Consider the following 72,089-nt stretch of genomic DNA (forward strand, 5'->3'; position numbering starts at 1 on the left):
CCTGTCTCCACTTTGTATGGCCCATGATGACTCCCTGCAGAAGGAATGGTCCAGCCCACAATTCAAATGGGTTTTCTCACATCAGTTAACATAAAATCAAGCTAATCCCACAGGCACGCCCAGATGCTCATCTCCCCAGTGATTCTAGGTTGCATCAAATTAACAGTTAAGACTAACCATCACAATGGGCATAATCCAAAGTATTTAGGTGATCTAATAACCTTATGGCTGCTGGGAGCAGCTTTATTCACTTGCACAAGGTACCACCGCTCAAACATTTTTTCATTTTTTTATTAGCTTATGAAGTTGCAGGTTTCTTACGGCTTTTTATCCATAGTTTGCTTGACCTCTTATTTGCATTTCCCACCAGATAGATTGTGCTGATTTTGTCCAGGGCCCCATGCTTGAGAATGTCTTTGCTCGTGGATGGGAATAGACTAGCTGGATGGCTGACGCATAGAGGCACTCCTATCCCTGTTCGCTTACACCAGAGCTAACTTTCTTTGTCCACCTGACACTTAGGGACTTTGATTTAATTGGCGCAAATAAGATAAATTTGTAACAGCACTGATAGGACTTATGCATCATGTAAGTATTTTGAAGCTGTAAATGAGACTTTCCTTTTACTTCAGAGATGGAAAATGAATGAAAATCTCTTGAAATGGAACTGGCCTTTATAACATTCCTTTGTCTAAGAGAAAAACAAATAAAATTCAGTGATCTGTGGGGATTTGAAAGTTTTGGTTTTTTTACTTTATTACTTTTTTTTTTTTTTTTTTTTGCCTTGGAAATCTTCGATCTTCTCCCACTATTTGAAGGCCACTGTGAATCAGTACTAGGTCATCAACCACCTGCTTCTCCTACTTTCTATATTCCTGTACCCAACTAGATGTTCCTCATGTAAATCTGTAAACTAATTCTCAGTGCAAAAAGCATGGAGCTGCCTTTGAGCTTCATTGTGTTTGCAAATTAATCCACAGTGCTACCTCAGAACAAGTGTGTTTTCACCAGCCAGGGTGGAGGAGGTACTGGAAGGTCCTAGAAACTTAACTTTTATATTTCCTCCCATAAATTCCAGATAAGGCAGCTGAGAGCTCCATCCCCCTCCCTCCCTCCCTCCCTCCCTCCCTCCCTCCCTTCCTCTCTCCTTTCCTCCCTCCCTTCTTTCCTCTTTTCTTTCCTTCTTTCCCTCTGTCTATTATAAAGAACTTTAGAAAGTGATACTGACACTGGCTTGACTTTCAAACCATTTTTTTTTAATGCTCAATTATCCCTAACTACAAACTAATTACACACAATGTTGTTAAATGACTTTCAAATAAATGGCAATGGTGCCTGGTGTTCTGTTAGGGAAGGCATGCTGTTTTAAATACAATATATCAATGTTTTATCAATGTTTTAGACACCTAGGTATCTTTTTCTTTTGTGGTATGCAAATTTATTACTTGGGAGAAATATTTAATTTAACAAATTAACCACATTTAGTTGTTATGATGATTTTTCACCAACTTTAATCATTGTGAAGTTATTTTTAAGAAGAAATGAGCCTTCTGAGAAGATGACTGGGAACACCTTTTGGTAGTGCTTTACTGATGTCCTGTGTGGCCTGGCCCCTGATGGTCTCCAGCTTTCCACTCCTGGTGTCTGCTTCTTGAAAGCTTCCCTCTGGTCCAGGAAAACCATCTTTCTGGGTTCAGTTTGAATGCAGTTCACATTGCTGATGATTTGGGCTTTTCCTAGTAGATACTCCTGTAACAAATTCTCAAATTTTGAAATGCTGTAGTATCCCAGAAAGTTACAGACTGAGATTTGGAATTGTTTTAAAGCCCTCAGGAGACCTAATGTCTGTGTTAACATTTTTTTTTTTTGAGACAGCCTTATTACATAGCTCTGGCTGCCTTGGAACTTGCTATGTAAACCAAGCTGTCTGCCTCTGCCTTCTGGGTACTGAAATTAGAAGCATGGGATATGTGTTAGTCAAGATTCTCTAGAGTAACAAAAATTAAAGAATTAATCTCTATATAGAAATGGTATTTATTCAGTAGCCCTCCTTTATACAGATGAAAAAGATGGGCTGAGATAGAAATCAGAGGAACATCACCCTTCACAATAGCCACAAATAACATAAAATATCTTGGATAAACTCAAGCAAACAAGTAGAAGACATGTATGACAAGAACTTTAAATTTTTGAAGAAAAACACTGAAGACACTAGAAAATGGAAAGGTCTCCCATGCTCTTGGGTAGGTAGAATTAACATAGTAAAAAGGGCAATCAAAAGTAATCTACAGGTTCAGTGCAATGCCCATCAAAACCCCAGCAAAATTCTTCACAGACCTTGAAAGAATATTCAACTTCATATGGAAAAGAAAAAAATCTAGGAGAGCCAAATAATTCTGTAAAATAAAAGAACTTCTGGAGGCATCACAATCTCAGACTTCAAACTCTACTACAGAGCTACAGTACTGAAAACAGCCTGGTATTGGCATAATAACAGACAGGAGGACCAATGGAACCAAATCGAAGACCCAGATATCAATCCACACCCCTACAAACACCTTATTTTTGATAAGCAAAAAATGTAAAATGGAAGATAGAGCATATTCAACAATGTTGCTGGCATAACTGGATATCAACATGTACAAGAATGAAACTAGATCCATATCTATTGCCATGCACAAAACTCAAGTCCAAATGCATCAAAGACCTTAACATAAAACCAACCACACTGAATTTCATACAAGAAAAAGTGGGAAGTACACTGGAATGCATTGGCACAGGAGACCACTTCCTAAATATAACCCCAGTAATATAGACACTGAGAGAAACAATTAATAAATGGGAACTCATGAAACTGAGAAGCTTCTGTAAAGCGAAGGACATGGACAACAAGACAAAACGGCAACCTACATAATGGGAAAAGATCTTCAACTCCACATTGGACAGAGGGCTGATCACCAAAATATACAAAGAACTCACGAAATTGGTCATCAAAATAACAAATAGTCCAAAAAAAATGGAGTTCAGACCTAACCAGAGAACTCTCAACAGATGATTCTAAAATGGCTGAAAGACACTTATGGAAATGCTCAACATCCTTAGCCATCAGAGAAATACAAATCAAATCATCTCTGTGTAAGATTCCCTCTTATACCTGTAAGAATGGTCAAGATCAAAAACACTAAGAACAAGAAATGCTGGAGAGGATGTGGGGTAAAGGGAACACTCCTGCATCACTGGTGGGAGTGCAAGCTGGGACAATTGCTTTGGAAATTAGTATGATGATTTCCCAGAAAATTAGGAAACAATCTTCCTCAAGACCCATCAATACCCCATTTGGGTATATACCCAAAGGATGCTCAATCATGCCACAAAGACATGTGCTCAGCTATGTTCATGGCAGCATTATTTGTCATAGCCAGAACCTGAAAACAACCTAAATGTCCCTAGACTGAAGAATGGATAAAGAAAATGTGGTACATTTACACAATGGAGTACTACACAGCAGAAAAAAAAAACGTATTGAAATTCACCGGCAAATGAATGGATCTAGAAGACATCATATTGATTGAGGTAACCCAGACCCAGAAAGACAAATATCATATGTACTTACTACAAGTGGCTTTTAGACATAAAGCAAAGGAAAACCAGCCTACAATTAACAATCCCAGAGAACCTATACAACAAAGAGGACCCTAAGAGAGACATACATGGATCTACTCTACATGGGAAGTAGAAAAAGACAAGATCTCATGAGTAAATTGGGAGTGTGGGGATCATGGTAAAGTGGAGACAATTATATAGCTCAATAAAAACAATAAATAAAAAAAGAAAGGAGATTTATTATAATGGTTTATAGGTATGGTCCAGCTAATCCAACAATTTCTGGCTGTGAATGGAAAGTCCATGAATCCAGTAGTTGCTCAGTCTCTGAGACTGGATATCTCGGCTGGTCTTCAGGATCCACTGGAATCTTGAAGATCTAATGCCAGCAAAGAAATGGACTTCCAAGCATTGCAAGAGCAAGCAGGGCAACAAACAAAAGCTTCCTTCTTCTACATCTTTATATAGGCTTCTAGCGCAAGGTGTAACCCAGATTAAAGATTAAATATCTGGATTAAAAAAAAATGTGTCTTCCTACCACAAAGATCTGAATCAGAAGTATATCTATCTTCACACTTTGAATTAAAAATCCCTCACAGGTTTGCCCTCCATTTTGGGGTTTTAGTTATTTCCAGATGTAGTCAAGTTGACAACCAAGAGTATCCATCATAGGCCACCGTGCCTAGTGCATGCTAACATTTTATAGCCTGTTGTCTCTGCTTTTTTCTGGCTTTCTACCCTTTATGGGTCTGTCCCATAAATTAGGGCAGTTAGCTCTCAAGTGCATTCTTTTATTAAAAGTAATTGATGATGTTGGGCATTTAACTCAGTATGGAAATTACTTGGTGAACAAATGTGAGAACCAGGATTGGATCTACAGCCCCCCCAGGTGAAAACACTGAGCACTATGGGAATGTTGAGACAGGAGGAACCCTGGAGCTGCTAAGTCAGTCTACACAAACCAAAGGTTCTTAATTAAATATCATGTCTCCAAAAATGAGGTGAAGAACAAACTTAGGAAGACATCTGACATTGTCCCCTGATCTCTGCGATTATCTACAAACACGTTTTTACATACGTGAACAGGTGCATGCATGTACAAAATGATTATTAATTTTTCCAGTATTTCTACTCATCATGGAACACAATTGTACTGGCTTATTACAGAAAGAATCCATGTACAATTACAACTTATTTTACATGTCAAGGCCTGATGAAGTAGCGACGGTTTAAATTTCAGTCATTTGTAAGCCCTGAGTAGTGTGTCAGGTAGAAATCCAAAGGAGAAAATACTTTAAAAGTTACTTTGACCATTCAATATGTAGGGAAAAAAATCAACTTTCTTCTCTTTGCATGTTTTTTTAGAATATGCTTTTCTTTATTAGTGTTAACTTCAAAATGCATCTCTGTCACTTCCTGTGAAGCCTTTCCTGACTGCTGGTCATTTTACCAAGTGATCTGACCACTCCCCAAGCTCTCATCACCCATGAGCTATGTATGTTTACCAACATCGCTTTCCCTATACTACACTGAATCCTCACAGAAGAAACATGTGTCTTATTCCATTGTGAGTCCACATGCCTCCTAACGACAACCTTGACAAGTCACGAAGCTTGATGATATTGTAAATGAAGTAGAAGTAAATGGAGATTTACGTAGGGTAGCTATAGAGTGTAATGAGATCTACAACATCTATAGATAAGTTATAACACATGTTAAAATGTTTTTCATTAATTACTAGAAAGTAATATTTCTGCAGCATAACTTGAATTGAATAACCCTGGAAAGCAAGATAGCCAAGGCAAGTGTGTCTGTCACAGGTCCATGAGCCTGGATGCTTGTATGCCTCAGGAAGTGCAGTGTCTAGCCAAGGGTACAGTGTGCTTCTGACTCAAGTGCAGCAAACCTGCTAATGTGGCTAGAGTCAGGAAAGGGGCACTTCTCAAAGGATGAGAAGAGATTATTGTGTTAGTTATCACTTGAGACTGTTAGGTAAAAAGACACTGACCATCTGACAGTTCACACTTGCATAACAGCAACTAAATTTGGATCCCAGATCCATCCCAAACAGACGGTGAGATAAAGCATAAGTCTCAATTTGAGCACAGTTTCTTGTCTTCCAGATGCTTTGCCTTCTAGGTGGTAATTAGAAACAGAAGAGGCAGACAAATCTACAGCCACAGCAGGAACTTTTAACATAAGTCTTTAGAAGTTGATATGATATGATCAAAAGATGGGTAAAGAAATATATGGTATGAATAATAAGCAATCTTGATTTAGTAGCTAGGTGTAGATAGAACAGGAGAACTGAACAGATAAAGAATGTGCTTCCTATCACTTGATTTTCCAAGAACTGACAACAGAACATGCACCCAGGTAAACATGAATTTGGGGCCTATTTTGTTCACAAGTTCAACTCAAGCACCTAGAACAATCCCTGGCACACAGGTGCTCAATACTTGTTGCCTTAAAGAACTGGTCATAGAAAGGGCCAAACAGCAATTCTCAAGAGCAAAACTGAAGATTGGAAGTAAATCCAAAATAAAGAAACACATTTTAAGCAAAGCAGACAAGAATCTATGATTAAAAATTCAAAGAACAAAAAGAACTAGGATGCCATGAAAAACTTTGTAGGTATAAAGTGGGTATAAAAATAGTTATCTTTATTTTAAAATGCATGCACAAAGCCAAAAACTGATTGATTCAAATGTCTGTGTCAGGAATATAGATAAATAATTACAAAATAGTCCCTCATAGTCAAATTTGAAGAAAATGAGCACAGACTGGTGAAACAGAAAACGAAATAGAGGAGATCAGCAAACTCAAAGTTGTTTTTTGAAACAATGACCATGAGAAAGGCATGAAGTTAAAAAGCCAGGAGTGTCAAATTATAGACTTTTCAGAGAGCTGATATATGGCAGGAAATCAGAAGCAACTTGCAAAGTAAACTGGATACAGGTGAAATGTCTATTTCTTTGAAAAATACACATTTTCAGAATTGACCTAAAAGGAAATAGAAATTACAACTAATTCAGCTGCAGCAAAGAAACTAAGTTTTTCTTTAAGGAAAAAAAAAATCTGTCCTCAATGAAAACATCCAGTCTTATTATGCCTCTTCTGCTAAGCCTTCAGAAAAAAGCATACTGGCTAGTTTTATGTCAACTTGGCACAAACTAAAGTTATTTAGGATTAGGGACTCAGTTGAGAAAATACTCTCAACAGATCCTCCTGTAGGAAAGTCTGTAATTCTTGATTGAAGATTGATGTGCAGGGACCCAGCTCACTGGGGCAGTGCCATGCCTGGGCAAGTGTTCCTGGATGCTTTAAGAAGGCAGGCTGAGCAAGCCATGAGAAGCAAGTCCGTAAGCAGCAGTAATCCAAGGCCTATGCATTAACTCTTGCCTCTAGGCTCCTGATTGTTTGAATTACTGCCCTGACTTTCCTGACTGTGATTGCAATACTAAGCAGAAAGAAGCTATTTCCTTTTCCAAAGTATCTTGGTTATGCTGTTTCTTCACAGCAACAAAAACCCTAACACAAGTGATGTTACCACTCTATTCTAGAGACCAGGAAATAAGGAAACTAGTGTGCATGTATGCATGGTAGTGTGTGTGCATATGTAATATTGTATGTGTGGAGGTTAAAAGACAGTTTGGTTTCCTCAGACAAAATGGGTCCCAGTGATCAAACTAAGACCATTAGGTTTGTTGACAAACAACTTTACCAACAGAGTCATCTCATGAGCTCCAAAACTTAATCTTTCTGATAACTACAGCATTTATAGTAGGTACAGGTCTGGAGAGATGGCTCAGAGGTTAGGAAAACTGATTATTCTCCCAGAGAACCAAGATTTGATTTCCAATACCCACATGTTGGCTCACAACTGTCTGCAACTTCAGTTCCAGGTGAGCCAAAGCCCTCTACTCTTTGTGGGTCCTGCACACATGCACATGCATGCAGGCAAAACACACATGCACATAAGATTAAAATAAATACATTTTTAAAAAAGCAGAGTAGGGTCAGTGCAGTGAAGGAAAACTGTGGGTCTATGATATTTAAGACTAAAGATGCAAATGAGAAGCCAGGGATACACACACACATCAAGATTTTTCAAATTTATCTATATATTTAATAAAATCCAAATAAGATTCTTTATGGGACTTGACAAATAACAAAATATTTACAGGTGAAATACAATCAAGGTAAATTTGATGAACCTGAAATAAGGGCTCTTTTTTTTTTCTTTTTTTACCGGACAGCAAGGTTTACTGTATCAGCTGTGGAAGTGGCATGCCCGCACAGAAGTAGAAGCAGCTGACTAACAACAGGAAACAGCTTGGGAACAAATAGTGCATTTAACAAAGAAGGCTGTGCAAATCTATAGAATTTTTCATACACCAAAATAAAATTCTGGGTGGATTAAATTCCTAAACACATGGGCAACAGTTTAAGAGTTAGAAGACCAAATAGAATACTATGTACCTGCTCAAAAACATTTCTCAAGCTAAGAGTTCCCAAGGCCTTTCCCCAACACTATGTAAATTAGGGGTCGGTTACAGATACAAAAAGGAGCACAGCCATCCGTGATGCACGAGAGAGATTTAAGACTTGTAGACCTGAGGAAAGACTAGAATAAAGAATAAGGAAGAGCTAAGGAAGCACACAGGATCCACTAGGAAATCAATGGCTGTGGGCATTTCAGAGAAAGCAAATTCAAGAGACTCATAAATATTACAACATCAAAAATTTCTTAATTCAAAATAAAAGTGCACTGTTGCCATTTTTGTTGTTTATTTCATTTCTTCATACAATACATTTTAATCATATTCTCTCCCTTTCTCCAACTCATCCCAGCTCCTCCTTACCTCCCTACCTACCTAACTGTAGTTTTTTTCCCCACCTCTCTCAAAAATGAAAGAAGGAAAGAACAGGAAAACCAAAAGCAAAAGAACCAAAAAACAAAGCAAAAATCAATAACTCAATACCAAAAGAAACAAAAAATTCACACACAAATAAAAACAAGAAGTATGTTTTGTGTTGGCCAGCTACTCATGAGCATGAGGACTGCCCTGCAGTGTGGTTGATATTCCCAGTTGAAAAGCTGTATGGAAAGTGCCATTGTAGAAGTTTCCTAAAATAGATGCACATATGAAAACTATTTAAGTAGAGTCATCATACAATGGGGAGACAATGCCCTAACTAGACGTCTTATGACACCAAGGAAAACTTTCAGTGCCAGGAACGGTTTACATCTTATTGAGCCATTGACCAATAGGGTTCCCTAGACAACTCCCACTCAGAACATCACAGGTTATTGTCAAAGCTATTAGTTGCTCTCCATAACCTGATGGTAGGGCCTCATTGCTAATGACAGAGCTGACTTATGTCATCAAACATGGAGAAATCTAGCTGCTGCCCAACTAGAAGCTTCACCCCTACTGACTAGCTTTATGATGTTGGAATGTACTTTCATGACACTGGAGGAGAAAAGTAGCCATCAGTTTCACCCAGCTACAAGCAGTAGTGGCCTTCCTGTAATAGTGACACAAACATCACAGGAGTAGCTGTTGTGGTTTGAGTAAGAATAGCCTCTATGAGTCTCTACTCATGTATTTGAATGCTTAGTTACCAGTGAGTGGGACTGTTTGGGAAGGATTAGAAGGTGTGGCCTGGCTGGAGTAGGTGTGACTTTATTGAAGGAGGAGGGAATAGGCGTTGAAATATCAAAAACTGATGTCAGATCCAGTGTCTCTCTCTTTGCTGCCTGTTGCTCTCTGGTCAGGATATAAACTCCCAGCTACTGCTCAAATTCCATGCCTGTCTGGTGTGATGCTTCCCATGATCATGGTCATGGACTTACCCTCTGAAACTGTAAGCAAGCCCTTGGTTAAATAATTTTCTCTTATAAGTTGCCTTGGTATGGTGTTCTATTTGATTGGATTTAAGGCACACTCCATGAGATGAAACCCATGCTTGGCACTGCTAATGTGGTCAAGAACCAAAGACTAGATAGGTCATGGGCATAGGGGAAAACTTGCTGCTATTATTCTGCTAAACTTCAAGTTTTCCTTTATAAAGAAAATAGCAATAAAATAATGACATAGTGCTGTACACACAGGGCAGAACATCATTCAACTCTTAACAGAGAAGCTACTTCTTGCAGTAGACGATAATTAACAAAGAAACTCACAGCTGGACAATGTGTGGAGCGATGACTTTGGAGCACTCAAACCTAAAGGAAATGTCTTTATCAGATCCCTCCCCACAGCACTCAGGGATCTATGAGGAAGAGGATGGAGACATATGTAAGAGCCAGAGGTGGGGAGGGATTTCAAGAAAACAGTGACTTCGATACGCAATAGGATTGCTCCACACATGACCCCACAGACTGTGGTGGCATACACAAGATCTTCACAGCTCAAACCAAACCAACTCCCAGCCTAAGAAGCAGAAGTGGGCAAAGGTCCACCTCTAATCAAGAAGCTACTTGATTCCTTCTGGGAAAGGAAAAATCAGTTTTCTCTAATGTCATCATTTTGACTTGTAAAACTGGCTAAATGTTTAGCGCTGAGAAGAGGGTGGGATGGTGCACATGAGTTTTAAATTCTGCTGGAAAAGGAACCACCTGGAAATATTTGACTAACCAATAAGTGGGAGAATTTTCATTCCGTGGTCCAGTAGTATCTTCTCACTTCAATTTCAGAAAAATTTCTAGGCCAGACGACACGAATAGGTCGTCACCAGATATTTTCTGCACTGTGTGGTTCACAGAAACAGAAGGCCCGAAATGAAGTTTAGTACCCTGGAAGAATAAAGATTGGCGTGGATGAGGATACCAGGTATAAGCACACAGCAGAGCCATACACAACAGTTTGCAGCTTCAGAAATCCTAAAGAAATTTAGTTAAAAAGCAAAAGTGTAATTTGCAGAATATATATGCCACGAATTCACTTACAGAAATTTCAGTAACATGCAAAGTTAATTTGTATGTGTGGTACTAAGGATTACACCGAGGCATAGTAAGCTCTACAACTGAGTCACATCCCCAACTTCAGTGTTTTAAGGAAGAACATGACGAACAGTGAAGAAAACCAATTGAACAGTAGATATAAAGCTAGATCAGCAGCCATCTCGCAGAAGATGGGCTGGAAAGGGACAGAGAGGGTTTTCAAGGTTAAAAGTTATAGTCTTTAAATTGAACAAGTGAATATGTGGAATAATTTTGTCTGGAAGATGCTCCCTGACGTATAAGGAAATTGTATGCTGTTAAATCTATCATTGCTTTGAAAATAACTTAAAAAAATGCATTGAACTCACCTAATCTACTGAAAATCACAGCCACACAGTCAAGCGGCAGGTGTCATTTGTGCCCATTGTGATATATGACTGACTGGGAGCCGTGGTTCGCTGTGACTGTCCAGTAACATGAGGGGGGATTATACTATTTATCACTTGCTTGGGAGAAGATTAAAATTCAAAATTCCAGTTTGATAGTGTTCTTACTAACATACATGAGGCTCTAGTTCAGTCTCGAACTTCAGAAAAAAAATCAAAGTTTACAGTACAATTTCTACCAAAAGCAAGTCATTTTGCACTTTTGCAAAGTTGAAAAGTCCCAAATTAAATCACTGTAAGTCAACAGTGCACGTAATTATGCCTCACCCATATTTTATAATTATCCATTCAATATTAAGGGAGGCAAGAGAGTCTCAGATGCTAATCCAGATGAAAAGAACATACAAAATATGTGTGTCAGGAATCGAGAGTTTCACCAGCAAACTCAGAATGTAATTAACATTTCCCTTGGTGTCGTGGTGGCCCCTCAGTTAAGAGGAAAGTGAAAAGCTAAATGAAGAGTACAGGTGTGTTATTTATAAAAGCATCAATGGTCATGTAGGATAATTAATCCAGATATTATAGCAAGACCATATTACCAGATAAAATAGAAACCAACTGCCCTTTTACTAGAAGAAGAAACTAGGCTCCGAGTGAAGTTATTCACCTCAATTTACACAAGAAATTAGTTAACAAAGCTGAAACGAGGAAGACAGGCCCTAGGTCCTAGCCCAGGACATTCCGTTCACCTTGGAGTTGGGAAAGAAATGTTGACTTGAGAATTGACTGCTGGAAGACCAGGCTTTATTACTTGTGTGCGGTGAGCACAAGGCAGTTCTAGTCCCCAAAGCTCATTCTCCTCTGGAGAAACTGTAAAACAAACAAACAAACAAACAAACAAATAAATAAAATAAATGATGCAGCCTGGAGCACTGGACTGAGCGCCCAAAGTCCAGTTGAAGAGCGGGAGGACAGAAAATATGAGCAAAGAGGTCAAGACCATGATGGGGACACCCACTAAAAGAGTTTATCTGAGCTGAGGGGAGCTCACTGAGTCCAACCGGACAGGGAAGGAAGCAGCAAAGGTTCAAACTAGTCCCTCTGAATGTGGTTGACAGTTGCATGGCTGGGGCAGACTGCGGGGCCACTGGCAGTAGCACCAGGATTTATCGGTACTGCTTGTACTGGCTTTTGGGGAACCTATTCTCTTTGGATGGATACTGTGCTTAGCCTAGATATAGTAGGGAGAGACTTGGACCTTTCTCAAAGCAATATACCTTACCCTCTCTGAGAAGTGGGTGGGGGCTGGGGTGGGGGGGGAGTGGAGGGGGAGGGTGAGGAGGGGAGGGAGTGAGAACTGGAGTTGGTATGTGAAATGAAAAAAGATAGTTTGTGTTCTTTTTGAAAAAATTTTATAAAACTGAAAAAAGTGACGCAGCAGCAGATGGTTATTAGGAAGGCTAAATTATTATATACAAGTTTCTTGTTTGAGTGTCATCGAAACTACCTTCTTCCCTTACATCTAGTATACAAGGACTGTAGATAAGGAGCTGGGAAGGACACAACATTGTCAGCCCAACGCATACCAGGTAGGGAGACCTCACACTGGTGCAAAGGACAGGAGCCCTCTTTTTTTTGTTTTTTTTTTTTTCTGGGTTTGCTTGCAAATGGTTGGGTGCACCATTGTTCAGTATCTTCTTGATGCCCCTGCATTTAGTTTAATGTTCACACTGAATTTGTTTCCAGTTACATGAGTAGACATTTACTTTGCAGGTGTGAAAACAACAACGGTATTTTTTTTTCTTTTTTTCATTTACTCCACAAAGCTTTCCTTATCATTAAAACATCCCTGTGGGGACCAAAGGAATCAAGCTGAAGGGAGGATTTCCCAAACTGGAGGCTTTAGCATTCATCGTCTGCGTGCATTTCCTTTTCCGTTCTTCCCCACCCTCTTCTCAGGAATGGCTGACTCTGCTGTTGAATAGCCCCAGTCCCCATTGCCAGTTGTCTTCCCTCGCTTGGGAGTTGTCCTAGTTGGTTTCTCTATTGCTGTGATCAAACACTGACCAAAAGTAATCAGGGGAGGAAAGGATTTATTTCATCCTCTCATTCATCATGAAGTGAAGTCAGCAGGTCAGGAACCTTGAATCAGGAAATGAAGCAGAGGCCAGGGAGAAATGCTGCTTCCTGGCTTGTTCTCCCTGGCTTGCTCAACAAAGGACAAAAAGACAACCTACCAAGGGTGGCACCACCCACAGTGAGATGCATCCTCCCACATCAAGAATTAATAAGAAATTATCCCACAGACTGGCTCACAGACCAATCTGATGTAGGTTGTCCCTCAGTTGATGACCCTCTTTCCAGATGACTCTAGCTTGTATCAAGTTGACAAATAATAAATAAATAAATAAATAAATAAATAAGTAAGTAAACTAACCAGCACAAGGATCTTACACTAAGCAAGAAAGAACTGGTAAGACATTATTCACTATTGAGGATATTATGCAATACCACCTGTCTGCTTCCACTTAGATCTCTGTTATTAGCCTAAAGCAGACTGAGAGACTCGAACTTTGTACTGTAAATGCAGAATGACTGCAAAGTTGCCTATAAAGTAATATGACTGCCCTGTCAAGGTGTCCATAAAGCAACCATTAGAAAGAGAATCTTTGCATGTAGGCTCATTTCTAGAGTTCTGGAAAGGAAAGTAGGTATAAGACTCGTAAGCCCTTCTGAGTAATTGACAGTAGAGACTGGGCAAGGAGGATCTCAGTAAGGATCCAGATGTGTTCTTGTTCTAGCTTGAGCATTTGCTCTCTGAAATCTTCAGTTGGTTGGGGGTCTAAGTTTTCTCCACAGAAAGCATGGAATCAGTGATCTTTGCCCTGCAGAACTGTCATAGGGAAGAATGTGAGGGCCCCTCCCACAGAGCTCAACACTCACAGCCTAGGCATTCCAAATCCCATTATTACTGGGATCTGTGTGGAAAGTGTCCTTAAAGAGGCTGGGTGTAGAAGGCCAGCAAAAGACTCTTCCAGGGAGCAGTGCCAGGGACTTGGAGAAGCTGTGTTCTAAAGCTATGGAAAGGCTTCATGAAGCTCATGAAGACAGACAGCTGAACCCTGGGAACAGCAACAGCCTCCATTCTGGTGTCTGAGCGTTCCACATGGTTTCCTCAGCAGTAACTTCCAGGTAAAGACCGGCTTGGTGAACCAGGTTCTCCAAAGTACCAAACCATAGATGGTATAACTTAGTTTTAGGATGTGCCCCTGAAAGCCCGTGTATTTTAATGGCATAGACCAGCTTAGAAGGTAGAGAAACATTAAGGAAGTGGGACCGATGGGGAGTCTTTGTTACAGGGACAGAAAGCAAACACAGAGCTTATAAGACTAATGTCAGCCCTGCGAGTACCACGAGGGTGAGGAGTAAAGAAGATGGGAGGATTTGTGGGCAAAGCTGTAGGAAGACATTGCTTGCCTTCACCAAGAGTGGCATTGATGCCCTTGGGAATCAAGCTACCTGGAGAAACGAGAAGGATTTCTACGATCATCTCACAGAAAAAGAACATAGGCCAATGACCACGAGGAGGCAACTTGGGGGTGTAAAGAATGTGTCACTTCCTCCTGGTATGCCTTTGTCATTCCTGAGAACTTAGTGATTGGCCAGAGTCCCAACAATCACTTCCCAAGGATCAGAGCCTGCTGTGAGTTCTCTGGAGGAGTAGCTGTCCCATGCTGAGAGAAAAGTGTGCCTGTCAGTTGTAGAGCCACCTGACAGGAGAACAAACTGAACAGCTGCATGGACCAGGAGGAAGGCTGACGACACCTCAAATCATCTAGAAGGACCCAGAGTTGATCAGGAAAGCAGATCTGAAACACTCATAGTGGTATGATCCACAGCAGAATGCCAAGATGGGAAACCTTCAGGGACTAAAAACCAGGGCAGAATAGGAAACCGGTTAGAGAAGAAAGGCCGGGTGCTTCCAGACCAGAGTTCAGGCCTTAACAGAAAGATAAAGAAGTCCTACAGAAAAATAGTGCCTCAACTTTCCATACCAGTGGAAGCATTCTATATCTGAACTGCCCAGTAAGGCAGCTCCTGGCCACCCCTAATCTAATCATAGAGAATTTGAAATGTATCTGATACGAAATTACATTTCAAATTTAATTTACTTTCTAGCAAGTTTAAACAGCTGCAATTACACAGGTGGTGCTTGCTATCATCTTGGACAGTGTGGTCCCCAAGAGCTGCTCATAGCAGTGAGAGCTGGGTCTCTTGGATTGATTATATTCCACAGAGCGAGGGAGCAGTTTCTGAGACCCAAACTCCAAGACAAGGCCTGGGCTTTCCTTTTCTGAAGTAGTCAAGATGACCTATCTTACCATCAAAAAGAAGCAATCTCTTCCTATCATGTCTCCTTGCTTTAGTCTTGGCCATTGCTGGATGTGTCTTGGCCATCTCTCACTCACTGATCAAGTATGAAAAGGTAGCATTTACTTTTTCCTTCTTCCAGTTAGGTGGTTGTCCTGCCGAGGGCTCCCATAGCACTTGGATATATCCATCGTCAAATGCTGACTGGGCTTTTCTCTTCTCTTCTTTTCTTTCCTTTCCTTTTCTTCTTTTCACTACCTCTATTGGGCTCAAATAAAGTTTGTGTTTACTGAGGGCTGATGGAGCCACGTTACAGTGCACCTCATCCTGACTGCAAACAAAATAATTTACCTAGCTGTGGGATATTCTCCATGTTATACCCTATAGGATTTCCTTTCTGTGATCCTATTTAGCATAACCAGCTCAGGTACCTGCTACATGTCAGGGATTGGGCAATCATTATAGAATAAATGTCACATTTCATACCACTAAAGATAGCCACAGTTATGTTGGGGACATAGGAGCTTCATCAAAACCACGCTAGTTAAGGCCATGACACTAGGACGGAGTGGCCCAGAACAGAGATCTGCATCCTGCCTTGGCCATTTTCTAGGAAAGTCTGAGTAGACCTCAGCAAAGTGATAACATTCCTGAAGTTTTCTGTGTCTACCAGAAATAATTCTACAGCACTTGTGTATGAGGTATGTGCTATTGGGACATTGTTTTGGCATTACTAGCTGTCAATGCTTAGTCTTTTACTTAATATTGAAAGGGTCTCAGGAGACAGAGACACATGTGCCAACATCTCTTCTGTGACTTTTCCCTCTTCCTCTCCAGGAACTGAGCAGGCAGCCTGTTTGTCTCTAAGCCAACTGGAGGGGCATCAAGGTGCAGACTTCTGCTGGGGTTCAGACAAGAGAAGGACTGTGCCATGTGACTTGTGTCACATGACTGCTGTTGGCGCCTCTTCCAACAAAGACATTTCTCACTGACTAAGGCTCCTTCTCAGCCCTTGCTTTCTGTCCTGCTATTCTTAGGTCTCAATCTCATTCCTTCTCTTGTCAACAAGCCACCACAGGGTTGCCTTTGGGCAAAGCCCGAATTCCCATTCATTACATGGAAAACCGTATTTCCTGTTCATCTGGTCTTTTTTTATGCACTGGTGTTTTGTCTGTAAGTGTGTCTGTGTGCAGAGTCAGATCCCCTGGAACTGAAGTTAAAGACAGTTGTGAGCTGTCTTGTAGGTGCTGGGAATTGAACCCTGGTCATCTGGAAGAGCAGTCAGTGTTCTCTTAACTACTGAGCCATCTTTCCAGCCCCTTTGTCTGATCTTCTGATTGGGGTCCCCTCTTCCAAGGGGGCTTCATGTTCACAGCCAAACACATCCTCTAGGTTGTTTTGTTCAATGGGTGTCTTAGGCTTTAAAAGATGAATTCTCTCACCATAAAGCATAAGTAGGGGGCTTTTAAAACAAATAATATCTTGCTACTTTGTCTTTCCTTAATCACACTGCCCACAACAAATGAGCAAATTGGGGCTGAGCAGGTCTCATTCCTAATCATTTCAATACCAAAATTCCCTGCTGTGGGACACTGGTCACTTGTATTTTAAATAAATTTTATTGGCCAGTAGCCAGGTAGGAAGTAGAGGCTGGCAATGAGAATTCTGGGAAGAGGAAAGTTTTCAGTCTGCAGTTATCACCCAGACAGAGTGGAAGCCAGACACAGAGCAAGCAAGATGTGATTGCCTCGCCGAAAAAGATACCAAGCCACATAGCTAACGTAGTCAAGAATTATGGGCTAATATAAGTTATAAGAGTTAATAAGAAGCCTGAGCTAATAGGCCAATCGGTTTATCATTAATGTAGGCCTCTGTGTGTTTATTTGGGACTTAACAATTGTGGGAACCAGGCAGTACAGAAACCTCAGCCAACAATTCCCCAGAGATTTTCCTTATCTCATTTCCTTCTAAGTGTGTTGCTAACCCACCCAGAATAGTTTCTTGCCATTTCCCTTTGCTTTTCATCTAGAATAGAAATGATTCATTCAAGCATATGGAAATTTAGGGTGGGGCAAGCGAGAGTAAGTAGATGACTCTTCTGTCAAAATAGACTGAGCTCACACCTGCCCCTTTCACTCAGCCTCTTCTCCAAGTAGGTCTGGCAGGTGGAATGGGCTGGCGGCTCCACACAGCACAGCGTATGTCATTCCCATCCGAGCCAGACTGTCTTTTGAGCTGTGCAGGGAAATGACTGAGTGATGACAGAAAAATGGCTGCTAGCTCCCAGACGACTTGCCACATCTGAGAAGCCAAGGCATCATTTATTCAGACGGTGTATCCAGCACAAGCCTGCTCTCCCTGCAGGACCGGCACCCCTGAAGCTTTGATTCCTGTCCACACCACAGGATTGCATTGATCCACAGAGATATGGAGTGTTGTGCTGGAGGACCCCACCATGCAGACCTGGCGACATCAGAACAGAGAACAAAGTCGTAGGCTGTCAGGTTGATTTGAAGGGTGCTGCTCTTTGGATGTGGAGTGTTCCCCAAGGTCAAACCTTAAGAACTTTGACTTGCAGCATGCTGTTTACTGGAAGATAGTAGAACCCTGGAGGGGTGGGGCCAAGTGTCCTTGAAAGGGATAGTGGGAGCTTATGTGCTACCCCAGCAATTTCCCTCCCTCCATGAGTGAACAGTTGTGTTATCTACTTTTTCTCTGAAGTACCAAAGGTCCTAATCAACAGGGCCAGTGAGAACACGAGGCTCTGAAACTGTGCCAATGTAGACATTCTCTCTTTCTAAATCAATTTATCTCAAATACCTATTGGGGCAACAGAAAGCTGAATATCACAAAGAGATGGGGAATTCACAAGAAAATTCCAGAATTCCAAGATAACTGAGAGGAATGTGAGGAAAGAACACTGGATTTTCTATTCAAGAAGCTTAAATATTGGCATCTTTTCAGTCATGTGACCACCCATGTGCTCTTGGGCAAATTCCACTTTTAGACTAAGTTTTCTCAAAAAGCAAAGGCACTAAATGAGGTGAATAATTTTCAAATTGTGTTCCAAAGAGTTGATGAAGAGCTGGGACAAATAACTTAGAAGTAATGACTTTCTCAGAAAATTTGATATGTTAGTACCCAGCATGAACTTCTAGAACAACGATGCGAAAATTATCCTCAGTGCCAAAGACCTTCTAACGATCAGGTTTGTCTTATGGGCTTATTGCCATCGAGCACTCCTTCTGAGCATGTGAACGCACACTTCAAGAAGGCACGGGAGGTATGAAGAACAACATGGGTTCTAAATATGTGAGCACATGTGGAGATGCTAAGTTAGGAGGAGAGACGGGCAACAGGCAATATGGTTGCTCTCTACTGATGTAAAGCAGTTTACTGAGAAATTGGAGATCGTGGCCAATGGATGAGAAAAGAAATTTGAAATTTAAAGGAAAGAAAGCAAGTATTTCCCATGCTGTTCCTTTCTGGGGTCCACGTTTCCTATCCTGTCAGAAGATCCTCCTGTAGCAACTCGCTGGCCTGCTCATGTTCGCGGACGATAATCTACTAGCTATTGTCTGTATGAAAATGTCTTATTTTGAAAGCTTTTGGATATGGTTTTATGGGCATAGAATCAAGGCTCATGTTTTTTTTTCTCTCTTAGCACTTCCATGGCTTTGGCAATAGTCTTTCTATTTTTGTTCTTTCTAAAGAGAAAACTGTATCTCTCATTTTGGTTCCTCTATCTGTAAAACCCCACTGTTCTCTAAATATTTCCAGAGTTGCCTTTTACTGTTGGTTTTTGAGTAACTTGATCGTAATGTGCCATGGTATAGTTTGCTTCATTTGTCTTGTGCTTGAGTTGTTTTGTTTTCAAACTTCTTTGATCAGGAATTAATTCTTCAAACATGATTTCTCTCCTTTTTCTGGGAGATGCCAGCTACGAATTAGTGTCCTGTGGCTTGGGAGGGGAGCTGAACAGAGGAGCTCCTCTAGTCTCTGTTTTTAATTTTTAAGAGTTGTATTGCTACGGTTTTTGCTAATCTTTTTCATTGAAATGTCTTTATGCATGTCAGAACATATTACATATCAAAAGCTACAGTATTCATTCCCTAAAGCTATATTTGACTGGAGTATTGTGGGTATGTGTGAGTGAGTGCATGTGTGTGTGTATCTGTGTATGTGTGTGTAGTATGTATACACAGTGTGTGGGTGCATATGCCCACATGAGCACAAGTAGAGGCCAGGACATCAGTTATCTTCTTTCATACTTCATCTTGTGTATTTAATATAGTGTCTCACTGAATCTGGAGATCACTGGTTCTGTTAGACTGAGCCAGCAAGTTCCCTGGATCCACCTGTCTTGGTAATCCCAGTGCTGGCTTCTTATATGAATACTGGGGATTTGAACCCAGCTTCTCATGCTTGCAAAGCAGTCATTTATTACCTAGTGAGCCATTTCTTCAGGCCTGCATTTGAGTCTTTAAAAAGTATCTGCTATGTCTATACTTACTTTGTGAACATATTGGCATGGAGTTGTAATAAAAACTTTCCTATTTCCTGCTTGTTATACCATCTGTGCCCATTTTGGTTAATTGATTATTATTTTAATTATAAATTATGATTTCCTGCATTTTTGCTCATTTAATAATCTTTGATTGGGTACCAGACATTGTGAATTTTATCTTATTGGATACTGTTTATTTTTTATTCCCATAAGTAGCTTTAAACTCGGTTCTGGAATGCAGCTAAGCTACTTTGGAACATTTGGCCCTTTGGGTCTTGCTTCTCTGACAATTTTAAAAGTAGGTCCAGGATGGTACTCCTGAGTACTCTTCATTTGCAGTCTGGCTAGCAGAGAAAGGCACCAGCCACAGCTCTTTGGACACTGCTCTCCAAGTCCATAAGCTGCCCTCTTACCTTTTCTGAATGTATGTCTAATTGTGTTCTGTTGGATATCTTAGAAGAAGTCTCCAGATCACTGCCTGTGCAACTCTCTCCCTTAAGGCAATCTGTCTTGCAAGCTCGATTTCTCTTTATTTCCTAGACTCTCAGCTGTATTTCCGCACTTCAAAGAGTTTATCAGGCTCTGCCTGGGATCTCTCTTCATCACTCCCAGAAGTTAATAATCTGAGATAAGTAAAGAGCTCACCTCATTAATTGGATATCTCAGGGATGCTGGCCTTTGTTGCTAGTAATTGCTAAGAGCTAGAGAGTTGAAATTTTTCCTTTCATATATTTTGACTGCTCTTCTCACCTATTTCTTAGGGAATGCACATCCAATGTCTATTACTATTTCTCAGGTGGAAACAGAAGTCCAGAACTGAAGGTTGTTGGAGAAGATGTATGTCAAACCTAAGCAAATGGTCTTTTTGTGTCCTCATTTTGAAAACGTCACTGAAATGGTAGACTCGAGGATACTAGGAAGGCCTTCTGCTTTAAGTGGACAGGTGGCATTAGTTATGGGTGGCTATTTATTTAAAAAATAATCTTTCTGAAGTATGGTACAGAAAATAAATTACAACCTTCAGCAAAAAAGGATAATTTACTGGCTTAATGCTCTTTTGAGAAGTCCAGGGAATTGGGCCAGGTAAATTTGTCACTCAGGTTTGACTGATACATTGTCCTGTGGCTTAAGTCTAAGATAAAGAGACCGACCCCTGTCCGACAGCAGTAACCTGATGGATGCTGCTGAATGAGCAATGCGAACACTTCTGCCTTAATTACTCTTTCCAGAAAAATAAAATTTGCAAGTTTCTCTGGGTGTTTAGCTGTTTTGGGTCTAAATCTTTCTCATCTCCTCTGCATCCTCCTCAGGCCCTGCCCATCCCTGGGACTGACAGTGATATTAGAATCCTGTGTCATGGGGGCAGGGGCAGACACAAGGTCATGAAAAGTACACCTGTGTAACAAAAGATGTTCTTGCAAAATGTCTACTTCCTTTAGATAATCAAGATCCTCAGGACCAAAATGATATTGATGTGGTTTAAGTACATGAACTGTGGGATTTCATACATCACATACTAAATTGGTTTAATTTTGGAAATCATACTTGATATTTCATTGATTTTTCTGGTCTTAAAAACAAAAATCTTGATAATTGGAAACATTCTAGTACTCTTGGTAGGTACTAATACTTTGTTGTTTCCAAAACTGTTAAAGAACCTGATTAATTTTAATTGAAGGGAGGTATACCTGAATAGAAATGGCTTGTTCTCTTTGTATTTCATGTTTATAGATAGCATTGAAGCCAAACCTTGGCATGTGTGTTCTCAGTGATATTACGAATGTTTTTTTCAATTAGCTGTGGCACTGGTGCACGTTGGAAGGTCTTTTCCTCTAATTACTTGCTTAGTGCTGCCCTGTATCATGCTTTATTAAATATTGTGCACAAAAGGTCTAGTTGCTGCTGCTGTCTGCCTGTGCTTCAGTACTTCACTGCAATGCACATGATTTTCTTTTATTCCAGAAGCATCTGACACACAGACAAAGAGGATGAGGGATACCTTATGTGGCACTAGTGGATAATTAGGTTTGGGTTACACTTGTCTATTCTCATCATCATTCAATAACTCATTTATTCAACAGCCTTTTATTAAATATATTATGTTCCAAATACTCACAGGATAGTAGAGATATAGTTGTGAATAAAACAGAAATGGTTCTTTTTCTTCTTGCAGGTTAATATCTGGTATAAGGCATAGGGGAAAATGCAAATAACTATAAACTGTGAAGGATGTTATGAAGGAAACAAAATGTTGAAATTCACAAAATTCAGACCAAATGAAATTCTTTTCTGCTTCAAACCTTCCACAGCTCTCCATTGACTGGGCAGTGTGGCTCTAATCATCAGCATGACATTCAGTCCTCTCTACAGCATGGCTTCTGATTGATGCATTCGGGCACTGGAGACCCTCAGTACCAAGCATGGATAACTGCTCACTGCTCTATGGGCACCTGTGATGTCCCATAGGGAGCCTCTGAGTGGCTCTGCACACAATATGACAGTTTTACTGCCTGTAGGATTTGGAAGGTGAATTAGGATTCTCTAGAACAGTGGTTCCCAATCTTTTAATGTTGTGACCTTTTAACACAGTTCCTCATGTTATAAATTATTTCCATTGATACTTCATAACTGTAATTTTACTACTACATGAATTGCATTATAAATATATGATATACAGATGATGTTAGGTGACCCTGGTGAAAGGTTCATTTGATCCCAAAGAGGTTATGTTAAGAGCCACTGCTCTAGAAGAATGAATGAATGAACGAATATCACAAAGGCGGTTTATTAGATTGGCTTACACTGTGCAGGATGGAAAATCCAACTGGAGAGACACTGAGAGCCTGGTAACTGCCCAGTCCACAAGAGTGGATACATCAGCAGTCCTGATCTGGTGCTGAAGCCTAGAATGTCACTTCTGGGAACCTGCTAGTCTTTATTGGTTGCTACAATGCTGAAGAAGTTAGATTTTAATGTCAGTGAAATGTTGTGGAATATTGGTTTACACTGTGTGAAAGATGTGTCATTGTGACTGGTTTGATAAAAGGCTGAATGGCCAGTAGCTAGGCAGGAGAGGCTAGGCAGTACTTCCGTGCAGAGAGAGGAACTCAGAGGTTTAGAATCCGGGTGGGTGAGAGACACAACATGACATGCAATAAGGTGGACAAACAGAATGGAAGAGAGGTAAGAAAAAAAAAGCCACACGGCAAAATGTAGATTAATAAAAACAGGTTAATTTAAGGTGTAAGAGCTAGTGGGACATGTCTAAGCTAAACGCCAAGTTTTCATAATTAATAATAAGTCTCTGTGTCGTTATTTGCATGCTGGCGGTCCAAGGAAAGTCCTACTACAATGAAGGATGGTAGCAGCAGAGCAACATTGCTCCCCCTAGGGCAGTGGTTCTCAACTTTCTTAATGCTTGCACCCTTTAATACAGTTCTCCATGTTGTGAAGACCCTCAACCATAAAATTATTTTCATTGCTGCTTTACAACTCCAATTTTGCTGCTGTTATAAATCATAATATAAATGTCTTACATGCAGGATATCTGATATGTGACCTCCATGAAAGGGTCATTTGACCCCAAAGGTGTTATGACCCACAGATTAAGAACTGCTGTCCTAGGGTCTCCTTTTATCTGAGCTGCTGCCAGGAGATGCTGCTCTCTCTGGGGAAGACTCTTAAGTCTTCTAAGTTAGTCCTTCCTGGAAATTCTCTTACAGGTCCAACTAGAGGATTTTCCGTTAGTTGATTCTAGATCCAGAAAAGTTGTCACCCACAGAGTGGACCGTACATGAGGGCATGGGAAGGGAGTGACATGACCACCAGTGAGGAGGCATGGACAAGGGAGAGGATGTCTCAGCCCGAGTGCCAGGGGACACCTTATAGGACTTGGTCACAGATGGCTGCAATGGGCAAGTGAAGGAGATAGCAACAGACTCCCGGGATCGTGACCTTGAAGAAATTGCTGAGCAGCCCACTGAGCCAGTCCAAGTGGGAGAGGAGAGATGGTAAAGCAGTAACACCTCTTTAATCGATATATAGATTTTCTTTCCAGAGAAGTCAGGAGCAATTTCTTCCTCTGGGACTCATTAGAGCCTTACAAGCAAAGTATTCAGACTTCCTGCCTGTGGGCTCTCACTTCAAAGGGGTTCGTGAGACGATTATTTTATAAGTCTCTGACCCAGGGCCACACAACTGTGACCTGCAAGCTGCGGCTGGCTCGTTTATCCTGAGAAGTTCCCAATAATTTCCTGCCTTCATTCCCCCTTTCTCGAAAATGAGAAGATCTGTTAATATTCAGATACAACTATCAAAGACATTTGCATTTCTGGTTCATCGCAAACCTGACCACTCCGCTGTGGCTTGAGAAGCCTTGATGAGTGTTCTTTAGAGGACTCCTTGTATCATTAGCATAGGGACAGTGCAGGCTGAGACCCCATGTACATAGGTGGGTTGTAAGTATAGACATCCCTCTTGGATTGCCAAGAACTCTTAAACTTCCTCTCTGGTACTCCACCAGGTTTATAAACCACACAGTGGTTCTCTTGGACAACCCATGTCCAAGATGCCCTGCTTCCTCCTGTATCTCCTCCTCTAGCTCTGCACTGGCAACTTTCAATACTGGACCCTATGTTCTACACTCTATGGAGGAATCCTGTATGTGAACAGAATCTAGTCATTATCTAGACACTGTTTTATTATTTTAGGCATAAAAACTTTAAAACCATTCATTGTGTTCTATACACACTGTCAAGAGCTTCCTATAACTCCTTTAGTGGAGTTGGGTCTTGACATTATTGTTACCATTTTATAGATACAGAAACACAGGGAGAAGAAGTACTTTACATAAGGTTTCATGGAGAGTGATTGGGGAGAGAGGATTCTATGCTAAATTCTTGGGAGAATTTAAATGGCCTCTTAACCAACACTGCTTTTTTTCCCTATTAGAAGTGATTCCTTTTTTAAAAATCTATTGCTAAACTTAGACATACCTTCAGATGAGCACAGTTGTCTGGGACTGCTGGCTGATTCTTCACAGTGTGCCACGTAAAACTTCCTTTCTTGTGCACATGATCCTCCTGCAGTTGGTGGGTTGTGGTCCCTCCTCCCTCTCTTTACTTCTGCATATTCTGGATCTCAATTCCCTCATGTTACAATCTGAAGATGCCCTTTTCAAAAAACATGGTTGCATTTCTTAGGCAACCTTGATTTCAAATATTTGGCCCCAATGTTTTATTTTCTTATAGCTTGAGGGCAGATTGAGGGTTCTTGAAGCAGAATATATCACAGTGGTATGCTTTTAAGATTTTCAATCTCTACCTAGGATTTTCACAAATTATGCATGAATCTCTCCTATGAGACAGTGATGTCCCTTGGCCCAGAAGTCTTGATTCACTCAGTTGTATGTTGTAGTGCAGAGCACAGCTTGGGACTGTGCCCAAGGCAAATGGCAGAAAGAGCAATGTGTGAAGCAGGCAAAGTCCACCCTGTGTCATCTACATCCCAGAACTGTGCCCTGCTTTTGACTAGTACATTTGAATTGCTTTTTCTTTCTCCTAACCAAACCTGCTTGCTTGAAATCATGGATACTCTCGCTGAGCAGCAAAGATTGATGGGAGCTTTGCAAACTATAATCTCTGGAATTTGACTTTATCCAAGATCAAAAGTGTCAGTGTCTGTAACAAGAGTTTCATGGGAGGGAGGCCATCTGCATAAGGGTTGGTGCATACTAAGATGAGGAACCCTGGTGGTTATTCCATTCTGTCCCCCATAGTGTCTGCTAACATCTTTTGTTGTTACTACTTCAAGAGAAGTCTTTCCCAACATCTAGTGGGTAGGAATTTATTAGGTATGGCACAGTTCACGGCAAAGTCCACAGCATGACCACTCTAGACAAACATTGCTGACACCGAGAAAGCGAGAATAAGAGAGGAGACATTTTTTCCCCGTTGCTGCCATAACACATGTCCATAGACACAGGGGTTAAAAGAGCACACGTTTATTATCACACAGTTCTCAAGGTCAGAAGTCTCCAGCTGGCCTCACTAGGTAAAACTGAGGCGTCATCATCACGCGCCCTTCTACTGGAGGGGGAACCAACACCCTAAGCTTTCTCAGCACCTAGAGGATACTCTCTCTCTTTGTGTGAGGCTCCCTCTTTTCCTCGTCAAAGACAGCAATAAGTCAGGGCATTCCCAGGATGCATCATTTCCAGTGACCTCTCTTCCATTTGCAAGGCTCCACGTGCTGGTTTGGACTCTCCTTAGATTACAGGATGATCTTGAGGTCAGGTTACCTGGGTAGCAAATTCCATTCCTTCTGCACCCTAAATTCCCTTTTCCATGTCACTAAACATGTGCAAGGGGTTGGAAGTTAAACTGGGAGCATCTTTGCAGATCATTTACTGCCTACTCCAAAGGTCCTGTCCTTGTCATGAAGTGGTGCCTATATTCTAATCCTAAATCAAATTAATTTACTGCCTTTATCAAGCCTGATTGTCAGGAAATTTTTATGATTTTGGGATACTGTGATATGATCTTAGTAAAATTAAGTGTGGACTGCTCGAAGTCCAGAACTCATTTCATTCCTAAGTGTGGACTGCTCGAAGTCCAGAACTCATTTCATTCCTAAGTGTGGACTGCTCGAAGTCCAGAACTCATTTCATTCCTTGTCAAAGATAGTTACTGACCAAGGCCAAAGCATGTTACCTGACCCTTGATGGTTTATTTTCTGGAAGATATGAGCCATTTAAAGATTCTGAGATCAGTCGCTTTGCTTCTCCATGTGGGCATCCAGTGAGGGGACTACAAAGAAGCTAAGTGGAAATCAACAGGTCTCTTCCATATGAGTTTCTGATGTAGCGAGACCTTTGCAGAGAAACAGCCAATGCAGAAACAGGGAATCCATGGGAGCCTTTGCCTCTTTGAAGGTAGCTGGGCCCACAAGGGATGCACACCTGCCTCAGGGCCCAGGTCTTACCTTGGAGGCTCAGCAATCTTGGCCTCTAATGAAACAGGCCAACTGAATGCCCTGGGCTCTGACCAACCCATCACCAGTATCTTTTCACTGAGTCCAGCATAGTTAGACAGGAGAAGGCTGTAGCCAACATGAATTTACATGGCCCACATGAATGTAAGGTATAAAGTGGTACTCTTAGGAATACTGGAATTTGGGGGCCTTAGGAAAAATGATTGTCCATGTGATCTATGCCGAGGACAAAGAGCTTCTATAGCCTTCCAGGCCCTGGCAGGTCTCTGTCCTTGCTGTCTTGCTGGTCCAGCCCCCTTTAAGCAGGGCATATGCATGTAAACTGTCCTTCTCTGGAACAGGCACCTGCAAATCAGGATTTCTTACTTGAAGAGCACAGTGGGATCTCAGACTTTGATAGTGAAACTCTAGGGACTGGCAATCAGTGGAGAATGGGGTACTGTTGCTGTTTCTTGGGTTATTATTTGATACCAGAGTATTGCTCTCCTTTGGAGACCACAACATGATTTAGGCGAGAGAAAGTCTATAATGAGCATGTATTGCAGATGGAAATCACCGTGGCACTGCCAGGCTGCAGTCTGTTACACTGATACACTGCAGGAGGGAGGAAGGAGATTACTTACGATGGGAGTGGGCCACAGGGAGGGGGAAGTGAAGCCCACTGGCAGCCAGTATTCTCCCGTCTCCTCACCTCCAACTGGCAGCGCCTGGGATGCCCGTTGCCTTTGGCAGAGCTGCCGCTGAGTGTTATTGTTGGATGCTGGCGTTGAGGGCTGTCTGGGAGGGTGAGTTGCCCTACTTTCATCTGCAGTCGGCCTGCAGACTGGCTGTCCTGATGCTCTGTGCCTTCTGCTGTGACAAACCACAGAAGAAAGACCAGGAAGCTGAAAGAGCGACCTTAATGATCTTCCTTAATCTCTATTATCATTCCCTGTTTTCCTGCATGAGCTGTGCTTCAGGTAAAAACACCCTTCAAAATCTATTTAAAAACAAAAGCTTCCTTTACAAATGTCTGCCCCCTAGCCAATCAGGTCTCTCCTGCAGTGCTGACATCAATGGTACCAGTCGCAGATTGTCCCCCAAAGCCTTAGTCCTCTCCTCTTCTTCATTTCACTCATTTCCTCCATCTCTTAAGGATCTCTCTTGCCTGAGTCCAGAACCTACTTACACCTCCTTTGCTCACAACCTTGGCCTTACAGTTCCCTTTGCAGATGGCAACTCCTTTACTTTTGCATTCCCCTTCTGCAACATGTTGTCTAGGAACTGATAGCTAAGTGCCCCCTATTTTCCTGCCTAGCATTCAGTCCCCAGCTAGGACAGCCTGCCTGTGTTTTCCAGCTTTGCTGAAGCCATCACCTTTTACCACTGCCGTTTATCAGCCCAGGACTGTTCTTGCTGGAACTTCTGAGTCTCTGACCTATTAGAGCCTACCCACCATGCTTGCCCCAGTGACTCTACTCCACAGCACCCATCACTCCACTGTCTTAATGCCCTCCTTCACCATTCATATTCCACCTTTTATTGGGCTCCTCTGACCATCACTTACATGCCATTACGGCTCAGGATGCTCTTTGGATCTGGGTCTACTCACCTTCATTTCAATGGACCTTTATATACTGCCGTCTCTCAGATTTTACCTATATGTGTTGTATCTCCCCTGCCTTTATAGTCTTCATATTCAACTGTTTACTCAGCACATTTGTCCATCCAAAAGCATCTCAAACATCAGTGCATTGAAAACTGATTCCATCATCTCCCCTTTTGCTCCTGACCAGCTTTCATTTCTTACTTTTGCTGTGAGATGGCCATCAACCTTACAGTTTCTGTCACTTCTTTGTCTCTCATCTCCCACAGCAAGTCTTACCACTTCTGTTACCTCTAAGGTACCTGACTCCTCCCACGCATCCAATCTCTGGGATCCCAATCAAGCTCCATCACGTCTCACTCGAGCCACCTCCGCAGCCTCTCACTTGGGGGACAGTTTGAGTGGCCCCTTCAGGCTTCTCTGTTCTCATCTACTGTAGCACCTTCTGTCCCTTCTACGCACAGGAATATTAGGGGAACCACTACCACACATGCCTGCGCACTGGCCAATTCTTATTGGTCTAAGTATTTACTAAGGCTGTTGTATCATCAGTTGAGTGACTACAGCAATAGAAATTTACCCTCCGATGGTTCTAGAAGGGATGGGGCTGAAATTACCAGATAAGTAGAGCCATGTTCAGGCTCCTAGTTTTGTGGAGGCAAGCCATCTTTGCTGTACTAGTGATTCTTGTCTCTCAGTGACCTAAATGCCCAGCACAGATAACTTAGCATAAATGAAGAGGAAATTTATTTTGTCTTGTGGGTTCATAGGGTTTTAGTCCATTATTGCATGAAAAGGCTTGGTGGACGAGCTCAGCTCATGGTGACAGGAGTGTGGGCTGGAGGCTATTCACATTATGGGAAAACAGGAAAGAAAGCTTGGAGGGAGCCAGGGACTGGGTACAACCTTCAAAGCCCTGTCCTTACTGGCCATGACCTGTTTCCAAGCCAGGCCTCACTACCTAAAGGTTACAGGGTTTCAAAATAGCACTTACAGGCTGGGAAGACGACTCAGATAAAGAATATCTGCTGTACAAGCGTGATGACCAGATTTGGAGTCTCGAGACTGCATAAAACAGGCAAGTGTAGCTGTGTGCACCTGTGATCCAAGAACTGGGGCCAGGGATGGGGCGGGGGATGGGGGGGAATGGAAAGATCACTGGAGCTTGCTGGTCAGCTAACCATGCTGAAAAACAGTGACTTCATATTCTTGTAGGTGCACGAGTGTAACACACACACACACACACAATTCCACCAAGATGAACTCCACTTGTCTATGTACACATACACACTCTGACACAAAGACACACACATACAGACTGACTGAATATTCTTTTAGAAAGGCTTTGTGTTGGAAGGTTTTCCCCAACAATAGGTGAATACAATGTATTCTGAAAATGTTTTAAGGAGGGTGGGGTAAGCTATGGTGTTCAGTTGAAGCTTGTTGAATGTACTTTTTGATATATCACATTTCCTTTTTTAATTTTGTTTTTTTTGAGACAGGGTTTTACTGTAGCTTTGGAACCTGTCATGGAACTAGCTTTTGTAGACCAGGCTGGTTTTGAACTCACAGAGATCTGCCCACCTCTACCTCCCGAGTACTGGGATTAAAGGTATGTACCACCACTGCCCAGATGATATATCACATTTTTAACTTAGAATGACTTTATCAGGATGCAATTTCATCAAAAAAAAATCAAAAAACATTTGTTTGTAGCATGTGTACCAAATTTAGATTAGTACTTTAATTAGTACATATGGTGGTATGAATGAAAAAGGCTCCCATAGACTCATAGGGAGTGGCATTATTGGAGGTGTGGCCTTGTTGGAGGAAGTGAGTCACAGGGGGTGAGCTTTGAGGCTTTAGAAGCTCAACCCAGGCCCAGTATCACTTTCTCCTGCTGCTGCCTGCTGATCTACATGTAGAACTCTCAGATACTGCTCTAGCACCATGTCTGCCTATGTGTCATCATGCTTCCCATCATAACAAACTAAACCAGCCCCAAACGCCTGCGTAAGAGTTGCCGTAGTCAAGGTGACTCTTCATAGCAATAGAACACTAAGACAGCAAGGTCACTAAATGTGCATAAATATCCACAAATGCTAAAACATATTTACATACATATCTTTAATTTTTAAAAATTATTTTTGAGATATTGCCTTATTTTGTTTTCCAGCCTGACCTCAAAATCATTGGCCTGAAGTGAGTTTCCTCCCACTGTTACCCAATTAGCTGATCACTGAATTTAAGTGCTTGTACCTGTTGTGTATGTGGCTGTGTGTGTGTGTGTGTGTCTGTGTGTGTGTGAGGGTTACAATTTTGAAAACATCCAGCAATAATCTGATTCATTCTTCAAATTATACCAAATAACCCATACTCTTCCCTAGTCCTTGACAACTTCAAAACCTGTTCTATTAAACAATTTTGTTTAAAATCTATCATGTAAGCATAGATGAGACTTAATTTTCCTAGACACACATATGAGACTTTTCTTGTGAAACTGCCAAACATTTACAAAAGCAGGCGCATCACCCAACAGCTGGAGTAGGTGAGAAGCAGGTGAGGCATAGGTCTTCTCATGTCAGAATCCTGGTTCCTGAGCATCTAAAGTTTACGCACTGGGCTGAGAGATGCAGGAGCTTATAGCTTTGAGGCCCAAGAACTAGAGACTTGTGGTTCCAGGCTCTAAGGGGCTGAGAGATATGGCTCCAGATGTTCAGGCTAGAGGCTTATTCTGGGCTTTTGTCACCAGTGGCTTGGCAGCTCACACCCAGTGTAACCTGCTGGCTCTTAGCAGGAGCTATCAGGAACTACCATAGCCTTGGGTGTAGGGACTCAGGGCTCATCAAAAATACAGCTTTTATGCCTTGAATATCTTGGCTCTCAGGGATTAGCTACTCCCTGGTACTTATTCAGTCACCAGACCTGGAGTTCTTGCCTTTGGATCTTTGTAGAATTCCACCTTTTCTACTCTTATTCTCTCTGTCATGATCTCTGCCTTCTCTGGAATCTTCAGCTGCCTTATTGTTGCTGTATTGTCCGTGCTTCTATTACCAGCATGCCGTCTGCCATCACTGCTAATGCTGTGTGGCTTCCAGTCTTTGTGTGTCATCAGGATAGCTTGTGGCAACTCAAGATAAAAATCACAAGGTACAAAACAAAAAGCCAGTCAGAAGAACCCCAGGCTAAGATTGTACGTGCACAAGAAGCATGGGAGGCTGGCTGATTTCAAAAGTAAGTCAAATGAGAAGCCCGTTTCTATTGCTAGGTAAGAGGTGGGACTTGCAGATGAAGAAAGGCTATCAGCATCAATCCAGGCACAGCTTCCAGTTTTACAAATCAAGGGTCATATGGAAGGATGAAGCACAGTCCTTTTGTACTGCACCTGCCACAGCCTTCCACTGGGCCACCTGAGCCTGAGTGAGAAAACGTAGAGGGAGCAGGGTTGCCTGCAGTTCATAGAGGTTTGTCTTACAGGTATGCCTTCCCAGTCTGGGATGGGCTTCCTGACTGTGTGATACTTGAAAGAATCCCCTACAGCTGCTGTGGTGTTCCCAAAATGATCAGAAGGGTCCAAAGGAGCTCATGCCATCAGGGTAGTCTGGACTTTGTTTAGCTGGCAGCTTCTACTTTACATGACCAGGCTTCTGTCACCTGATGCTCAAGCAGTTGAATGGCTTGTCCCCAGCAGTTAAACTGTCCAAAGGAATCAGTCAACAGGCATTTATGCATCAAGCAAGTACCACGGAAGGACATTTTGGTGGCATTTTAAAGAGACGAACTGTGTTTAACTTCCTGCCAAATGCCCTGAGAAAGAGTTGGCACCCTCTAATCTGCGGCAGGAGGGTAGTTCAAAGAACCCCTTTATGCCTACACTCAGGTTCAGAAGAGCCTGTGGGGTACCAGCTAATCCCCATCCCCGCTCACTTCTTGTGTCCATTTCTCATCTTTCTCTACTATGTTTTCTAGAAACTCTCTGAAGTATGACGTATGTGTCCATTGTGTGTATATATATATATGTATATATATATATTCGTAGAAGAGTACATGGATTGTAAAGATGATGCAATGTAATTTTCATAAACTAAAACACAGCCCCCGCACTGCCCACCAACATCCCCATGACCTGGTCTTGAGCAGATTAAAAGCAGCATTTTCTGCTTGGTATAAGTGGAATCCTATATCTTCTGTATTACTTGAGATTAATTATTCTATCCATAAATAGTTTTGCTTGTGTCCATGATAAACAAGAACTTTAATAGATGGCTACAGTTCTGCTTTATAACCTAGTTTCTAAGGGAAAGGTTGTTAGGCTAACATAGCACCTCATTCCCTTTTGATGTGAGGAGATGTGGTTGGACTATGCTGTTGCCAGCTGTGCTCATGATCTTTTACTTCTTTCTGCCACCGTTATGAGAATTCCACACATCCGTTTCAACAGTGATAAGATTCAGGGACAATTGCTCACAATTGTACTACTGGTGACTTATGTGTCTAACATACTGAGTGGACCCCTAGGGTAGTTATAGAATGTTCTCTCCGGGAAATCGGACAGGGTGGAATCAAAACAAGCTTGACTACCGCAGCTACCTCCAGTGAGGATGAACCTACCCGTTCTACTGTCTCCAGTGACTACATCATAGCTGGAAGAACATACCTTTTGTAAAAGTTAATGATCACAAGATGACACCTTTATTGTTGAACCCAGATAAAATTAGAGCTGAAAGATTGTGAGGGGGTGAGAGCTCAGACCTGCCTTTCTGAGATAAGTGCTGCCTCAGGACTTTCTGAAAGCCCCAGATCCCTTCTTGTGCTACATGCTACTCGTGGTTTGCTGGCCTGCCATGAATGCAGATTCCTCTAAAAGACCTTACGTTAAGTATTTTTTTTTCTTGCTAAATAAATCATCTATCACACCCTGTATGGGACACCCATCTAACAAGGGCAGGGCTACCTGATGTCAACTCCCTACCAGATAATCAACTCCTAGACGAGGGAACTTTGTAAACAGGGAAATAGCTCCCTTTTCCCCTAAAAAAGCTCCCCCTAACTCCTAGAATATGCTCTTATTTAGTTACACATGTATCCACATTACAGTGCGTTGCAATATTTTTAAAGCACTTATCTATTAGGGACGCATGATGAAATATTTATATATAAAGTGATGCATCAAAGGTTAGCTACAAATAATATAGAGTGTTTGGCATTCTGTTTATTTATTATTGAATAAATAAAATTTGGGGAGCATTCCTCAGCAGCTTTAGGTGCTCACCTCACAGATGTTTGACTAGAGAGACCCACAGCAATTTGCAGAACATCCTGGTGAAATATGTGTGTGTCAGGAGGTGTGCAGACATTCACAGAACTCAACCACCTCCTAGAGACATTTAGTCCATGGTACTCAAACCTTCTGGCCCCAGTCTGAAATTATCCAAAGTTCTCATCTATCAGCACGATTCTGAACACAGGAAGGGAGTCTCTTTTGTGTCAGTCAACGCATGGAACTCCTACCTGCTGGTTTTCACTGTGAATGCAATCCACGGGTGCTGTGCAAACCCCTTGGCTGAAAGCTCAAGAAAAAGTCAAAAGTCCCTGCGCCCATGGTACAACATCCTCCTGGAACCCAGTGTTTTTTATATCAGGAAATGATGTTGGAAATCTGCTTCCTCAAAAGATGCATCAGTGTGTTATGTTAAATTATTACAAACCATTAAGAGGGGTATCCCTGTAGATGTCACATTCTTCTTCTGTGCCTAACTATAGCAACAGTTGCTTGAGAGATGAAGTCCAGCTGACTTCGACAAGGCAAGTGGGGTAGTGACTTCATCAGGACGATCAGAGGTACTCCAGAGTGCAGCGGGGGCTGTGAATGAATGCTTGCAGCTGCTGAAGGTTCCCTTGATGAGACAGCCTTGGCTTCAGCACTTCCATTTTACCAGATATCCCAGGAGCCATTAGAGAAGCAGCCGCTTCTCTGGAAATTCTCCAGCTTTCATCATCACTGCTATGGCTGCTCTTGAGAAGACTTCAGATGGCCAGAGGTGACAACAAACCAGCCCAGGTGTAAAAGAAATACATTTGGTTGTTTTCAGATTCTGGCTATGATAAAGTAATTCTGCTGTAAGCATAGCTGAGCACATGTCCTTATGGTATGGTTAAACAACTTTTGTTTTAGGCCCAAAAGGGGTATTGCTGAGTTTTAAGGTAGATATTTGCCTAATTTAAAAAAAGTAACCATACTATGATCCAAAGTGGCTGTGCCAGTTTGCACTTCCAGCAATGGAGTTTTTTCTTTACCCACATTTTCTTAAGCATAAATTGTTAGTAGTAATTTTTAATCTTGGTCATTTTTACAAGGATAAGATGAAATCTCAGAGTTTTGATTTGCATTTCTCTGATGGCTAAAGAATGTTATGTTTGCGCATTTTTTAAATGTCTCTCATTTTTAAGTTTGTCTGTTGAGAGTTTTCAGTTTAAGTTTGTAACATATATTTTTATTGGATTAATTTTTTGATAACTAATTCCCTGAGTTCTTCATATGTTTTTGGAGTGGGTTTATAACAAGTAAAGATCTTTTCCTACTCTATAATCTTGTTATACAGAAGTTTCTCAATTCAGGAGATCTAATTTATTGTTTCTCTCAATGTTTATGCAACTGAGGCTATGTTTAAGATGTGGCAAAGTGTACTTCTAATTTTTTCTCTGTGAGGTTCAATGTAGTTTTTATATGCTGAGGCCTTTGACTCATTTAAACTTGAGTTTTGTACGTGGAGATGGATGTGGATCTATTTTTATTCTTCTACATGTTGATATCTAATGAGGCCCAAATTATTAGTTAAAATGCTTCCCTTTTCCATTTTCCTATCTGCTAGGCAGACTTGCAACTTAAGAGGAGGATAGCTTACAAACTTTTAATTAGATATTCAATGGTTAAAGCCCTAGTTATAGTGTTCTTATGGGAGACCTTGAGCCACTAGGTAAAATTCTTACAAAAAACAATAAGCCAGTTTCCAATAGAGAGCTTATAAAAGCTGCCAGACAGGTACTCAAGCAGGTAAAGTTTACAACAATCAACAAGTACAGTATATTAATTATGATTCAGCTATGGCAAGCGTGTGTATTAAGTGTAAAACTTATTCTACAACAGTTTTACGAAAAAACAAAACGCCGTTTATGGCTAAACCTTCCCAGTTTTGCCAGTTAAGATATTAAACTCTTAATTTAAAGCAATAGCCTGTCTGTGCAAAAGGGCAGAATAAAATCTGGAAGATGGTTTGACAGAATATTGACTATGATCAATGTTTGTTATACTAAACAATAGATTAATTGATAGTTTAAAGATTGATTCCTGGACAATTGTGTTTGTCTTGATAGGAAGCCACAGTGCCAACTTTTAATAAGCTGTCTTTGATTTCTTGACTCTCCCTTGTTTGCAGAAGGGAAAAGCAAAACTTATAGCAGGGATCTTTTCAGGAGTCATTGATGGACACAAAAATAGACAAAACCTCCCAGCACTTGGGAGGCAGAGACAGGCAGATCTCTGTGAGTTCGAGACCAGCCTGGTCTACAAGAGCTAGTTCCAGGACAGGCTCCAAAACCACAGAGAAACCCTGTCTCGAAAAACCAAAAAAAAAAAAAAAAAAAAAAAAAAAATACAATTCTGTGAAGGCAATGGATCGAAACAAAAACAAGAAAATGCAAAAACACCAGGGACTTGTACCTTATCCTAGCCTGGTTAACATGTATGCCTTCTGCTTCTTTTGTAAATCACAGAATTAGCCTCCTTTTACTCTCATATTTGTAATAGGAATTATTAATATACTTCATCACTGGTTAGCCTGACAGTGTCCAATCCAGAGCAAAGGCAAAGGCCTTCTTCCTAAACTATGTGCCTCAAAGGACCAGACATAGTACTAAATCCTGTAGTAAGCCCTATACTGAAATGGTCCCTTTATCCATATTGCAAAAGACAGTGAAACCAACTCCAGATAGGTGCTATTCAGCCGGAGGATGCTGATACTCTCCACAAAAATACCTCTAGGTAGCAGCTCATGGATCCTATTGAAATGATGTAACGTATCACTGTTCAATTTGACTATCTCCATCAGCTTCTGAAGTTACTTAGAACAAAGCCAAAGCCATCATCAGGGCCCACAGGAGTCTGTGTGATCGTCATCCAACACAGGTCTCATTTCCTGCCACATGATCCTTTGCTTTGTGCACACTAGATGAAGGGCTCTCTCTGTACTTTCTTAAACATGATGAACATCTTCCTCTCCTGGGGCTTCTAAATTTATTCTATTCCAAATATGTGTTGTTTCTTCCTGTAGATAAGACCTTCCTCCTAATATTCTTTCAGTACTTATTCAAATATTACTTCATCAGAGAAACTACCTCTGCCATTGTACATAAAATAGCTTCCCTTGTCCCCTCTTATGACATCTTTTCTTCTTTAGTGAATATTAACTTGTGTTGTTTGAATCTTCAGTGTCTACCACAGACTCACATTTTGAGCAACTGTTTTCTGGATTGTGGTGTTATTTTGAAATAGCTATGAAGTGGGAGTCTGGCCAGTTGAGTGTGAAGGTAAGGATAAGGCTTTGGTTAGAGATTCTTCTGGCTCAACCATATTCTTTCCTTCAGGCCTGCACCATATGAAGAAGCCACTGCTGTATTCTCCGGTCACCACAGATGGAGATGTCCCTGCTGTTGCCTCCCCATCATGATGAATTGAAACCCTCTAAAAATTGTGAGCCAAATAGAACTATCTTCTCATATGTTCTTTCAGCATTTGGTCATGGCACTGTAAGTAACAATAATCATATACTTTATATCTCAAGTTCTGTGCAGTCTGCCCTTCTGTACTAATATGCTCTAAGAATACAGAAGAGTGTTTCTTCTCTATCAGTGCATCCTAGCTAGAACAGTACACGACACACATTCATCATGTGTGTGTTTAACAATGATGGTAGGTATAAGTGAATAAATGAAGAAATACGGAGATGGAAATGGGAAGCAAGTGAAGCCAAAGGACACTGGGAGAGGAAAGTCACTTTTCTCTTCAATCACAAGCCAGTGACTTACCTGCCCGGTGAGGAAACTCCAGCTAGGCATGAAGTCAATTACGGAAAGAAGTTGTAAAAGGAGATCTTGAGAGAACCCGAGTTGTTGATTGGAGAGCCCCCAGGACCATGGCAGTTCTACTGCAGAAAGCCCAGTAACTGAGTCAACACATTTTATTGTTCATGTGATTGTGAGTTGGGTCTTTGATACTTACAGCAGGAAACCTAACTAATAAAGATGCCCACTTGTAGTTTCTGTGTTAGCTGATTTTATTTCAGGTGCTTCCAGACAGCAGCATAGAGCACAAAAGCACACTCCTTCCTCCTCCTTTGGGTCTCTGAGATTTCATACTTCTCTACAGCCCAAGACGGCATATCTTCATTGATCTGAAGATCATAATGGTGATGGATCAGGTTTGTTTGCTGTCTTGTTTTCTGGGTAAAATTCCAGTTCCACTTCAGGCTCATTGCATGTGTATGTCAGAATGATATTCTTTTCTGTTTTAGTTGCGTTCTTTCTATGAAAGGCTGTTGTTACCTGCAAGACTGAGAAGTAGAATTAGTGTGCTGTACCCTTACCTGAGAGAACAGACTTAGACGGTGTTTTAGTTAGGGTTTTTATTGCCGAGAATGAACACCATGGCAATTCTTATAAAGGAAAATATTTAATTGTGGTGGCAGCTCACACTCTCAGAGGGTTAGTCCATTAGCATCGTGGAAGGGAACATGGTGGCAGGCAGGCAGACTTGGTGCTGGTTACATCTTGATCAGAAGCCAACAAGAAGTCAACTGAGACATTGGGAAGTATCCTGAGTACCAGTGTGAATTTGATTTAGCCTCTAACCCTATGTTCCCTTGCTCCCAGATCAAATTCTTATTCATCACAATTCTCACAGAGGCAATGCCCTCCATCTCTGCTAGACTGACTCCTTGTCATTCATTTGCCATCAGTGTGAGCTCTAAAAGGGCTCCATGAGTTGGTAATACCGAGTTGACACCTAGATTCTCCAGGCACTTCTTTCATACATATACTCCTCAAGCCTATATCCCATGTTCCCCCTTCATGTACTTATTCAAATATTTTTTGAAACAAAATTCTTTTTATTGTTTTTATTGAGCTACATATTTTTCTCCACTCTCTTCCCATCCTTTCCCCTCCCCTTATGCCCATTTTACCCACTCCCAAGGCTCCCATTCTTTCAATTTACTCCAGAGATCTTGTCCTTTTCTATTTCCCATGTAGATTAGGTACATGTATGTCCCTTTTAGGGCCCACATTGTTGTCTAGATTCTCTAGGATTGAGAATTGTAGGCTGGTTTTTCTTTGCTTTATGTCTAAAAGCCACTTATGAGTGAGTACATATGGAATTTGTCTTTATGGGTCTGATTTCCCTCACTCAATATAATTGTATTCTAGATCCATCCATTTGCTGGTAAATTTCAAGATGCCTTACTTTTTTTCTGTTGTATAGTACTCCATTGTGTAAATGTACCACATTTTTCTTATCCATTCTTTGATTGAGGGCATTTATTTTGTTTCCAGGTTCTGGATAAGACAATGCTACTAAGAACATAGCTGAGCACATGACCTTGTGGTACAATTGAGCATCCTTTGGGTATATACCTAAAAGTGATGGGTCTTAAGGTAGGTTGTTTCCTAATTTACTGAGAGATTGCCATACTGATATCTAAAGGGGCTTTTCCAGTTTGCACTCCCACCAACAATGGCAGAGTGTTTCCTTTACCCCACAACCTGTCTAGCATAAGTTGTCATCAGTGTTTTTGATCTTGGCCATTCTTGGTGTAAGATGCAATCTCACGGTTGTTTGGATTTGCATTTCTATGATGGCTAAGGATGCTGAGCACTTCCTTAAGTGTCTTTTAGTCATTTTAGATTTCTCTGTTGAGAGATCTCTATGTTTGTACCACATTTCTAAATTGAATTATTTGTTCTTTTGATGACCAGTTTCTTAAGATCTTAGTATATTTTGGAGATCAACTCTGTCTGATGTGGGATTGGTGAAGACATTTTCCCATTCTGTAGGCTGCCATTTTGTTTTGTTGACTATATCCTTTGCTCCACAAAAGCTTCTCACTTTCAGGAAGTCCCATTTATTAATTGTTTCTCTCTGTGCCTGTGCTACTGGGGTTATGTTTAGGAAGTGTTCTCCTGTGTCAATGCGTTCAAGTATACTTCTCACTTTCTTTTCTATGAGGTTCAGTGTGTTTGGTTTAATGTTGAGGTCTTTGATCCATTTGGAATTGATTTTTGTATATGGTAATAAATTTGGATCTATTTTCATTCTTCTTGATATCTAGTTATGCTAGCACCTTTTGTTATATATGCTTTCTTTTTTACCAATTTATATTATTTGCTTGTTTGCCAAAAATTAGGTATTCGTAAGTATGTGGATTGATACTGGGTCTTTGATTCGGTATTATTGGTACTCCTGTCTGTTTTTATGCCAATACCATGCTGTTTTTAGTACTGTAACTCTGTAGTAGAGTTTGAAGTTAGGGATTGTGATACCTCCAGAAGTTTCTTTATTTTACAGGTTATTTTGCCTAAACTGTTTTGTTTTTGTTTTTGCTTTTCCATGTGAAGTCAAGTATTGTTATTTCGAGGTCTGTGAAGAATTTTGCTTTGATTTTGATGGGTATTGAACAAATCTGTAGATAGCTTTTTGTTAGATTGCCATTTTTACTATATTAATTCTACCTAACCAAGAACATGGGAGACCTTTCCATTTTCTGGTGTCTTCTTCAATTTCTTTCTTCAAAGATTTAAACCTCTTATCATACAGGTTGGTCAGAGTTACTTCAAGATATTTTATGTTATTTGTGGCTAATGTGAATGGTGATGTTTCTCTGATTTCTTTCTCAGCCCATTTATCATCTGTGTAGAGAAGGGCTACTGATTTTTTTCAAGTTAATCTTACATTTTCAAGTGAATCTGCTACATTAATGAAGGTGTTTATGATTTGTAGAAGTTCCTTAGTAAAATTTTTGGGGTCACTTATATAAACCATCATATCATCGGCAAATATTGAGAGTTTTACATCTTTTCCAATTTGTATCTGCTTGGTCTCCTTTTGTTTTTTATTGCTGTAGCTAGGACCTCAAGAACTATATTGAATAGATATGGAGAGAGTGGACAACCTTGTCTTGTTCCTGATTTCAGTGGGCTCACTGGGAGTTTCTCTCCATTTAGTTTGATGTTGGCTGTTGGCTTGCTGCATATTGCCTTTATTATGTTTAGGCATTCCTTGTATCCTGCTCTCTCCAAGACCTTTATCAGGAAGGGATGTTGTATTTTGTAGAAGACTTTTTTGGCATCCAATGAGAAGATCATGTGGGTTTTTTCCTCATTTGTTTATGTGGTGGATTACATTGACAGATTTTTGTCTATTGAACCACCCCTGCATCTCTGGGATGAAGCTAACTTGATCATAGTGGGTGATTATTGTGATGTGTTATTGGATACGATTTGCTAGCATTTTATTGAGTATTTTTGCATCAATGTTCATGAGTGAGATTAGTCTGTAATTCTCGTTATTAGTAATGTCTTTATGTGGTTTGGTTATCAGGGTAATTGTAACCTAATAAAAAGTGTTTTTGCAATGCTCCTTCTGTTTCTATTGTGTGGAACAATTTGAGGAGTATTGGTATTAGTTCTTCTTTCAAAATCTTGTAGAATTCTGAGCTGAAACAATCTGGTATTGGCTTTTTTTGGGGGGGTTGGGAGACTTTTGATGATTTTTTTTTTATTTCTTTAGCAGTTAAAGGTCTATTTAGTTTGATTATTTGGTTGATTTAATTTTGGTAAGTAATATTTAGCCAGAAAGTTGTCCATTTCCTTTAAGACTTTCAATTTTGTGTTGTACAGGTTTTTGAAATATAACTAATAGTTTTCTGGATAAAGGTTTGTCTTTTTTTGCTGATTTTCTCAAAGAACCAACTCTCTGTCTCATTAATTATTTTTATCGTTTTCTTTGTTTCTATTTTGTTGATTTCAGTTCTCTGTTTGATTATTTCCTGCCATCTAGTCCACCTGGGTGAGTTTGCTTCTTTTTGTTCTAGAATTCTCAGGTGTTCTGATAAGTCACTAGTGCGTGATTTTTCCCGTGTCTTTATGTAGGCGTTTAGTGCTATGGACTTTCATCTTAACACTGCTTTTATTGTGTCCCATCAACTTGGGTATGCTGTGTGGTCATTTTCATTGAATTTTTGGAAGTCTTTAATTTCTTTCTTTATTTCTTCCTTGGCCCATTGATGACTCAGGTGAGCATTGTTTAATTTCTGTGTGTTTGTGGGCTTTCTGAAATTGTTGCTGTTGAATTCTAGTTTTAAGCCATGATGATCTAATAAGAAACATGGTTTTTCCCATTCTTTTTTTGTATCTGTTGAGGTTTTCTTTGTTACCTTGTATGTGGTCAATTATTAAGAAGACTCCATGAGGTGCTCAGAAGAAGTTATATTCTTTCATGCTTGGATGGAATGTTCTATAGATGTCTGTTAAATCCCCAAAACTCATGTTTCTGGGAAGGATATTATAAAATATTATAAACAAAATCAGCAGCCATTTAGGCTGTACAAGAACACAAAACAACTAGCAAACTTTAAGAGGTACTAACATCCTTGCCTTTAAAATGGTTAACTGAGAACACGTGGTCTCAGGTTTTGCATGGTCTCTCTCCCCCTTACCATGCTGTCCCAGTCATCTGGAAGCACTGCATTTATAAAACATGGGCAGTTTTTTTTCGGTCTATTTGGTCTGATTGGAGTTATTTGCATCGGCAGAGAGGCTCCTCTTTAGATTATTCCTAACAGTCATTGCTGAGAACTGCTCTGGCGGAGGTCTCTGGCTTGGGCCTCCTTCCTAGGGGGTTGTTGATTCATGTTCATCCTTCAGAGGTCTCTGCCTCAGGACTGCTTTCCCCTCGGTGGTTCCCTTGTACCTGCTCCTATGGAAGCTGTTGCCTTAGGCCTGCTCTGGTGGAGGTCGCTGGCTCAGGCTTGCTCCAGCGGAGGCAGCTGACACAGGCCTGTTCCCACGGATGTCCCTGGCTTTGGCCTGCTCCCGTGGACATTCCTGGCTTACGTCCCATCATGCAGAGGTCTCTAATTCTGGCCAGCTCCCTCTGTGGTTGCCATTCCCTTGTACCTGCTTCTGTGGAGATCACTTGGGCCTGCTCTGGCAGAGGTTGCTGGCTCAGGCCTGCTCCCACGGAGGTCCCTGACTTGTGGAAGTTGCTGCCTCAGGCTGGTTCCCACAGATGTCCCTGGCTTGGGCCAGCTCCTGTAGAGGTCCCTGTCTTGCACCAGGTCTTGCAGATGTTTCTGGCTCAGGCCTGCTCCCTCGGCAATCACTCCCTTGTACCTGCTTCTGTGGAGGTTGGTGCCTCGGGCCTGCTCTATCTGGTGGAAGTCAATTTTTGAAACAAAGTCTTTAACTGGCCTGGAACCATCCTAGTCAACTAGGGTCACTGACCAGTGGACCCTGTTCCCCTGCCCTGGGATGACAAGCAGATGTCACTACACCTGATTTTTATTAATTTGAGTTCAAAGGGACCAAATTCTGGTTTTCAGGCTTGCCAGAAAAGTGCTTTACCCACCAAGCTACCCCCAGCCCTGCCCTCTTTTCCTACCATCTCCTCAGACCTCTTTATCCTCTGATATTCACATTCCACGCTCTCTCTCTATGAATCCATTTACTTTATTTCTATACATAAGTGAGATCATGTAGTATTTGTTTTCCTGTTTTCATTTGGTAAAATGTTCTACCCACACTGTGGCAAGTGACAGGATCTCTTGCTGTTGTAAGGCCGTGTAGTTACCACGTTCTCTTTATTCATCCTTCCTGCGATGAAGACTTAGGATGACTGATTCCATGACTTGGCTATTGAGTAGTGTTACTGCAAGCACGGCCACACAGCCATCACTTCAACAAACTGATTTCAGGTCTTTGGAGACACCCACCCAGAAGATTAGTGTTCTGCTGTTAGTTTGTTGAGGAACCTCTGTGGTGACTTCGCTAATACATATGTCTATCAACATTTCTCTACATAGGGATCTCTAAACAAGCTTCCCTTCCTGGACAAGCATGTCAGAACTATATTGTAGCAGGGTTAGTGAGGTAGTCATAGGGAGAGTAGAGTGTCTTACTCACTCCAACAAGGCCATACCCCCTAATAGTGCCATTCCTTATGAGATTATGGGAGACTTAGAAGCTTTGATAAAGGCTCTACTGTCTACTCTGGCCTGCCCTGGCCTTTCCATGTATATGTGAATGAGTTCAGAGGCATTGCCAAGTGAGCCTTTGTAGTGGTGACATTTCAGTTGTATTTTGATAAATAAACACTGCCTGAAGATCTGAGAATAGAACGGTCCTACTGGTCAATCCTACAGACCAGGTTATGGCAATACACACCTTTAATCCCAGTAGCCATAAGGACATGCACCTTTAATCCCAGTAGCCAAACTAGTTGTCATAGAAACTGGGCACTGCATGCCTTTAATCGTGGTGGTGCACACCTTTAATCCTAGCACTAGGGGAGATTATAAAATGGGAGGAAACAGATGTCAACAGACAGTCTCATTCTGAGATTCCAGGAGACAGGATCACCACTTCAGACTGAGGTCAAGATAAGAGCCAGTGGCTGGCTGTTTGGTTTTCAGATCTTCAAGTTGAACCCCAGTTTCTGACTCTGAGCTTTTATTAATCTTGCTTCAAGTCTCCATGCAAACCATGGGATTTTGGAAAAGACTGGCAGCATAATTGTCTAAGAGACTTGACTCAGTTGCACTTGGATAGATGACATGTAGTAGGGTCATAACCACCACTGCCTGCTGGTAAAAGAAATTGACCAATAACTGTACGGCAAGAACTGTTCCTGACAGCCCCACAACCTGTCGAGGCCCTCTTGAGGAGAACACCATAACCAGTGTTCCCTTCCACAAGATTGGCCCCAGCCAGCACCAGAAGTGTTAACAACCTAAGTCCCACGGGCACTGGGACTGGAAATCCTATGCTCTCTACCTTTGGCAGGGCTCATTCCCAGCAGGGAATATGTTAGCATTGCTGTCAGTTTTTTAACCCTCAATCCTCTTACTATACAGGGATAGTGGTCAGCTAGACAACTCAGTACACCAGTAAATAAAAACAACCGGAACTGGAAACAGCCTAAGCTATAGTAATGGACCTTCAGGGAGCTAGAATCTGCCTGGTGTCTAGAACCTAGAAACTTGGCTTTATTCCAGTGCTTGCCATTCCAGTTTCCAAGTCAATTCTTCTCATCTGCAGCATTATTCTGTGTTCCATGAGACTTGGTATGTATGCACAAATGTTTCAACTAAATGTGCCTCCTCAGAGGCTTTCCAAAACCGAAAGTCCCCTTTGTGTGTCCTAGTACACATTGTGCCCCTAGTGTATTTATATACAGGGAAAGAAGGAGGGGAACACTTTAACACGGACCCCAGGCTACAGCATGAAAAGCGAGATGCACCTATCTGCATTCCACTCCTCGTAGGAGCTGGTATTGCTGGGGCAACAGCCATAGGAACATTGGTTCTCATGGCCGGGAATGAAAACTTGAGGGAATTAAGTAAATAATTGAACCAGGAGTTAGAGATATTAGAGGACTCCCTATCCAGACTAAAGAAAGAAGTAGAGTCCTTCACAAAAGTGGTTTGACAAAATCAAAAAGGCTTAAATCTTTCTTGATGAAAGAAGGCAGATTACATGTAGCTTTAGGAGGAACCTGTTGGTCATATGTCAATCAATTGGGTGTAGTTAGGGAAGGACTTGCCACGGTCAGGACAAACCTCAAAGAAAGGGAAGAAAGAGGCATAGATCAGGTGATTGGTGGCAGTCTCTGTTTACCTGGTCCATATGGCATTAGCTAGATTGTTGATTCTTACGCCGATTGGCTAAAGGTGGGACCCCGCATCCTCGACTGCCTGGCATCAGTGAATAAACTCTGTTAAGCTACTGATCCTTAGGATCAGCCATGTCCCTCTAGAAGAGGATGAGTTAATTATTTGACTTGTGCCCCTAGAACCAGTGAAGAATTCGATGGGTCAAGACAACCAGAGGTTTCTTCATCTTGTATTCTTGCTGAAGCCATTCCAGGTTTAATTAGAATCTGATATCCTTTGTGAAGTATCCCGCAGAAAACTAGGCAGCTCTATTCTAGGAAGCAAAGGTCAGGGTGTCCTAGCTAACTTTTTATAGGCTTCTGTTAAAACTGGTAGCTTCAAACTGCTTACTTTGTGAAGTTCCCCTTCTGTGGCCACAAAAGATGCCAGGAAGTGGTTTCTGCCTTTAAAAGTGCCCTGTTCTGGAGACTGAAAGCTACACCTAGATCCCCGAACGCTTGACTGTGATTCCAGCTGACTGGAATACAGACTTTCAATTGGCTGTAATTTGTGTCTGAGTGGTCCTCTCTGGAGACAAAAATGTGTTCAGTCCAACTTCAAAACTTCTCATAGTCCCTCAGAGTCAATGGGGCCTGAAGGTCCAAAGTCTAAGGTCTCTTTAGAGACTCAAGGCAATCTCTTAATTGTGACCACCCTGTAAAATCAGAATCAAAAAGCAAGTCACATACTTGCAGGATACATTGTCACAGGATATACATTATTGTTCCTAAGGGAAGGAAAGGTCAGTGAGGATATACTAACCAAAGAAAGACTGAAAACAAGCAGAGCAAACTTTCAAATCCTGTATCTTTATGTCCAATGTCAAAGCATTCTTCAGATCTCCAAATCCTAACTTTGATGATGCAACACACTTCTTTCTCTTGAGCCAGTTCCATGCCTTGTCAGCAGATCTGCTTGGCAGGTTCCACAGCTCTGGCATAGCCAACACTGAGGTCTCCAAGGCAATCCATGCTTAGCTTTGACAGCTTCAGGTAATATCTGTCTGGGTCTCCATACAAAGACTCTCCTGCCATATGCCTGACCTCAGTGGCTTTCCTTAACTATGGAAGAACATTTCATAACCCCTTTCTTGCATCCTTCTTGATCCTAAATCCAGAATTGTGTGGCCAAACCTGCCAAGTTGTTCTGCTTGCTGGTCCTGGAACCTAGCCCTATACTTGAATTATATTTGCATAAGCTTTCCAGTGTTATTCTATCCTAGAAAACCTCTCCAACCTTTTCTTCCCACAGGTAGCTCTTAATTCTATTTAGCGTCAGGCTGCTTTTCATTAAACTTCTCATCTCCCTGAGCACAAGGCATGGCTCTAAAATGACATTTCCTAGTTCTCTTTTGTTGAAAGGGTTTTGCTGCCTGGTGTAGGTTGTAGCTTCCCATGCCCTGGTAGCTTATCTCAATAGCTAAGTAACACTGGATCTTTCCCTCCCCAGCAGAACTTCCTGCCTCTACCTGACCTCATTTGAAGAATGTCCCTGGGCCTGGGGGACTGACCTTATCTAAAAGCTGCCTTTAAACCAACTGCCTGATTCATCCTTAGCTTGACCCTTGACACAGATCTCTGCTAAGAAGACTGTATTAGAAGGTCTGCTATAGGACCCTAAAGTCACATACTAAACCTTGTAAAAGGAGAGTGCCACAAAATAGGGCTTGTCCCCAGACTCCCCAATCCTATAAATTTCTTATACTCTGGAATAATGTTGAGCTGATTCTCTCATGTCTATCTCCAGGAAGGCTGCCTCCATTCATACCGACAGCAGTCTTGAGCACTGTTCCTTGTTTCTGTTCCCTTTACCCTCATGGAACAATGCAGCCAATGATCTGGAGGAAGATACAGAGTCACATTCTTTTTCCTATCAAGCTACATTTGTGTGTGTGTGTGTCCCACTTGCTCTTTTTTTTCCTTGTAGATCACTAATAACCACATAGTACAGTCAATAAAAGGCTTTCTTGAAATCTCCTCTGCAGATGACATTGACCCCAAACTCTTCAATTTATTCTCTAGCAAAATTTTTGAACAAAGGTAAAAGCCAACCACATTCTTTGCCAAAATGTCACAAGAATGGTGTCTAGGCCACTTGCTGGTATATTTCCCTTCTGACACCTCTTGAGATGTGGCTGCATAGTCTACTTTGTCTTCAGTACCACTGTCTTTAATGATCCTACTAGTCTGGCCTGTTAAGTCCTGCTTAACATAATCAATGACTTTTCTAGCCCAAAGACTTCCATAGTCCTCTAAACAACAGCATAATTAGGCTCGACACAGCAATATCTTACTCCCTGGTATCAATTTCTTTCTTAGTTACTGTTCTATGCCTATGAAGAACCTATGGGAATCATTCTCACTCAAACCAACACATGCAGGCGTGAGTTTCATTGTGTGGAGCAGGATTTTAATCCAATCAGAAAATGATCCACTACCTCACGATGTTTATACCACTACTGCAGAAGTAAGATTGTCTTGCTGGCCAGGCATTATTGTAACTTGTAGTGTTCACAGCTGAGTAAGTTTGATAACTACCCTGTCTCCTCCAGAAGCAGGTATAGCACACACAGCATATTATCTTCTCATCCATTTATGTTGTTGTTTGCTTTTAATGACTGTTGAACAGGGAGAAGTGATCACAGCATCATGTCAGCTTCTTCTTCATGATTATTACCTTTAGAAAATTAGTCACAGAGATGCTTGCCCATACCAATGTCCCAGGCAGTCATAGAGGGAAACACAGGGAACTTCCCTAGGCAAAGGGGATAGAGATTATTCTCTGGTGTGGTTGTCTAGTTAATCATACTATGAAACCCTCAATACCTTGCTCCTGCCAAGTGACAGGAAATGAGATGACCTATTTGGAGATCCTTCTTCTTCCTCCCTCCACCTCTGTACTTTCTTTTCTCTCTTTGTTTATTTTCCTACAACTTTTTTTGAGGGGAACATGAGAGAGAGAGAAAGAGACAGAAAGAGAGGAAAAAGAAAAAAGAAAATAATGCTGAAGACCCAATTTCTCAAGCAACTGTTTAGTGGAAGTGCAAGACCCTCTGATCTACCTCCCTTTCCCCCACCCTACCTCTCTTTTCTTCCCTCCCTTTCCCTGATTTCCCACCCTCCCTCCTTCATTCTTTTCCTCCCTCTCTTCTCCTCTTTGTAATGGTTGACACATAGTTAAGTAACTTTTTACATTTTGAGGTCCCAATCTCAAAGCTTGTTGAACTGGGAATGAAAGAGCATGGGAACAACCAAGCCCCTCTGAAGGGGGTTGACAGCTGGGGCAGACTGAGGGGCCACTGAGAGTGACACTGGGATGTGTCTCTACTGCATATACCGGCTTCATGGGATCCTATTCTCTTTGGATGTAAACCTTGCTCAATCTAGATGTAGTAGGAAGGGCCTTAGACTTTCCACAGGGCGGGGTGCATGGCACTTCCTTAGGGTTGGGGGAGGGTCTGTGGAGGGTGAGGGAGGAAACTGAGAGGATGGGAGGGAGTGAGAATTTGGATTGATATTTTTTAAGTAATAATAAAAAATGTAAATAGAAATCCTTATGCATAATTTATATATAAAAATAAATATTCTGCAAATGCATAAAATGATTCATAGAGCTAAAATATCTTGTGTATAGACTAAATCTAGACTGACATCCTTCTGTTACCTATCTCTAGCTAAATATATAAAAAGATATAGAAAGAGGCAACCATAGGAAGCTTTTGTAATAAAGCATAAAATGCAATCTATTTCTGTTCATTTGTCAGTCACCTTTCTCTGACATCCACATTCACAAGACACCTATGAGGGCCAAGGACACAGCAGACTTCTCTACAAGAGACTTTTCAACTGTCCTTGAACTCTCAACCTAGACTTTTCTTTTTAAAATAAACTTTTAGTTTTAGAATATCATTGGAGAAATTATGAAGAGGGCACAGCATTCCCAATCACTCCTGTCCTCACTTCCTATTACCAAGGTCTTACTTTGTTGTGGTATTCTTGTTTGAACTCAGGAAACAATAATGGTGATGTTCTTAATGACTGAAAATTATCTCTATGTTTCTTAGTTACTGAAACTTTCTGATTTTTAAAATATTCATCAGGATATCATCTTATGTTTAGTTGTCATGGACTGAATTTTATCCCCTGGACCCATTAAAAAGAAAATATGTTGATTTATTTTCCCTTCATAGGGCAGAAGAAGACTCATGCCCTCAAAACCTGTACCCCTAAAACCCATGCCCTCAAACCTTGTGCTTTCACCAGAGTGAAAGTCCAGTGCCACATCTTTGACCTCCAGAACCCCGAGTCAGATTAAACGCTCTTGGTAAGATATCTGACTGGCAATACTCTAGACTATGAAATGGACTAAGAGATTGTGATTCTGCTGCAGAAGCAAGCAACCTTTCCTGGTGACTTCCCCTTGTCAAACTCTCTCCTTCATGTGTTCCCAAACAGGGCTAAGGAAGAGAATGGAGAATCTTTCTGTTGGCAACATGGCTGAAGCAGAGAAAATTTCCTTTTCCGCCCCAGTTCTTTAGAGCAGGTTGTGTTGTGACTCTAGCCTGAGGAAGCAGGGTTGGGATGGGGCCTGCCATAGGCAGATAATGGCTCTAATATGTTCAACCAATGTCTGTTTTCATTTAATGGCTTTCTTTTAAGGCCCTCTGTTTCCAATAGACCATACTTAGTTCCTTACCTGTCCTTTATAACTGATTAACTATGTCTAAAGTCATCTGCTTCATTTAGAGAAGGCCAACTCCATACTGATTATGCAAAGAGAGAATCTGGGAGGCTCTTAGGGGAAGTAGTATTTTTTTTCAGGTCTTAACCTAGAAGAGGGAGCATGCTACGTACCTGGTCTAATGCAACAGACCCTGTCACAGAGCTCCTAACCAAGGATTTTGAAGGTCGTCTCACACAGCGTCATAGAAATCTTTCCTCAAAGTACTTAGCATAATGTGGTTTTACTTTTGTTGTTAACTTTTCTCCTCTTCCAGTCTGTGAGCTCTTTAAGGCCATGATTGCTTTGCTTTAGGTTTCAGAGTATCTTGAGGTTTTCAGGGTCAACATGCTTGCCAAGGTCAATGAATATAGTGCAAAGGATGTGAGTTTGAACAGCATACTAATGGGGGTCAGCATCCCACCCATGCTAACTTCCAGTCTTGACCAAGGTACTTGATGTGTAGGCCTCTGAGACCTTCTCTGTGAATTAAGATGATGCCAAATGCCCTTTGGAAGGGCTCCATAGGTGCCCTGTTAACATTACACTTTATTCTTCTGATACCATCCCTCTGTCGGCTTACTTCTGTGTGAACTGAATGAGAAACAAAAGCCTGTATCACCAGAACTCTGTCTTAGGGTTTTCTATTGCTGTGAAGAGGCACCATGACCACGTAACTCTTTACAAGGAAAACATTTAATTGGAGTGGGTCATTTACAGTTTCTGTGGTTCAGTCCATTATCATCATTGTGGGGAACATGGTGGCATGTAGACAGACAGGGTGCTGGAGAGGTAGTTGAGATTCCTGTATCTTGCAGGCAACAGGAAATGGACTATAACACCAAGAGAAGCTTAAGCAAAAGAGACCTCAAAGCCTTCCCCAACAGAGACACACTTCTTTCAAAAAGGACACACTTACATCAGCAAAGTCACACCTCCCAATGGTGCCACTCCAATGAGCTTATTGGAGTTAATGGAGCCAATTACAATAAAATTATCACAAGCTCCTTACTTCCCTTTTCTGAGAGAACACAGGGTGGCAAACGCTGCCTGCCTAGGGGTCTTGCATGATGGTGACCTGGGTTGGGTCTTCTGACAAAACTATGGGATGGCCAAGTTCACAGATTTCATGTTTAACCAGAGAAGAATGTCTATACTCCAACAGAAAATGCAGGAAGTATTATATCATGTTCTAGTCTTTAGACTCTAGAGTCCAGAGAATCCACTGCTTTCAGATGTGAAGTAACTGTCTCTCTAATAGTAAAAGAGGAAGAAGTAAAAAGTCTCATCAAATGTCCATATTGTGTCTTATACAAGGAATAAGAAGTTACTTTTTAAGGATATTTGACAGATGTAGAAAGCAAGGCACAAAAGATGAAATCTCTTGTCCAGTTATACTGATGAGGTAGAAGCTGACAGATGAGTCTGTTGTTCACAGTCTTCCTGAGCCCAGCCTATCAGACAAATACCTAGGGTTTTTGTGCATCTTCAGGTTGCAAAGCAGGGAGGAAAGCAAGAGCATGTGAGGGTCTGAGCCTCTGGAAGGTTCTCATTTCACAGACAATTTTTTAAATCTGACTGGGTAAGAAGAGGAGTACTACCACAATTTTGAGCCAAATTTGAAGTGAGCTGTGAGCTGCACAGTTCTCCTTAGCCCCTTACATTTCCCACTACTTGCTTTCTTGCTGCAATCCCAAAGCAATGTGACCATCAGCCACAGACAAATGCAAACGCCTCTCAAACTATGAGGCTAAGTAAAACCTTTTCCCTCTGAACTTGATATGTCTCAGTCTGTGTTAAGGTGAAAGCAAACACGGAATAGCATCCACTCCCATCCACTACCTAAATTTGTCTGAATGGCAGGGGACGAGGATTGTGGAGTGTTACTTTAACTGGGTAAATGTTGTAACAATGAGCGGAGCAGTGGATTACGTTCCTCGCACCTGGCCGCCCGTACGGCTAGATTTATACCCAAAATAATTACACAAAAACTGTATTCTTTTGAACACTGCCTGGCCCATTAGTTCCAGCCTCTTATTGGATAACTCTTACATATTGATCTAACCCATTTCTAATAATCTGTGTAGCCCACGAGGTGGCTTACCAGGGAAGATCTTAACCTGCGGTTGTGGGCTATGTCAGGTGGGAGAATCATGGTGACTCTGACTCGGCTTCTTTCTCCCAGCATTCTGTTCTGTTTACTCCGCCTATCTAAATTCTATCCCATCAGATGACCAAGCAGTTTCTTTATTAATTAACCAATGAAAGCAACAGATAAGATACAAGACCCATCTCCATCAGGTAAAGGTGTGTTACATTCATTTATGCTGCAGAATATTACTTTAACTGGGTAAAGGTGTGTTACATTTGTTTATACTGCATGTGTTGCTGTTTCATCTTATTTGCCTAAGACACCTGAATGGTCTAAGAAAAAGCTGAACAGCCAATAACGAGGCAGGAGAGGGATAGGCGAGGTTGAAAGAGAGAAGAACAAGAGAAGAGATTGAGGAAGAAAGAGAAGGACATGTTAGGGGCCAGAAGCAAGGCAGCTTGCCAGTCAGCCAGACACAAGAAGCACTAACCGTAGGACAAACAAAAAGAAAGGAAGAAAGAAAGAAGAAAGGAAGAAAGAAAGAGAGAAAGAAAGGTAAAAGCTCCAAGGTAAAATATAGATAAAAAGAAATAGATTAAAACAAGAGCTGAGATAAGACTGAGCATAACAAATCTCCATGTCATGATTTGGGAGCTGGTTGGTGTCCCAAAAGAAAAAGTCACAAAGGGGCATTGAGGTAGGAGCCTCTATCACACACTGTACCTTTAAGACACCTTATGGTTGTCACAACTATGAATTTGAGGGGGGGTTCTTTCCATTTGTAGGTGAGAGGATATAGATAAGAAGTATTCAACTGAATCCTAAGGAGGGCAACCACTGGGAGGTGCTCCAGGCAGGCTCACTGCACATCCCTGCTCCCTGGAAGGAAGAACAGTTGCACACTCAGCCATAGCCTGGCCAGGCTCTGGCACCACATCTCTGAGGCATCTCTGGAGTCTTCCTGGAAGAGTGCTGCCTTCCTCACCTTCATGTTTATGTTGGTCTTAATTTCCCTACTTAGTCCTTCCTCTTTATGCTCTCTAGAGGTTTGTTTCAAATGCATAGCCAGAATTTTGACTCCTTCCTCAACTCCTGTTTTAAAAAAAAATGTCTATGCATTCATTTAATACTGTGAATGAGGGTTTATTCACAGAATTGAGCCACATAATCCACAAGTTTTAATGAAGCCAGGCAACTACATTAAGTGTGAAGTGAATATGAGTGAACTCACTTTAGGAGTGAGGCAGGGGCTATCTGTCTGGAGGGACTGTGTTCCTGGAATCATGCTGAGTTGCAGATAAGCCATGTTGCAGTTCTGTGGTCACAAATTTGTCAAGATTTCCAATCTAGCATTCACTTCATTATAAGTGTGATGTATGTTCATTATGAAACATCTAGGAAACAGGAAGGAATTATGAAGTAATCCCTATTAATATTATCCCACCAAGAGGGAATGGAACATGAGTGTGCGTGAGCATGCACTTACAAAATAAGATTCTGTTATTTATCATATACCTTAATATGGAGTTCTACTTTTTGTAATACCAACTGACCGTTCACTTTCTCTTAAATCAATTTTCCTTGTTGGCCAGTGTCTCTACTTTTCTCTATCAGGACTTTCCAAGTCTAGCTGTGTTCTGTAGCCACCTGGCAGCTAAATAATTCCATCTCCTTGCTGATTCAGATGATGTCTGTCCAACTGTGGTCCATATTTAGAACTGGTGAAACTGTAAGCAGTGGAAAGTGGAACCAGGAATAGGACCACCATAGCACATTGTCACAATGAGGACAGGACGTAGAAACTAGTCAGGCTGTTTATGGCAGGGACAGCACAAGAGAACAGCTGTACATCTCTTCCTTGGTTAGAAGCAGGAAATAACTCTGGTTGTGTCCTGACTGGAGGCTCTGTCAGCAGGAAGCTGATATGGGAGAGTCTTCTATTTTGTGTTGATTTCATTGGTTAAATAAAGAAACTGCCTTGGCCCTTTGATAGGACAGAAAATAAGGTAGGTGGAGTAGACAGAACAGAATGCTGGGAGAAAGAAGCTGAGTCAGGCAGTCACCATGATTCTCCCACCCGACACAGCCACAGGTTAAGATCTTCCCTGGTAAGCACCTCATGGGCTACACAGATTATTAGAAATGGGTTAGATCAATATGTAAGAGCTAGCCAATAAGAGGCTGGAACTAATGGGCCAAGCATTGTTTAAAAGAATACAGTTTCCTTGTAATTATTTCGGGGCATAAGCTAGCCTTGCGGGTGGCTGGGTGCCAGGGACACAGCCCAGCCGCTCCTACTACAGGAAGCCATGATTCTTTATCTCCTCCTAAATGATCACCTTCACCTGAAGGCTGGAGGTATGACTGAAACACCAGACAAGAATCCCTTCTAAAGAACAACTCTGGAATCATAGTGGAAATGTGCCATATCTGTTCACCAATTTTAGCACATTTCCTAAGCAATTTAAAGGTCTCCTCTCTTGATGTAAACCTTGATCTCTTGATGGGGCAATGTTACAGTGTCCATCCAGGTTACCAAGGATGGACATCAGTGCTCTGTTGAGGCCTACAGAGGGAGAGCTATTTCTTCCTGGTTAAAAGAATGAGATTCATATGGCATTATGATCTACTCCAATGTTTGAAGCTTTACATAACATTGTCTCCTCACTTAGGTGTAAACCATCTGAGCCTATCAATCACCTGGCTGAGAGATCACTCCCGCAAGAAGGTAACTCACAGAAAGATAAGCTAAGGAGATAAAAAGAATAATTATTCTCTAAATGATACAATGTGCTTTTTCTCCCAGAACACCCTCCATGCAAGTTTTGTGAAGCCTCTACTATGTAGCTTTGATAGACTTCTGCTTTTCCAAATTACTCAGAAAAGTGCAACTTCTGTCCCAGCCCCCTTTCCAAAGCCCAGGCATGCTTTTCTGACTCTCTGGACTTTCTATCTCTAGTTCTGAGCTACCTCATACTTGAACCATATGGGTGCTTACAAATGGTACTTTTTTTCCCTTACTCTTCTCGATCTCCCTCTTACTAACAAATGCCAAGGTTTACAGCTTGTTTGGCTTGCTGCCATTTGCTCAAGAATTAATAAAATTATCTCTAAACTTGTTTTCAAGTCTGAGGACCAAAAGAGGAAATCCCTATTTTCTACTAGCATATGGTGACAAACATAGAGCTACCAAAATTGATGGTAACATCACAGTGGAGGAATCCAGAAAGGATCAGCCAGCTGTGCTAACTTCTAATGCTTAGCTCAAAGAGAAATAACTGAGTTGAATCCTCAAGTAATCATGAGACAAGGAGGTTCATGGTAAAGAAGACATGTTGTGGAATAATTTTTTAATACACTGTGAAGATGTGTCACTGTGATTGGTTTAATAAAAAGCTGAATGATCAATAGCTGACAGAATTTTTGTGTCAGAGCAGATGCTGGGAAGAAGGTGGAGGTGCCAGGGAGAGGCCATGAAATACAGAGGAATGCAAAATGGTTTTGGAGATGAGGCAAACAAGCCTCAGGGAAGCACATAGATTAATAGAAGTGGGGTAATTTAAGTTATAAGAGCTAGAAAAAAACAATCTTAAGCTGTCAGTCATGAGTTCATCATTAATAATAGTTCTCTGTGTTGTGATTCAGGAGCTGACTGGAGGGACAAAGAAAGACTCACTACAAATGGCGCCCAATATGGGACACATATTTCCTCAATAGACGTTAGAACACTTAAAAAAGGTTCCAAACATACAAAAATGGAACCAAATGTGGCTTCCTACTCCCACAGAATCTCATGAGAGTTGTATACAAAGATGCATATGGCATTTAAAATGTTTCAATAGCATAATGTCTTTCCTTACAGTGAGACATATCTGCTCCTGTCAGCACCAGTTTACATCAAAAAGAATTGTGGGCATCAAAGAACCACCATATTGAGTTTGCTTTCTTTGTGGCAAATTATAGTCATTTGGGGAAAGATCTGATCTTGCCTCAACTGCTGACAGTATGATGTCCAAACTAGAAAAGCAAGACACAAAAAGAAAGTGACTGCCAAAATTTACTAAGACAAAGTATGGCAGTTGTTCAAAATTCCTGCTTTATAGAATGTCTGTCAGATATTCTAGGCCGATAGGTCAAAGATGGATAGCACAATATTGCAGAGGAACATTGGGGTGACTGTCCAGGCAGCTAGATGTAGCATTCCAATAGTTTCAGAAGTTGCTTTCTCTCCTGTTTATTCAGGTAATATTTTATCCTTCTTGGGTCTCTAATAGGGATTAAAGAGTAGATAGTTACAGTTTTACAGTTTTTCTTGTTATCAAATTCAAAAAAGAAACTTATATAAGTGATGTAAAGTGTATAAGGTTGAGAAACATAAAAGCTTAAATTGTTTATCTAAGAAAATATTTTGAGGTCTAAAAATAGTTTTAAGATTGTAATATAAGTAATGATAAAAATGGTTTAGGTATAAAACTTCAAATTCATCATGATAAGATAGGTAATAGACTATTTTATCTAAATATGCCAAATACAAATGGACTAGACATTGTGAATGTAAGTTTTATCTGACAATTGTTCTTATTGTTTATAGTTTTACTATGTTAGAGTTAAAACATTGCCTTTTTGTTTAGATAAAAAGGGACAAATATTGTGGAATAATCTTGTACACTGTGAAGATGTGTCACTCTGATTGGTTAATAAAAAAGGTGAACAGCCAATAGCTAGGCAGGAATTTGGGGACAGTAAGGGTGCTGGGAAGAAGAAGGTGGATATGCCACAAAGATTCTATGAGATGCAGAGAAAAGCAAGATGAACAGTATATAGATGAGGAAAATGAGCCTCGGGGCAGCAGCACATGGATTAATAGAAATAGGATAAATTGTTAAAACAGCTAGCTAAAAAAAACAAGCATAAGCTATCAGCTGAATTTCCATAATTAATAATAAATCTTCTTGTGATTTGGGAGCTGAGCGGTGGGACAGGCAAAGACTCTCTACAAAGTCATGCCTATCAAAACAGACAAGATTCTACATCTTCTAGCCCCAAACAAGGGTCTGTGTTCCTTTTGGTGATTCCTCATAAGGCATACTGTCGCCTCACAACCTCATTTGCTTTCTGGTAGCACTAAAGTCTTTCTTTGGGAACAACTGTGCTGTGTCCTGTCTAGCTCTCTCCATGGCTACACCCGCTACATACTCTAGTTCTCAGTAGGAACATTTAGAATGCCGGACACTCCCACTAATGGGGGAGAACATATTTATGGCTGCCGACCAGCTCACATTTAACCTTCAACATGCCCTGTGGTATAGTTATATCACAGGGGTTGTAATGTCATGGCTTGTTGGCACTGACATTTCCTCACTAGCTGCCCCCAATTCTCTGCTAGCTGCCTTTTGGCTCATTGATCCCATCTTCTGTGGTCCTTGGGCTCCTATGATTTGTCCTTAATTGGAGTCTTCTGTCACCTGTGTTCTGTCGAGCTTTCCTGAAGCCAGTGCCTTTAACTCCAAGGTTTCTTCTGCTACCTCCACCCTGACCTCTAGAGCAGTGAACTAGCTCTTAATAAAGGTGTGTGGCTGCTGAGCTCTCTCAAGAAGCCATTTCCTTCATGGCCTTCTCTCAAGCCTGCCTATAAGGAATGGGTATGGCCATGCCTTTTTATGTCAGGATTGGAATCAGGAGCCATCACTGTTCCCTAAGCTGGGCATTGAACTCTTGTTAGTTATCACCTTCTGGAGGCTCCATGTATTCAGGCCTCATCTCCTGTCTGACTAAGCCATTGTAGTTCCACCCACCTGGAATTGGGGTTCATCTGTACTCAGTGACTTCAAGGTCCTAGCCTTCCCTATGCCATTTCTATCACTGCAGATTCTTTCCTTTGTATCAGAAACCTTGATTGCTTTGGAGTCCCTACTGAAATACAGACATCTTGAGAGGAACCATACCTTTGGTCTTTCTCAGGGGTGCTGTGGATAGAAGAGATACTAGTTGGTAGACAATATGAGCAACTTTCTGAACTAAAACTTGCTATGCATGTGTCCAGTGCCATGCTGAGTTATATGCCATATACCTCAGTTAGTTTTATTTCACTATCTCTTTGCTCATATGGCAAGTTTAGTACTGACATTTTGCAGATCACAGAATGAGACCCAGAAAAGATAAACTGTGGTGACATTTTGTTTATGTTTTAGCAAATAAAACTTGCTTGAAGATCAAAGTGCAGAGATAAGCAACTAGAGGTCAGGAAGTGGTAGCATTCACCTTTAATCCCAGGACGTGGGAGACAGAGGCAGAAGAATCTCTGTTAGTTCAAGCCCACCCTGGGCTACACAAGTTTGAATCTGTCTAAAAGAGAAACAAAGCTCACACAAAGGTGTTCCCAGCACTTGGGATCCCTCGCCTTTAATCCCAGCACTAGGGAGGTGGAAACAGGAATGATAAGGCTAGGCAGAAAGGGGAATAAGAGGCAGGAGAAGACAAGAACTCAGTGCAGTCTGAGATTTGGTGGAGACAGATGGAGTCTGGAGATGCAGTCTGAGGACAAGATCACCCTTTTAGTCTGAGCATTGGTAGAGGTAAAAGAACTCTATAGTAGTTGGTCACTCTGCTTCTCTGATCTTCAACATTAAACCCTATATCTGACTCTGGGTTTTTATTATTAATACCAATCAGAATTCATGCTACAATAAGCTAATTAAGTAGTCAGTGAAACAAATAACGACATTGAACCTGGGCATCAGGAAAACTAGTCTCCTGGATGTGCAATGCTGAATTTTTCTGCCCTCTTTTTTCTCTACTCCCCTAAAAGTTGTTACAAAACAATTATTGGGTCTTTTTATCTGCATCCCTCCCTGAAGAGCCTACAGAACTTCTGAGGAAAGCAAGGAGCTCAGTCAGGAGTGATGGGAACACTGGCTGTTAAAATAAGATTTGGCATTCCTAAGAGGCCTTGCTTTTGTATCTTAGTCATTTTCTGGTCCTTTTGGCAAGCTCATGCCATTGAAATCCTCTAATAAAAGGCTATTGTGCTTCTTCAGATGAAATCGGGCCTGTCATTGCCATGGTAGACCAGAGGAGCTTTGCCTTTTCAGTCAACCATGGTAGCGTCATTGTCCCTGCTGGTCCTTATTCTCCCTTAACAATAGCAGCCTGGTACTGCTAAAGGCATGACTTGGTGCAGATGGAGGCTACAAGAGACACCAGATTGTGCAGGATGCTTGATTCCTTGTTTTAACTTGGGGGCCTTATGACCAGTGTGGAGTGAAGGGTAAGGCATAGGGCAGACAGTCATGGATATGCAGTAGATAGTTATGGAGTGTAGGATAGATAGTTATGGGGTATAGGGTGAATACATAGTGGTCAAAGGCCATGGCCCCCTTTCAGAAGCATTTGAACTTCCAGTTCATTCATTCCATTGGCTTTTGCATATTGGGCCCAGGAAGGACCCTACCCTTAGAATAGGACTTCTGTGGTTATGGGGTTGCTGCCTGAAAGTGAATTTCTCATGAGCCTCCAAGGGAGATTAGTCAACGTCCCCGGTACATGGACTATGTTTTCAGTGGCGGGGGTTCATCCAGTCACTCTGACCTTTAATTGCTTATTCATGGGACAAGGCATGAATTATATTGTCAAGAGTTTTGCCAGTTCATTCATTTATTCATTCATCCAATAAATATGCAAAAGGTCCACTATTGTCAGGCAATGAGGACACCATGGGGATGAAGATGGAAGTCCTGTCTGCAGCTGTAGGGAGTAGATGCAGGCAATTAAATAGATAATTAAGGCACAGTGTGTCAAGCCAGACAGAGAGGTGGCAGGGGAAGTAGTATCCAGGACTGGATTTTTTTTTTTTAACCAAGGCCTCTACTGCTAAGGAAGGAGCCAGAACAGGAGAAAATGGGGTCTGCCGATCTGCTTAGTCCTGAAGGCAGTGTCACCAAAAGTGGGGGTGGAGTAGGTGTGGTCTGCACACGTCCTATCTGCAGGCACATTAGTCTCTGTAGATCAGAGAAAGACAGAATGTTCTTATCTGCCTCTTCACAATCTCTCCTACTCTTTGTCTCCCATACTCATCATTCCTCAAGGTTCCAGAAACTGTCACTGGGATTTCCGTGAAGATAATTAGTTAGCTCTTTCAGGTTTTATGTGTTTTAAGCAATGAGATGATGTAGTCCGGACTTTCACTGAATTGCCCATTGGATAATTCACCTTTGATTTGGATCCTTGTATCATCCCAAGCATCCGATCTGGGGAAAATATGAGTGACATTTCCTTAGCCCAACATTCTCCCACAGGTTGTCTCCCTCTCCCTACATTTGCCTTCATTCTCCCTGAGGCAGTCCTTTAACAGGGTGGATTTTATCGTGGTCAGAGTTCAGACATGACACCCCTCTATTCAAAAATTTAATCAATTTAATTCCTACTAGAACATCCTGGCAGGCAACATTACTGCTTCTATATTATGTATGAGCCAAACCGGGCACAGACAAGCGCTATCTCTTCCCAACTCTGTTGGTTGCTGCTAAAATGCCTACAGGCTCTCCATGAAAATGTTTAGTACTCCATCAAATTCAGTCCTGGGACTTCTGTTCCTTGCGACTTCACTCACCTCTCTGAAACTCAGTGAAAAGAAGTGGCAGGGGCATTTGGGCTTTTGCCAGTCCTTCCCGATGGCCTCAGTTGGTACATGTTGTAGTTTTAGCTTCCTATCAGTTGTCATCTGAAGAGCTGGGCACCCATTTCTGTTGCTGTGCTCAGGGAAAGTTGACTGGCTAGAAACAGGTTGCATTTTCTGCTGCTTCCTATAGTGTTGTCGTCCTGCCTCCTTTCCAGGTATGTCTGAAGCTCTGGACCTTGGTCCTTTTCTGTACAGCTTGCTCTCCATTAAAAACACCTTTTGGTATCTGTCTCAAATGATACTTCCACTGAGCCATTGACAGCATTAGCACCTGTCCGCCCATCATATTCTTATCTGAGTAAGATGTCAATTGGAGACTTGAGCTCCAGGAATACACCTGGCCTTTTGACATTAACCAGGGTAAATCTGGCTCTTTCTGGCTTAGATGAAGTCACCTTTGTCCTGATGACTTTGTAAAGCTCTTCTGACCTACATCACAAGAATCTACAGGTTTTTGATCCCTAGGACCATACTGCAGAAGTGTTGGCTTCCTTCCTCAGTCTCTCAGTGCTTTGCTGTCCATTGTCAACACTTGTTCCAGAAGAGCACTGGCATAAGGAACCTGAATGACTACACTCTCTTCAAGATTTCTATAAATCCCCAGGGGACTTACTTATCTTGCCACCGGGCTCTTGGTTTTTTATTCCAATGAGTGAATTAAGTCTAGAGATGTATTAGTTACTTTTTTAAACCTCTCTTGCAAAACCATGACCAAAGCAACTTACAGAATGAAGGCTTTATTTGGGCATACAGTTCCAGAGAGGTGAGAATCTATCATCACCACAGCAGGAAGCCTGGAAGCGAGTATCAGGCATGGTGGCAGAAGCAACTGAGAGCATAGATCAGAAACCAGAACCAGGAGATGGAGAGAGCAAACTGTGGGTGGAGACTTCAATCACAAAGCATGGCCCCACACTGGGGACTTGCTTCTGTCAGCCAATAGCAACACCTATTGAGGGCTACATATAAAAGTGCCTGAGAATAAGGGGGACATCTCAACTACCTCAAGGGGTCACCTTGCAAGTTGCTTATATCCTCCCCAGTCTGTACCCATGAGCTCAGTCATAAGACCCAGCCATGCTCCTCTGTGTCCCCAACTCTTTCACTCATCATGTAGACGTTCATACTGTGCACTTTTCATAGACATGGAATAAATTCAGCACAGGCAAGAACAGCTCAGTGGTTCATAGTCCTATACTTCACAGATCTCACGATCATTTCCACGGTTTAGGCTCCAGGCTCATCTCAGCCTACAATTGATTTCTAAAATGAAGTCTGAAGAAAGCTGTTAAATAAGATAATTTACCAGTTAGTGCCAAATTTATTCAGTAAGAATTTATTTTAGACCAGGAAGCTTGTGGCTAGGAGTTGAGAAATGTGCCGTCTAGGAGGAGGTGAGCACATGAGGAGGTTAAGTGCTGAAGAAGTTCCAGGCCTGTGCACACTGCAGAGGAGGGGTCCACCCCACCTCCCAAGGGCCAAGGTTGTCTCACATAGATGATGTTTTCAAAGCTAAGGCTTGAAGACACATGTTTAGTAGATAGACGAAGAGGAGAGGTTTTGTGCACAGAGCGCTTATGCTCAGGCACAGTGAGACATACATTCATTTGGGAGATTTTGAAAGTTATGAAGTTGTATCTTGTTGGATGTAAGAAGGGCATACTAGCAAATGTTTAGTGACCTCCCACCATGACTGACATCAAGCTACCAAAGCAATGGTTTTGGATAGAGCATTGGAAAGAGATGTGAGTGGCTGGTCTCCAAGAGCTGATAGAAGCCAACGGTCACACTCCTGGCTACAGGGCATCCAAGAGGCTGATGAAGCAGGGTAATGATTTTGTCCTTAGAAAGAGACATTCTAAAGTTACAGACTTTTGTGTTGTGGTTCACAGTCATCTCCTCGGGACTTTTAATAGTAGTCCAGTCGAGAGGAGAGAGTCAACAGGATTTTTTTTGAATGAATGAACAGAAAAATGGATGGTGGTCTAAAGCCTGTGAGTTCCTGAGACATTTCCCTCCAGGGCAAGGGGCTGTGGCATGTTTCTAAAAGTGGAAATTATGGTTATAAGTTGAAAGATTTATAAAGACTGTCCGGAAAGCAATGAGTAGGAAAAGGCAAGGAGAGATGGCTGTTTGGAAACTTCTGCAGTAACTTGGTAGTTGCTAAATGTAGGAGTGGAGGCAGGGTGCATGAGACTGAGGACTGGGCAGAGCTTTCAGCAGGATCTGAAGTCATCGAATCTGCATTTCAGAACAGCTAGTTTAAAGCTCTGTCCATGACAGGGCCTGTGTTTTCTCCCTTTGAATTATTTTCTTGTTTTACTTGAATTGCTGCATTGTCTAATTCAGGCTCCAGTGAGTTTTGCCTCCACCTGACCATACAAAATGTTTTCTACCCAATGATTTCCCAAGGATGTGGTCCATCGATAGCTGTATCTGCTACTGCATTGAGGTAGCCCTGGTTTGGAGGATGGTGGGATGAATCATTTTCTGGGGAACTTGACCTATGATCCTAAGGAGGGTAGGCTAACAAGGCAATGCTTATGTAGTTCCTCTTTAGCAGTTGGTTTCCTTTTTACCCATAGCTGTGGGAAGCCTGTAGTGAATGGGACTGATCCCTGTTCTAGGTCATTCTACCCAGATCTTCGGTGACTGGGGACCAGGCACCCATTTCTCTATCTGTGATAATTTTGACAACAACATAGAAAGCAGTCCTGCTGCTTCATAGACTTGGAGGGGGCTCCCCAAACCCGGATTAAACCTGGATTTAAACTAGAGTCCATGGGAACTGGCTCAAGAAAAAAACAAACAAACAAACAAACGGAAACCATGTGACTGATGCTGCCCTATGCTCACAGTTGACCAGTCTTGTGGCTCTCCTCCTGTCCCTGCCTTCATCCCTGTGAGCAGTTTCCTCTCACACAGAACAGCCGTGTCCCATCTGCTAGACAAGTGTGGATGCTGCTGCTCCTGATAATGGGCGATGCAAAGATTCATGCTGTATGTCAGAATAGCTGTGTATCCAGATCGCAGTCTCTGCTCTCATTGGGAGTTCACCCTTCGTGGACTGATGTCACCTCTCACGGGTGAAGAATGCTGATATTTCCAGTGTCATTGTTCCATCCGTTTACATCAGGGTTGCTGCGGCTGTGAGACAGCGATAGGCTAGATGGTCTAGGGAGCTCTGTGAGGAGGGAGGGGTCCTGCGACCCCCTAAACTGTCTACCCAGTAGAAGAGGAACAGGAATCCCAAACCTCTACTCATGTATTCCTCCAGGCACAGCCAAGAGAGTAAAAATTTCTACCCACTTCCCAAACCCATCTTTCTCTTGGTGACTCCTAGTTCTGGAACAAAGGAAAGTCACCTGGGGTAGAGAAGTAACATTGCACAGCTCCCCTTACTGCATGCCCAGAGACTGCAGTTTCCCTTGCTATTGACTGCAAGGGCTCGAAACTTCTGATTAAACAAATGGATTTTCCCTATTTCAGATAGGCAAGCCTCAGTCATGCATCCCTACACTCTGGAGTGCCTCCTGCTCAAAGTGTTGCTGATTGAAAGCCACACTGTCGTGATTGTATTCTGAAACATGGGCTGGAAACTGCATGAAGAAGGCATTGCTGAACAAGGGACCACTTGCTTATAATCTCGCGACTCTTCCTGCTGAAGAGCTGAAGCTCTGCTAATGTCCTGAATAACCTTTTCCTTATTTCGAGAGAAAATCCATCATCCTCGTTGCTCCTGGGGTGACAGGGAAATCTTTAGAAAGAAAGATATCTCCACTTCTCAGATGACTCATGTGGGCCATGGGAACTTGTATGAGTCTCTCCACTTAGACGTGGACATGTCCCCCAGATCTCCATTGTTTAGGCTGATGGATTAACTGGGCCAACTGTCTGTTCCCTTCTGATTCTGGCTTCTGTTCCCCAAAACTCTCTCTTTCTCTCTGTCTCTGTCTCTGTCTGTCTGTCTGTCTGTCTCTGTCTCTGTCTCTGTCTCTCTCTCTCTCTCTCTCTCTCTCTCTGTGTGTGTGTGTGTGTGTGTGTGTGTGTGTACTCCTGCATGTGAAGACAAGAGGAGAGCCTTGGGTGTAATTCCTCGGGAGTCATCCACATTTTTTTTCCCTGAGGTAAGATCTCTTGCTGCAACCTGGGGCTTCCTGATTATCCTGGGATGGCTGGTCAGTGCATTATGGGGATCTACAGGTCTGGATTTTTATTTGAGTGCTGGGATTGACCTCAGCTTCTCATGCTTGTATGAGGGTAGCATGTTTGTTCCAACTGAACCAAAATCATTATTGATGGCATGGGCAGGGAATGCTTGGAGAACCTTAAATTATTGGCCCTTTTTTGAGGCACTAAATGGATTATGTTATCTTAAATGGGGTGGGGTCCACATTTCCTAGTCTTGTCACCTAGTATTTTGTCACCCATTCCAAGATGTGGCTTATGAACATGTCTTCTTACTTGGCCCTCCTCCATTTCCTATGCTTTGGGGGTTGTACACAAAGCCTCTTGCCATTACAGATCTACCAGGGTAGTTTCTCCTTTTCTTAGGGGCCTCAGTTAGTCTTGATGGTGATGGTTCTGGGTTCCTAATTCATATCAGGTCTTGTTCATGGGCTCCTGTACTCAAGACCTTGGTTATTGTTCATAGAAGAGTCTCATACACCTCAGCATCCCATAGCAGAAGGAGCTGGTTTCCTTCCTAGGCAGAAGGGTGACAGTGGGGACTGGCTTTTGTTATCCCTTTCCTGGCAAAAGAGAAAGTAAACTCACTTTTCACCAGGATGATGTCACTGAGGAAACTCATTACCATCTTGTGGCCTGGAAGACTCTTCCATCTGGTGTGAGTTTGGCTGCAGGCATCTTCTCCTCTACTGTAATCTGCACGCCTATGTGTACTGTGGCTACTATCTCTGGCATTTCCCTGATGTAACTGACTTTCTCTCAACGTGAAAATCTTCTCATGTGCCATCATTTATTCCTAGCATATCCCGAAACTTGCAGTTATCGGCACCTGACAGTTTAGGGAGGAAAAGAGAAAAGCCAGTTTAACCGTTTTTCTTGGAAATTTTTAATGAAGTCTGAGGATAGAAGTCTAGAAAAGAGCTTTGTGTTAGTGTATCCAGGCAGCTACCCATTTGAACTGGGTCCAATAAAAGGCTGTTATTTTAATGGTCAAGTAGAACACTGTCCAGTCAATGGAAAGAACCAAACAGCTGTAGGATCCAAGATACCTTTGTAGTTGGGTTCCTCTACCCCCCATTCCTTTCTCTTCCTCTCACATTTGTGCTTTCAACACTGCCCTATTGTCCTGTCTCTATCAGCTGACCTGCTCTGCTTACTCACGGGTCCTGATGCTTTAAGGGTTGAGAGGATACATTGTGCTCACTCCCATTTGAATTTTCTGTTCCCATTAATTGACTCAGTGTTCTAGTCATAGTTTGCTCACTCGTCAGAGGATGCATACCCATCAGGTGTCCACTTCCGTCTGATCTGCTTTGTCCAGGAGGTGCTGTACAACACAGCATCGGGTCAAGAGCCATGGTAGCATATGTCACTCAAAATATATTTTGCATTTGGCTATGACAGGCCTATTGAAGCACTTCTGCCTCACAACTACTCTTTGGTGGTTAGGGTCTCAGCCTTCCTTCCTTCCTTTCAAATACAGGCAAGGTAAAGAAGGTAAGTTCATAGTGGGCGTGGACTTTGGGAGCTAGAAATGGGGGAAGACACAGGTGTCGCTTAAGAAAAGCCAAATGTATGTGAAGAAGAAGAGCCTGACAACCTCAGTGTGGAGCAGGTGAGAAGAATCATCGAGAAGGATTGGTTCTCTGTCACCTCTACCAGTCTTCCCTAGAGGAGACTGGCTGGCTGGCTGGCCTCCCACACATGGACAGAGGAGAGGAAAGAAAGTGATTCTTTCTGCTTTGCTCCTGATCAGGAAGCTAGGGGGTGTGTCTGGGGAAGTGGAAAATAGAATCTGCTGTGTAGTGGAGCAAAGAGATCTCAGGGATCAAGAAGAAGCACATGAAGGAAAACATGGCTTTAGTGGAAGAGCTGTTTCTTACCAGGTAGGGGTTTGCTTTTGTGCTGGTGAAAAATGTTTCCTCGTTACTAACATAGGAAAGGGGGGGGGTCTAGCCTGATTGTTTTGAATGTGGGAAATAATTATGTGCACCCTCAGGGCAGACGTATTATCTCTGTTTTGGTCTGGTCTGTCCACTGGGCGAATCACGACATCTGGGTCTTTGGATATCAATAGGGGAGTCAACTATGCTGTGATTTGGATGTGTGGTTTATTCAATAACACTTGAAATCTTGGTCCCAACATTACTATCCTAGGAAACTCTTAAGCGATGATAAATCTTTGAGACAAGTAAACCCTTCTTCAAGAATAAATTGTCATTCTGGTGGGACTGTAGAGGGTTAGTGACCGTGAGACTAGGTTGCTATGAAGTGAATTGACGTCCTTAGCTGGTTCCCTTGCTCCTACGTTCATTATACCACATGTCGCCACCCACACTTCAAGCAGAAATTGGCAGCCTGCTCTTGGACCTCCAGAAATGTGAATTTTTCAAAAAAATCATCATTGCAGAAAAACCTCAGCATAAAGTATTCAGTCTTAGGTGTTTTGTTATAGTAGTGAAAGATAAACTACAGCTGACCACTTCCAGCATCTCAGTGCTTACCAAAGAAGTATTTATTTTTTACTCATGTCTCTGTTTAATGGGGGTAGTGGCAGAGAAGTGGGCTCTGTGAAATATACATTATTTCAGACATTTGGTGTCTTCCTGATATGGGATTGCTAAGGCTACTACCTTCTCTGGTAAGCTTGTAAGCATGACAGAAATACTCATGAGAAGTTTGGAGGGCATGTTTGAGGGTGCCCCTGACTTCTCACATCCATTTGTTAAAACTCATTCTTGTGATGACTTATAGTTAATTAAAAGACAGGCCGAGAAATATACAGCATAATTGTGACTAGGAGAGAGGTGGGAGGTAGATGTTAGTAAATGGTAGATGCCAAGTATGAGGAAGGCCAGGCCAAATTATTGCCCATAGGCTCTCCTGCTTGTAAATATAATTTTATTTGCAGATGGCAAAGGTGTTGTTTCAGTTCCCTCCTATAATAAATTATTTTATCACCCATTTAAAACTCTCATGGGGAAGGAAGAACTTTATTTTGGACACATTGATTCTGATATTTTGTCCATGGTCTAGGAACACTAGGAAAAAATACACAGGAATGAGTTAAAAAAATCAGGTTGGATCTTGAACATCAATTTTCTTTGAACTTCAAATCACATGGGAAAAAAATAATATAAATTTGGATGTCAATATCTTCACCCTTTAATCATTGAGTTTTAATTTTTTCCATGAAAATTTGTGATGAGAAGTAATTTATATTCAAATTGGGGCATCTTCTAATTGGTATTTCATTGCTGAAGTCTCTTAATGTTGTCAGTGAATTTCATTGTAGAAATAGAAGAATCTATATTTAGAGTAGCAGTGTGATCTATCACCCAAATCAGAATGATTTTGAGAAAGAAAAGCATCTCTTAATAATTATGTAGGAACAACAGGTACAGACCATTTTGGATATCACTCTAGAAATATTGGAGAATGTGGAAGGACATAATAAAGAGAGGAGCAATGGAGGGGAAATAGATCATGCCTGTAAAAGATTTAATCAATCAAAATTTCTTATCCACATAACTTCCAACTTCTCTTGCAATGGTTCCCAAAGGATCCCCCAATGAGCAAGTGAATTAAGGTGTGTCCAGTCAGGAAATGAGAAGCAAAGGCCAGCATTTCAGATGGAGGACATGGACACTCAGGGTGGAGTTGGTTGCTCACCTGATGGATGGCTGAAAGAGCGGAAGGGGAGGTTGCACAGACATTATTAACTATAGGAAAATAAAGGGCTTGTTTAGTGCTTGGCTCTGGAGAAGTGCTTGGTGAAGGGAAGCAGACTGTTCCACCAGGAACTATGGATCTTCCCCCTGGGATCACCACACCCCTGGCTGTCCACAGATGTCCGCCCGTGGTGGGCAGCTCCTCCCTTCCTGAAATCTCTTTTCGTTGTAGAGCTGTCACATTCTCATTGTGCATTTGCTTTCCAGTGACCTGGAGGAGGGGAAATGCTGATCCTGTGCTGAGTTTGGGGCTAGTAAACGGGGCATGCTCAGCTCTGCCTTCCCTTCCCCTGGGAGCATGCTCCATGTGCAAAGTCAATGCTCCCCACTGTCTCTTCAATGCAAACCTTACCTCTGAATTCCTTTAATTAGTATGTATGAGCACTTCCTCTATTTTGGCCTCTGTTCTGGCTTGGGGACTTCAGACTGAACAGGAAAGATCCTTGTCTTACAGAAGATCCACACAAGAAGAATGTATATAAAAGATAAAAAAAAAAACCTCATGTTAAATGGAGAAACAAAATGAGGTACACAGAAGTGATTTCTGTCTCCATCCCCACAATGTCCTATCCTCTAAGGTTGTCTTCTAACCTCTACATATGTGCACATGTACATACACAAACACATAATATTTATTATTCAAATATAAAGTACTTAAGAATATTTTAAATAATATTATTGTGTTTATTATTTAAATAAATTGTGACAAAGACTTTTTTTAAAAAATCAAGATCTGAAATAAGATATTTGTGGGAGATAAGACCGCTGAGTTGACCATGGTAGTATTAAGTAGTGTAGTTGAGATGAGCTTCCAGAAGAAGAAAGAAGAAGAAGAAGAAGAAGAAGAAGAAGAAGAAGAAGAAGAAGAAGAAGAAGAAGAAGAAGAAGAAGAAGAAGAAGAAGACGACGATGACACTGGACAGGGAGTTGTGTGAAGGAATTATGTCTGAAAAGGACCTATGTGTATGTCCAGTGTATTTGAGGGACAGCAAACAGTGACAGGGTCCACAGAACGAAGGGAGGTCTAAGAGGACAGGAGGGGTCCACAGGCCCACACCAACACAAAGGCTAGTTGCTTGGTATTCAGGATCCAAACAGTCAGACTTCTGAGGAGAATCCTCTTTCCTATTCATTCCCCAGTTCTGAGCAATCACTTGTTTCCAGTCAGGAACAGTCACTGAGCAGCTGGGGCCGGCGCAGCCTGTAGGTCCAGGTAGCATCCCTGTCTCTCATTTGAGCAGAACTGTCAACTGTGTCTATACTTAGCACCTTAAGTAGCTTCACAAGTACATGGAGGGACTCACTCTTGGCTCACTCACCTTCCTTACATCAGCCTCACATCCTGAACAACAGAAATTACAGCAGGAGCTGAAAAACTGCAACTAATGAGCTTGTTGGATTTGTTTTGCTTTCTGCCAAGGAAATGTTCAGAAACTGGTGCTCAGCCCACACCAGGGACGACGCGGAGCCTTTCAAAGGGTCTGTGAGGGGCAGGCATTTGCAAAGCAATAAGCTCTTACTGGCCTTTTTCATTTTCATTTTCCCATGTAAATTTTTTTCTGGTGGAATTTTCCAGAAGTTATATGGCATCTCATAGAAAAATAGATTAAGTTCGGAAGCAAATTGAAGCCCTCTCTTTTCCAGCTACATATTTGAGTGAGTCATGATTCCCTTTATATATTTCCATCAAAATAACATATTACAACAGATTGAAGGCAAAAGTATGGGAATCCAGCTGTCATCTATGAAGCCAAACTTAAAGAGATTTGTGAAAGTTAAAACATGTCACTCTTCTCACTCAATGATTTTTGAAAAGGAAGTTGCTTTTCATATAAGGCAGATTAGTGTTAATATAGAAGTTTGTTTTTACTTGTAAATAATTAATAAGCATTAAAATCTCCCATAATTTTAGTTTTTAATAAATTATCAACACGTATAACTCACACACACAAAAGTGGGGGCTTGTTTGGTACTTGGGGGAGTCTGAAATGTGAGGATGGGTGCCTTGGAACGCTCTGATGGAGAGTCCCTGGCTTAGTGTGGCATATCCCTCAAAAGGCTTCTTTCAGACTCCATTCCCTGCTTCAATATACCATGTAAGCACTCAGCTGTCTCCCAGTTTGTTTGTCTTTGCCTTTGTGACACACACACACACACACACACACACACACACACACCTTTAGATTAAGGTCTACCTTCAGAGAAAACACATTTTTTGAGGTGCCAAGAAGGACCTTGCTCAATATAAGCAGATACTCTACCCCGAACCACATCCCTAGCCCTCCATAAAATCTACTTTTGCCTAGAGGGATCTGGAGAGTTATGGAAGATCAAACGTTTGACCCTTAGGAGAACATATCCATGGTCAGAATGGACAAGGAAACTCTGTGGGTGGGAGCAATCTGCAGTGAGGAGCCTAGCCTCTAACACCCAGGCACCAGCCCATGGAGGACACCTGAGCTAAATGATACAATCAAAGATCTATAAACTCTATGCAAAACCCCAATGAAGTAGAACTTCATGACTGCAATTTAGAAATCTTCATGTTTTTTACTTCTAGAGTTTTTTTTTTTCTTTTTTAAGCAGGCAGGTTTGGGACCTTTAGATCAGCCTTTAAAAAGTCTGCCAAGTAGTTACGGACATGTAGAGTTTGTTATTTGCACCAAATATTACTCTATGCCGTCTACTGCAGACTTTGACTTTGGTGATTATACCTTTTGTATGAGGGAGGCCCTTTGTCCAGCATTCTGTATTTACACAGCAATCCCCACTTGAGGGGGGCAATGTGCTCCCTGTTGCTCAGGTGCACCATGTCAACAAGTCTATAATGCATCTGCTCTACCTTTTGGGTGAGGAAGTATATAGTAAATGAGAAAAAGGAAGAGAGTCTGTGGATAGTCATGAACAGGAGTGTCTAGCAGCAAATGCCACCAGACGGCAGACTACTGTACAGAGAAAGAAGAGAACAGGGTGTGAATACTGATTTCTGCTGAACTGACTCACAGGGCTCTGTGGAGGATCCTGGCTGTTTCTGTCAACTTTGAAAAATGTTGGTACCAGTATTTTTGAAGTCAGTGGATACTAATGACTGATGATACCTCTGCATGCATGAAAAGATCTTTTGGCCATCATTCTGTTTCCTGCATGCATCTGAGACCAACTTGGTCATTTCTCTGTTTCCATCTTACTCCAGTAGGACGTAGAAGCCCACTGACTCTCCTCCTATATACCCAGTCCCAAATTCAGATCCCTCCACTTCTCACACGGAATTGGAATTTGGGCTCTTATAAATAGTAATGTGTGTTTGTGTGA

The sequence above is a fragment of the Alexandromys fortis genome, unplaced genomic scaffold, assembly GCF_014885135.2.
Source record: "Alexandromys fortis isolate MF-2015 unplaced genomic scaffold, M_Fortis_MF-2015_v1.1 scaffold_204, whole genome shotgun sequence".
In the NCBI taxonomy this organism is placed as follows: Eukaryota; Metazoa; Chordata; class Mammalia; order Rodentia; family Cricetidae; genus Alexandromys; species Alexandromys fortis.